The sequence below is a fragment of the Orbicella faveolata genome, unplaced genomic scaffold, assembly GCF_042242905.1.
Source record: "Orbicella faveolata isolate gen_17 unplaced genomic scaffold, um_ofav_v1 contig_34, whole genome shotgun sequence".
Taxonomy (NCBI): domain Eukaryota; kingdom Metazoa; phylum Cnidaria; class Anthozoa; order Scleractinia; family Merulinidae; genus Orbicella; species Orbicella faveolata.
Window position 1 is genome coordinate 33280014 of NW_028301563.1, and position 70962 is coordinate 33350975.

At 41.6% G+C, this 70962-nt stretch overlaps 6 protein-coding genes, 1 long non-coding RNA gene and 3 pseudogenes across 8 annotated transcripts in view; 6 read left to right on the top strand and 4 right to left on the bottom strand.

The window, feature by feature from the left end:
• The window catches only part of LOC149105874 (uncharacterized), a 2382-nt gene extending 2056 nt beyond the window's left edge, over positions 1-326 (top strand). The window contains exon 1 of the mRNA XM_089272392.1: positions 1-326. This exon is cut by the window's left edge and continues 2056 nt beyond it. Within this exon, the coding sequence (XP_089128518.1) occupies positions 1-326 (326 nt within the window).
• Positions 327-5374: 5048 nt separating this feature from the next.
• On the top strand, positions 5375-8016 carry LOC149105875 (uncharacterized; annotated as a pseudogene).
• Positions 8017-13035: 5019 nt separating this feature from the next.
• LOC149105876 (uncharacterized) lies at positions 13036-14391 on the bottom strand. The gene has a single exon (XM_089271529.1). The coding sequence runs from the start codon at positions 14304-14306 to the stop codon at positions 13044-13046; it is 1263 nt and encodes a 420-aa protein (XP_089127655.1). The 5' UTR covers positions 14307-14391; the 3' UTR covers positions 13036-13043.
• A 378-nt stretch (positions 14392-14769) lies between these two features.
• LOC149105877 (uncharacterized) lies at positions 14770-15876 on the top strand. Its single transcript, XM_089271525.1, has one exon. The coding sequence runs from the start codon at positions 14841-14843 to the stop codon at positions 15801-15803; it is 963 nt and encodes a 320-aa protein (XP_089127651.1). The 5' UTR covers positions 14770-14840; the 3' UTR covers positions 15804-15876.
• LOC149105878 (uncharacterized) lies at positions 15788-17563 on the bottom strand (annotated as a pseudogene).
• A 7881-nt stretch (positions 17564-25444) lies between these two features.
• Positions 25445-27632, top strand: LOC149105879 (uncharacterized). Its single transcript, XM_089272393.1, has 5 exons — positions 25445-25498; positions 26082-26207; positions 26578-26674; positions 26895-27113; positions 27241-27632. Exons 1-5 carry the CDS (start codon positions 25445-25447, stop codon positions 27630-27632), a joined length of 888 nt encoding a protein of 295 aa, XP_089128519.1.
• Positions 27633-29605: 1973 nt separating this feature from the next.
• LOC149105880 (uncharacterized) lies at positions 29606-30415 on the top strand. The gene is made up of 3 exons (XR_016201485.1): positions 29606-29766; positions 30000-30110; positions 30305-30415. It is a non-coding gene; the product is annotated as an uncharacterized LOC149105880 (long non-coding RNA).
• Positions 30416-31576: 1161 nt separating this feature from the next.
• Positions 31577-39055, top strand: LOC149105881 (uncharacterized). Its single transcript, XM_089272394.1, has 6 exons — positions 31577-31673; positions 31845-31967; positions 32414-32536; positions 35640-35774; positions 36683-36920; positions 37673-39055. Exons 1-6 carry the CDS (start codon positions 31577-31579, stop codon positions 38049-38051), a joined length of 1095 nt encoding a protein of 364 aa, XP_089128520.1. The 3' UTR covers positions 38052-39055.
• Positions 39056-45326: 6271 nt separating this feature from the next.
• LOC110043233 (uncharacterized) lies at positions 45327-59715 on the bottom strand (annotated as a pseudogene). Its single transcript, XR_016201558.1, has 18 exons — positions 59597-59715; positions 58979-59334; positions 56688-56852; positions 56004-56114; positions 55488-55613; positions 55016-55112; positions 54579-54797; positions 54073-54449; positions 53627-53794; positions 53231-53345; positions 52938-53065; positions 52403-52493; positions 51712-52086; positions 51379-51501; positions 50833-50955; positions 48623-48757; positions 47796-48032; positions 45327-46968 (listed from the first exon to the last, which is right to left on the bottom strand). The product of XR_016201558.1 is annotated as an uncharacterized LOC110043233 (transcript).
• Positions 59716-69770: 10055 nt separating this feature from the next.
• The window catches only part of LOC149105882 (uncharacterized), an 18553-nt gene continuing 17361 nt past the window's right edge, over positions 69771-70962 (bottom strand). Inside the window, exon 18 of the mRNA XM_089271674.1 lies at positions 69771-70962. This exon is cut by the window's right edge and continues 125 nt beyond it. Within this exon, the coding sequence (XP_089127800.1) occupies positions 70744-70962 (219 nt within the window). The 3' untranslated portion in view covers positions 69771-70743.

Genomic DNA, 70962 nt, shown 5'->3' on the forward strand with positions numbered 1-70962 from the left:
ACGACAAGGAGTTGTCAAGTCGCAAACGTTGGCGACAAGCGCAAGTGGTGGCAAATCATATTTGGAGTCGTTGGTTAAGAGAGTACCTACCTGGTTTGATTACTCGAAAGAAATGGACTCAACCTACTGTAAATGTCAAGGTCGGAGATTTGGTGTTAGTGGTTGATCGGGCAGTTTCAAGAGGTTTCTGGCCCCTTGGCAGGATCGTAAAAGTCTTTCCTGGACTTGACAGTATTGTAAGATCAGCAGACGTGAAAACGAAGTTTGGAGTAATGAGACGCCCTGTGACAAAACTTGCCGTCCTTGAAGAGCGTTCGACCAACTAAATCGGGCGAACACGGGGGGAGGATGTTACCGCCGAAGAACAGTATTTTATTTTTGTTTTATTTTGATCGTGACGTTTCGTGTCAATGACATGAAGTAGCTTGCAAAACTTTGTAACCACCCGGACGGACTCACGTGGAACTGATTTTGTAAAACTTGGACGTGTCTTTGGTTATCAAAAAAGTGTTAAAATCAAATTTGTTGTCGTTATGCGAGTTCATTGGGGACTAAAGAAGTAGCGGCAACACGAGTCTTAACACAGCAAAATAGATGACGACTCTGACGAAAATAACTTCCCACCCTTTTAAGATGATTTTATCATCTATACAAGAAAATGATGGAAGAGAACGCCTACGAAGCTTTCAAATCTCTTTACTTTATGAGTTTTCCTCTTTGAAAAGATAAGCTAAAATACGACATAATCTCCTCTATAACTGGGTTAAAGTTAAATTGTCATGAAAACAATTCAAAATAGAAATGAACTGAAAATTCGCTACAAAGCGTAAATTGGAAAAGCGAAAACCGGACATTAATCGATCAGAATTGAAATATGTAAAGTTCAAACTGGAAAATTTGATTAACTTATTTTGGTTTCTTGTGGCGGATACGAGGACACTGCGGGGGACTGGGGAGAGGGGACATGGGGTGGGGTCGGTACTTTTCATTGACAAAGCAACAGCGATAATGATCAGTTCAGTGTTATTTAAAACAATTCTTGTATTGTAAATTGATGGAAATAAAATACGCTCCTCGGATAGGAGAAGTATCGTCAATTTCTAAGGAATCCGTCATATTTTTTTACATTGGTCATTTTCCTTCTACCTGTCATCCTAAACCTCGTCACCTATATGCGTCACCCCAAAGATAACTCATTTTTGTGAACGTGCTCTTTAAAATTTGTTAATATCCTATAATTCGACATGTTTCAACAGGTACATTCCAGTCACTCATTGCCCTTGTGATGATTATAATGTGCATGAGAGTGAAGTTCCCTTTCAGTCGGAGCAAGATATCGTCTGAGCACCAATACGCGATGCACTTCTTTCTCATTTTTTTGTTGGTTTGCCTGGGCGCTCCAGCCACTGAAGGTATGGTATCTACTCTCAGCTGCATTCTCTGAATATAAACCTTAATTCAACTTCTCACGGCAAGCTCAGGCATTTTTATGTCTTGTTGATCAGAGAAGAAGCGAACTGAAAGATGGGGGAGGGGCGCACAGATCAAGGAAATTGAGAATTAAATCTCTTCCTAAAGCAATCAACATGTCCATTCCTAGGATATCGGCTGCGCATTCAGTTAAAACTTTGTAAGTGCGATCATTTTGAAGAAAAAGTTTTTTTATTCCTTTACAGCACTCGGATTCAAGGCCGGAAAAGAAAACGTAACAACAAGCTCACCAGGGCTGTTCGGTTGTAAGAAGATTTACTTTCAAACGCCATTTTACGGCGGACAGCAAGTAACGGTTCTCGCCTCAATTGGCCATAGCGTGAAGAGCCAAACCCCTCGGAACGGCGCTGCAGTCTGGGTAGAAGATGTTAAAGCGAGTGAATTTACAATCTGTGTTTTAGAATTTGCCAACGGTTCAAATAAGTCCATTGAGGTAAACTATCTCGCGTTTGAAACGAAACCCCATGGATCTCAAACTGGCACCGCATCCTTAAACTCTTGGACAACTGGAACGGAATGCAAGAGGATCGATTTCCAGCAGGTTAGAATTTTTTTGTTAAGTGGTTTAGAAAGTAAAGAGATATATAAAAAGTTTATGAAAAAGGAAGCCCCGATTGTGGATGTGGATGTTAGAAAGAAAAAATACAAAATACAAAATATTACTATCGTCAGTTAACACTAAAAAATGATGATTGCAGTATTCGAATTACCCTTATCAGTATCTCTGACAAAAGATGAAGAAATGGTGTGTAGAAATTCCTCAAAAATGAACAAAAGACAAATAATGAAATGCCAAAAAGTTGCCAAATATTGGCAGAAACTGCGTAAAACGGTTTGCCAGTCTTTTTTCTGTGCAGAATTTGTCAAAAAATTGCTAATGTTTTTTAAAGGAATTAGTGTGGAAAAGAGCTTTCCTTTATGTAACGAGGTTGTTTAAAGCATCAAAAGCGCCGGTCTTGGTTACCAAGGCGAGGTATTTAGCGTAAAATAACGACTCCGAAAACGAGAGTTTGCGTGATCGTTCACTGGTGCGACAAAAAAAGAAAACAAAAGTGACCTTTTAATCATGTTGCAAAATCATTGCCGCGATCTACGGAGCTAAAAACAAGTACAAGTCTTTTTCAAAGCGAAAATGAAGTTTCTCCCTGCTTTGAACTGAAGTACAACTTTTTAGAGAGATATAAGAAGCCGCTTACGATTCCGAATACCAGAAAACGACAAAATCATAACGGCTTGGACAAGAAAATGGCCGAAACAAACAAAGGAAAGCCGCAAGGCAAAGTTCAGCAGCCGAAGAAGCTCCAGTGCCAATTGTGTCATATGTAGAAGACGAAATGGCAGCTTTCAAGGCGAACATTACCTTACCAACTACTAAGAAAAGCAGAGCTACAGTACAACGTTCATTTTGGGTATGTAGGCCATCCAATAAGGGTCACAATGTTCCAGTTAAGAAACCATCATCAAATATCTTGTATAAGACGGTTCCTCTCGGCTGAAATACACTTGAAAAGTAGACGAAAGATATCGCCTCAACCGTGTCCTTGGATGGCAAATTCACAAACTCAAGCGGCCGTAAAACCGTCTTACTCAAAGCCTACGCGACGACTTTCATCCGCTTAGAATCTCGGAGCTGTAAGGTCACGCTAACCCAAATTCAACTGCAAGTTACAGCCTCTGGAGAAACGACGAAGGATGTCAAACAGGCTGGCTGGGTTTGCATCTAGTGCAACTTCTTAACTCGGGCATCGTTTAACAACTCCCCAGTTAATATTTCTATCAACATGCAATATGGTACAATGGCAGTTCTCGGTAAACTTTTCTGCTAGGAGAAATATATCTTGTTTCGTACTCGTTAGTGGAAAATGGCGCTATATAAATGTATATTTATTTATTTATTTTATTTATTGTTCTTTCGAAGAACTTGAACACTGAAAATTTAGCTGGTATTAAAATTTTAATTTCAGTGTAAAAATATTCCTTGCTTAAAACTGTTTGCTCGACGTTGTTGAATACCAGTCAGTGCTTTCTCGCTTCGCTTTCTCGAGCTCGCTTCTCTTCGCGATTTGTGCGATATCAGTTTCTCGCGTGAAATTTAACGTGGAAATCACGAGTCAGGCAATCAATTTTCTTTACTGAAAATTGTCAATCATTTGTCCTTTTAAAACGTGACTTGTGCAAACGCTAACCATCAAAATATAGCGTGATTGCTCAGCAGAAAGTATTCGAAACAAATAGCATCAGGGGATGAATATCTAAATACAGAATATTTCTCAAGAAAAACGCTGAAAAGCGGCCTCTCTTGAAGAGAAGTTGCCTCAAGTAGAACAATTGCCTTGTAATTCGAATAAAGTTGCCCAGCAACATAAATAACGCTAAGCCTGAACAGAAAACTGTTTCAATGGAATCGAAAAACATGAGTAAAATGTCACTATGTTGAAAATTGTTGAAATTAAACAGCGTTTTTAATTTATCAATTGAGACTAACTACAGAGATTATTTTTCCTCGTCAAACGCGAATATTCCTAATGCAAAAGATCAAACCGATTAACGATAAGCTGATTAGTAGTTTTCGGATTTAAGCGAATTGTTCCCTTTTTGAATAATTAAAATATCCTGGGCGGACTCTGATTGTGAAAATTTTTACACTTTCTGCGGCGTGTAACGTGTTGCGTGACTACTGTTAAATATTAATTTATCATTTGGGGCATTTTGTATTTTTAAAATGTCTGTAAGTTGAAGAACATTTGATGGCTCAAACAAGCATTCACGCATTCTCTCATTATCCTCTCATTATTCTCTCATTATTGGTCATTTACATATTCACTGATCTGTTCATGCGGTCATTCACCCAGGCATGCACTCGCTTAATTTACTAATGTCAACTTCTCTCATTATTTCATTTCAGCGGTTTTCTACTCCTCCAACCATATTTGTAACTGCGAGTCACCAATTTCCCAAGAGACCTCAAGATGCCATGGCCGTGTGGGTGGAGGAGTTGCGCGTGGACAATTTCAAATTTGTCTCAGAGAAGCAAAGATTTTCGATGGACCCCATAAAGGGATAAAGATAGTGAGTAAATTTAAATTTCGTTTTCTGTCAGTTGTCGTTCTAATAAACTAGGCTCTGCCAAAGATATGCACTTCATCAAAGTTGAATACAAACCATAATGACCCCTGACTAAAGAACAGTATTCTGAAATATTTACATGCGTTACGGTGTTCAAAATATATCAGAGGTCAACTTCCTCGTGCCTGCTCAAAATTACTCTTATGCGTTGGTTAAAACAATCCTCAGTTAATAAGTTGAAATAAAATGGCATATTTTTATTTCTTTAATAATTGTCAGGTTTTATCTACAATTTCTTTCCTTTTTTTCTGCAGCATTGGATGGCATTTACAAATCTGAGTGTTGACAATTTTACCATAACCGACAGTCTCGTGTTTACCAATACAAACTCACCATCTGATCAGGATAACTACGCTTTGTGTCAAGTAAGAATAATTATTGCCAGCCCGCGGCATCATTGTTTCTTATCTAAATCCTCTTAATAATAGGACACACATATAAAATAGGGGTTCTGGCACAGTGGGTAGCAAAAGGACAACAAACGTCCGAAAAAAGCCCCCCAGTTCCTTCTCCTCAGACTAAAGCTTCGGAGAAGGAACTGGGGGGCTTTCTTCGGACGTTTGTTGTCCTCTTGCTACCCACTGTGTCCAGAACCCCTATTTTATATGTGTGTGTGTGTGTACTGTGCCAGAACTGTGTGTGTAACGCAACAGCAAAGCGAAAAAGCTGGTCCATCGTCCGTAATAAATATGCGCGGATGTGCCCTTCACTTGTATATACAAAACTGTGCCAGAAAAATTTTCCTATTGGAGAAGTGCATGCTCAGTGTATACTGCGCCGACATGGCTGCCGCAAGATACTCGTCCGATGTTCTGCAAATGTTCTACGGCCCAATACCGAGGGAGGAAAGAATAAACCTTCCCGAGCCGTTGACATATGAGGTTCACGCATTATATGACGGGTTTCAAATATCCCAAAACAATTTCCAAGAATGGCTCCGTGTGTGGAGAATGGCAATATCCGAAAGGAACCCAAACAATAGAGATCTTTTGAGGTTCGCAAGAGAAAACAAAGAAAAGATCACCGATTTGGTCAAACAAGAAACTCTAAGGTTAAATAGCGTTAAAGTAAGTTTCGGGTTACAAGTGAAGTTCTCAATAGAAAGAAACGACGAAACGCAATTCATGGAGCATTATTTCAAAGAAGACGAAACGCACGTTTTCAAAAAGAATGGAGAGGACCTGATAAGACAAAAATTTGACGAATTCATTGAAAACGCAAAAGGAGAAATAGAGCACTGGTCCGAGATGGGATCAGGATAGGCGGTTGAAAGGATACAGGTCGCGTACGTGAATGTTGCGCGCTATCAGCCACTTCGCGGACGGACCTATTTGCCTCTTCCTGCCAAACTGGCGAAAAAGAAGGCAATTGTCAACGTGAAAAACATGGATAATAAATGTTTGAAGTGGGCACTCAGAGCCGCTTTATTCCCTCCAAAAGATGGAAAAAACCCGCAAAGACCAAGCAAATATCCGGTCAATGACGGTATCAACTACGCAGGCATCGATTTCCCAACACCGGTAAAACAGATAGAAAAGCTCGAGGCCCAAAACCCGAAACTCGCAATAAACGTATTTGGCTGGGAAAACGATTGTGTGATCGTGCACCAGATAAGCAAAAAACAAGCCAATTTGCCGCGGATAAACTTGATGTTAATCGAGTCAGGGGAAATCCAGCACTACTGTTTCGTAAAAAGAGAAAGCGCTTTGCTATTCGATCAGACCAAGTATAAAGGCGCAAAGCACTATTGCATGCTGTGCTTGACCGGTTTCTCAAGAGCAGACTTGCTCGTGGATCGCAAAAAATATTGCAACGGTGTCAACGGCAGGCCGACAAGGATCGTGATGCTGAAGAGGGGCAAAACATACTTTCTTTCCAAAACTTCAAAAAACAGATGAAGATGCCTTTCATTATTTACGCGGACTTCGAAGCTCTTGTCAGAAAGATTCTGGGCTGTGAGCGTGAAAGAACGCAAACAAGCTACACAGAGAAGACCGAAAAGCACGAGGCATGTGGGTACTCATACATGGCTGTGAGAAGCGACGGTAAAGTGGTAGGTTCAAATACTTACAGGGGCGAAAACGCGGTGGGAACGTTTTTAAGCGACATTCTGCAGGAAGAGGTGAAAATAAGAGAGAGTTTGGCAACACCAAAAACGATTGATATGACGGCCGAAGACTGGGAAAAATTCAAAAACGCAAAAGACTGCCACGTTTGTAACAAAAGTTTGATAAAAGACGAGTTCTTAGACTCAATGTCCATCTGGGACCATGACACAGGGAGCTATTGCGGCCAAAGTCACAAACGTTGTTATTACGCGGCGCTCAAAAAAATAACATTTGTTGGGCCAAAAAGAGAAAGAAAAGAAAAAGATAAAATTGACGAATGGATTGCAAAAAATCAGGAAACATGTTTGTTCTGCGCAGAATCTTTGATGAAGAAAAACTTCAGAGACGCTGTAAAGGACCATTGTCACATAACGGGCAGGTACCGCGGAGCCGCGCACGCCGAATGCAACAAGAAACTGCGAATTAACCCGAAGACTGACCCAATACCAGTCGTATTCCACAACCTGAGGGGCTACGACGCGCACCACTTGATGCAAGCGATGTCGAAGCTGGAGAAAGAGGTCAAATGTGTCGCCAACAACATGGAGAAATATATCACATTCTCGGTCGGTAATCTTCGTTTCATCGACAGCTTGAACTTTTTGCAAGGGAGCCTTGATTTACTTGTAAGAGCGACACCGAAGGAGGCTTTGAAAAAAACATCAACGATTTCGAAAGGCAGCGACCTGCTTTACAAAAAAGGGATCTATCCTTACGAGTACATGGACTCAAGGGAAAGATTCAGCGAGACAAGGCTTCCGGACAAAGAGAAGTTTTACAGCAAGCTGAACGACGAGCACATAACAGACGAAGAGTACGCGCACGCGCAGGCTGTCTGGGAGTATTTCGAATGCAAAACGCTGGGCGATTACCACGATCTTTACGTGAAAACGGACGTCGCGCTGCTGGCGGATGTTTTTGAGAACTTCCGAAACCTGTGCCTTGAGCAGTACGGGCTGGATCCGGCTCATTATTTCACGTCGCCAGGCCTTTCCTGGGACGCGCTCCTGAAAAAGACTGGGGTCGAGCTTGAGCTCTTCACAGACTACGAAATGCATCTCTTCGTGGAAAGGGGAATGCGGGGCGGAATCTCCATGGTGAGCAACAGGTACGCCAAGGCAAACAACCCGCAGGTACCGGGCTACGACCCCAGCAAGCCAAAAAAATACCTCCTCTGTCTCGACGCAAACAACCTTTACGGATGGGCGATGAGCTTGCCTCTGCCGATAAGAGGTTTCAAGTGGAAACGCGAGTTGCCCACAGAGGAGGAGATTCTTGGGATGAAAGAAAACGCGAAGAAGGGGTGCATTCTCGAAGTCGATCTTGAATACCCTGCAGAACTGCACGAGGAGCACAACAGCTATCCCCTGGCGCCGGAGAAAAAGGCCGTAAAAAAGGAGTGGATGTCGGACTACCAAAAGGGGCTGATGAAAGACCTGGACCTGAAACCCCCGGACAGCAAGAAGCTGCTGCTAACGCTTCATGACAAAAAGAACTACGTCGTGCATTACAGAAACTTGCAGTTTTATCTGAAGCAGGGCATGAGACTGAAGCGTGTGCACAGGGTGCTGGAGTTCGAACAAGAACGCTGGATGGAGCCTTACATCCGGATGAACACAGAGTTCAGGAAGAAAGCGAAGAGCGTCTTCGAACAGAACTTTTACAAGCTCATGAACAACTCCGTTTTCGGCAAAACCATGAAAAACCTGCCCAATCGCGTTGACATAAGAATAGTGCGCAGCAACGAGACGGACAAAATAAGGAAATTGATCGCCAGCCCTTTGTACTCAAGGCATGTTTTATTTTCTAACGACATGGCAGGAATCGACATGCGAAAAAGCAAGCTGCTTCTCAACAAGTCGGTCTACATGGGGATGACGATCCTTGACAACAGCAAGATCCTGATGTACGACTTCTTTTACAACGAGCTTAAAAAGCAGTACGGCTCGAAGTGCGAGCTCTTGTACACGGACACCGACAGCCTTCTTGTCGAGATCGAAGCTGATGACGTCGACGAAGACATGAAAAACAACATGGGCCTTTACGACACGAGTGACTACCCGAAGGACCATCCACTCCATTCGAACACCAACAAAAAGGTCTTGGGCAAGATGAAAGACGAATGCGCAGGAACCCCCATCGCAGAGTATGTTGGTCTGAGACCGAAAATGTACTCCATCTTGAAGGCGGACGAAAAAAATATTAAAAAAGCGAACGGCGTGAAAAAGAACGTTGTCAAGAAACAAATAACGCATGAACAGTACAAGGAAACGCTTTTCGGTGCGAAGCAGCAATGGCATGGAATGAACATTCTTCGAAGCGAGGGACACGAGATCTACGGTATGCATCTTAACAAAATTTCGCTTTCGCCATTTGATTCAAAGCGATGGATAGGTGACGATGGTATCCATACAAAAACTTACGGGTACACCTGCATGGATATATTGTCAACATTAACAGATGACGAACTTAGAGGGTTGGAAGCCGAAGTTTCAAAGTTGCTCTGGGGGTAACTGTGTGTTCGGAGGAACAACCAGCAGCTCTTCGCGCACGAAGCCGCGCTTGGGCCCGTCTCGCAGATAGTAGAGAACGGGCTGATCCGGTTTGGAAAAAGATCTTTCAATGCCGAAAACTTTCAAAGACCAGATTGGGTCCGTTGTTCTTTTCACGCCCCCTTCAAGCTCGCCGGGCTGGTAGAGATAACGAACTTGGACAAGAGGGGGGAGGATTTTTTCGCGTTTCCCAACAGGCCTCGTATAAGGTGTCGACGGCCTCGTATAAACAGATTTTTTTTCTTTGATGGCGACGGCGGGCTTCTCGCCGATAAGGTTTGTGACCTCGTTGTTCAGAGCCGAAACAACATCAGGAAGTCTTTTCACCCAGGCCGTGGACCGCTTGCCCTCAGGGAGAAGCATTTCCACGGCGTACTGGTGGCCGAACAAGCGCTCCGCCAGGGTGCGGTTGAAACGTTCGAAAATGGCCTGGTCGCGGTGAATGTCAACGCGCCCGCGCCGGATGAAGGTTTTGTGCTTGTCCATTTCTTTTGTGACAGCGCCCATGAATTCGCGCCCGGGATCAACCTGCAGCATTTCAGGCCATTCGAGAGGCGAGCGCTTGTAAATCTTCTGAAGGGCCTGGGCGACCTCATCAGAATTCTTCGAAGTCAGGGGTTCGGCCTCTTTGTAGCGGCTGGCCACGTCGACAACGGTGAGAGCATATTTATAAACTTTGCGGCCGCGAGGGAGCTTGTCGTGCGGCAGAAAAAGAAGGTCCGCCTGATGGACCTTGTTGGGCGTGGGAACGTCGAATTTCGGCCGAGGAATCCGCTTCGGCGCGGGGAGGTATATCTGCCAGAGCGCTTGCCTGATCAGCCACTTTGTTGCGGCATCTTCAAGTACCTTGGCGGCCTCGGCTAATTTTTTGATCTCGGCGATTCCTTTCCAGTAGCCCCCGGGGCCGTAGTAAATCTTCGCGAGTTTGGCGTCCATATAAGTAAGGCGTAAAAAAGTTTAAAGGAACCGGAAAGCCGCGTAGCCCAGAGCGAGAGCGCCGGCGCCCACGAACGCGAGTTCACCGTTTTTCTGCTGCTCGCTTGGCTGATAGAAATCTGAGAACTTGGGCTCCTTGGGGGGCACCATCTGTTCGTCAGGATGCGCCTGGTTTTAGAGTTTGAAGACGTAGTCCGTGTTGGTGAAGTTCTGCTTGGCCTGCTCCTTCGTTTGCGCGTTGGTCGAGATCCAGTCGAGAAGCTGGGTGCGGTCGCGCGTGTATTTGGCATAAGCCGCTTGATAATCTTCGAGAGCTTTGTCGTGGCGCTTTTTTTCTTCAAGCGCGGCTTTGTCGCCCACGCCGAGCGCCCTCGCCAGATAATTGCCGCCGATAAAAGCCGTGGCGTTCAACATAGCTCCGCCAATCATGATCGCGATGCTCGCCATGGTTGTATATTATCGGAAGATTTTTTTTTTAAATCGTTGATTTCAAACGCTGTCGGGGAGGATTTTCTGGTCCTCGAGGTACTTTTTGAGCGCAATGCTGCCCGTGATGACGGCGGTGAACTTCATGTAATTCATAAAGCTGCTGCTGGCATCGGAAGTGAAATTCTCTTTCACAACCTTTTTCGCGGCCCAGCCGATGTCCGCGGCTAATCCCGTGAGAGTTGCGTCGTCAATGACGGTCTTGACAAGCTTGTTGTCGGACATGGCGCGTTCGATATAAAGAAAGAGCGAAAGTTCAAAACAAAATTAATTGGGGGTTTCTGTCTTTTCAACCTCTTCCGTGAATTCTTTGATTTTATCTTCAATTTCAATTTCTCGCCTGACCTCTTGTTTTATTTTTCGCCGCCTTTCTCCCTCTTCAACAAGCATTTCGTCGGTAAGACGTCTCACTATCGTCCAAGTCTTGACGGTGAAATCGGCCCAAAAAAGCGTAATCCCTCCGATTGCTGCCGTATAGATGAGAACCTGCGCAAGGCTAGGCATCGTGATATAAATCACACGCAAATGTTCAAAGCATTTTTTTTAATCCTCTTGGCAGTGTCGCGCGAGAAGGTTCTGGCTCGGCGCTCGCGGGCTCAGGCGCGGGCTCAGGCGCGGGCTCCGGCGTTTTGAATTTGTCGAACGCGTGCTTGGCCATTGGCTTGAGCTCTTCACGTTTGTAATAGATTCTGAGCAGGGAAACGCCTATGCCGCCAATACCAATCCATTGGTTGGCGCTGAGGCCAAAAAGGCCGCCGCTCTTTGGGCTTTCGCCTTCTGTAGTTGGAGTTGGCTCAGGGGCCTCTGGGGCGGCTTTTGCTTCCTTTTTTTCAACGCGATAAGCCTCGGCCGCTTTCTTCTGTTCTTCCCGGGCCAGCCGCGTTCTTTCAGCAACCATTTTTCCAGCAGCCACACGCTTGGGGTTTTTCACGCGCTGCGTGGTTGCAGTCGGAGTCGTCGCTTGCTGTGTGACATCGGCGGCAGGCGCTGCCTTGATCTCGACCTGAGGCGCAGTGACGGCAGGTGAGCTCTCGGATTGTTCGGTTGACATTCTGAAGCGAACCGTATTCTACGCAAATAAAAAAGTTTAATTGTTAACAATTTGTCAGCAAGACCTCAGCATTTGTTGATGAATGGTGACCATTTATTCTGCAGTTGCTGATCCGGGTACTTCATCAACGCCCTCAAGCAGATAGCCGTGTTCATCGCGAGAAGGGTGGATCTTCTCCGGCAACTGTGGACTAAAATCAATATGTTTTGTGGTGATCAGCGCCGCGTTGGCCGCGGCAAGAAACCGACCGCACTTCAAAGCAAGGTTGCCGGCCAGATTGAAGAGCTCTTTGTTCAAGATGTAGTCGTTTCTGAGCTCTTTTTGGTAAGCCTTGATGTCTTTGATTTTGACGGTCATTCCGACCACTTTGGTTGCAAGAAAATGAAGCTGTCGGCTTTGTCTTTGAGCCCACGTATGTCTCGTAGCGTTTGGTGAATTTCTCGACATCTTTGTCGCTCAGGCGCTTCACCTGCTCATGGGTTAGCTGCACTCCGATGGCCTCTTTGGCTTTGCCTGTGGGCACGAGCACGGCCAGCTTCTCGCGAAGAGCAGGAATGTCGGGGGCGGTTGGAACAAGGCCACCTGCGGGACCACTCGACGGCTCGGGCTCGGTTTGAAGAAGTTTCATAACTTCTTCTAACGCGGCGTCTTCTCCAGCCATTGTGCAAGGCTATATACAGCTTACATTTTTTTTATTCAAATAACTTTACCCCGTAGGGGTGGCGAAGCGCGAACACAAGATAAGAGAACTTTCGCTCTTTCAGCTTTGAAAGCAGGCCTTTGTACTCATCAGGGGAAAGCTCGCCGGCGTAATCGTCGAAGATGGCTTTCGTTGTCTTGGCCGAGGGGGTGTAAAAGAGGACGATCGCCGCCACGTTCTCCCGGAAGGAAGATGTTATGCCGGTCAACTTCTGGGTCAGCACCCACACGCCGACGCGCATATGCCTGGCAGAAAAGGCGAGATTCACCAGCTCGCCTGTGCGCCCTTTCACGTCTTTGGAGGCCGCGCAGTCGTCGAGGATTATGAGCGTGTTGGTGCCCGCGAAAAGCCATATCACGAGCTTCAACCACCTTTCCACGGCATGCTGCTCGCAGACTATCACATCAATTCTTGGATCGTTTTCGCCAAGCCGGTGGAAGGTCTTGTTGTGCGTGAACGTCGGGCAGATAAGCACGATGTAGTCGAACTTTCCGCGGAACGGGCCGTAGAGCTGGTCCACCACGAACCTCGATTTGCCAAAATTGGTCGGCCCCACGATCAGAGCGTTGAAGGGTATCTTGCTAGGGTCCATGTTATACTAACCCCTGTAAATCTAACATCTGTCTTTCCATAATGTTGAGCTGGGTGTCGGCGATGACGAATACGTGGCATTTCACGTCGTCTGATCCTTCGGTTTTACGCTCAATTTCCAGCTGGACCCCGTCCGTACTGTTCACAATCCGCGTGCCGCTGCCGTGCATTTCTCGGTTAACCATGGAGCGCATATCAATCACAAGCCCGAACTTATCACCGGTGTAAAACTTAGTCATATCCATGTGCTCCGTTTTATTTTTTTCTTTCACAAACACGTTGCGGGCCTCTTCCCACATGTCCTTGCCTTCGATGCCGTCGTTGTAAAGCATGTTGGGCGAGCCGTTGATCGTGACGTTGACTTTCGTCAGATCGGGGAAGATGAATTTTTCTGAATCTCTTTGGCCAGCAGTATACGGCTCTACAAACAGGAGGAGGAGGGCTTTTAGCGAAGTTCTTTGGGCGTTGACTTTGATGGTGATCCTCGTGTCAATGTCTTTTTTGAAGGTCACCTCTTTGTCATGCAACACGTGGTCGTAAAGGAACTCTTTGTCGTTGTAGTAAATACTCCGCGCCTCGTCTGCCAGAGTCTTGCTGCGGATCATTTTGTACTCGAGCTGTATATTTTTTAGCTTGTATTCCAGCTTGGTTGTGTCGGAACCTTTGACCACGTGCTTTGCTTCGGCAAGGGTTATTTCGAACATGAGGTCGTTGTAAAGGGCCTGGGGGTAGAAAACGCCGTGGTCGGTTAAGATCTGATGGTCCAGCCTGATCCGGTACTTTTTTCCGTATACTCCGTTCAGCTTGTATTCAACAGCGGCATCCACTTCTTTTTTCTTGTCTCCCTCGTCTGGGCAGATCTTGCACAGATCCTCGCTCTGAATCACTTCGAGAATCCTGTTGTCGCGCTCTTCCTGCGAAAGGAAAAGGTCTTCGAAAGTTTTGTAGATGTCGTACCCGACCGTGTCTTGCAGTTTTGTTCCCGCAAACTTCACGACCAGCCTGTCAACGAGCGCCCGCGTGACGTTCTTTACGAGGAAGTTGTTGGCTTCCCCTCCAGAAAGGTCGATGTCAAAGACAAGCGCTAGCGAGCCCGGCACCAGAACCTCGTTCTCGTTCAGCTTGGGCACGTAAACGTACAGATTATTGCCGGGGCTGGCTTCAGAGGGGTTAAAGGTGATTCGTTTGACCGCGTGCTCGGCCTTCATGGCGTGTACGGTCTTTTCGCTGTACGTCGGGCGAAGGTTCTCTGGAACAACTGACATTGTATAAATATCCCGGCGATTATTTCTAATTTGAAAAATAATAGGCTTGAAATATATCGCTATGGCGGAAGGCGGTGGCGAATTTGGCTACGAAGACCCGTACCTTGACAATCGGCTTGGCCACGATGATTCTGATAAAGGAAAAAAGGCCAACAAAACCCAACCTTTTCAGCCAGGCGCTGCGTCCACTCCCTACCAACCTGGCGCCCCCTACCATGGGGGCGAACAAACGGAAATGTCTTCTATGCGGCAAGAGAAGTCCGGCCTGCCTGACACTTCTTATACCAAGACATCCTTTGGGGGAGAAGAAATCCCCTTGATTGAAAGAACACCTTCAATCAGCGATCTTCAAAAAGAATGTTATTTGCGGCAAAAACTCAAAAAAGCTGTAGATATGATAAAAGACAAATTCCCAAAAGCAAACTTTGAAAAAGTCACAATTAGAAGAGGCACCGGAAAAATGAGGGAAAAATTGTTACTTTGGGGTCTAAAAAGGGTGAGTACAAGATTCTAAAAGATGATGAGTCAGGCTTCATGCAAAATTTTTTAGACAGCTTCAAAGATAAACTTGGGCCGAGGGCTGAACAAATTATAGCCGAAGACCGAGATACAATCATAGAACAACGTCAAAGACTGATAGAAGCTGAAAACCAACTAAAACAGGCGGAAACATTCTCTTCGCAAAGAGAAGAAAAAAAGAAAGAAGTGGAAGCCCTTAGACAAAAAATCGCGCAAACTGATGCTCAGATTGATGGCATTCAGGATAAATATGGTTCGAATCTTGATAGTGAAGCAGAGCTGCGTAGACTCAAACAGCAGAAAAAGAACTATCAAACCGATCTTGAAAACAAGAAAAAAGCTTTGGACTCGCTCACAAAAAAAGCAAGAAACGTGGAAAAAGAACAAGCCAAGGCTGACAGACTCATGGCCAGCCTCGCTGCAAAAGAAAGTGAAACAAACGCCATGGAAGAAAGGCTGAACAACACAGAAACGTTGGACGAACTGAAAGAGCAGGAAAGCGAGCTGCAGCGCCAAAACGCGGAAGACCAGGCAATCATCCAAGATGAGAATGCCTCGCCCTCTGAAACAGAAGCCGCAGAAGGCAGAGTGGCAGAAAGAAACGAAGAGCTTGCGCGTTTGCAAACTCAGATCGAGGAAAGGGAAAGGGGGCGGCCTCTCTTGGAAAGGGTCAAGGAGATCTTCAAAAAATATGGCGTGACATTGACCGCTATTCTTGTCGCCGCCGGGACCACAATCGGAGCTGTCATCGGGGTCCTCACCAGAGGTTTGAAAGCCACCGGCAAAGCTTTGGGAAATGGCCTCAAAAATATTGCCGCGAAACTTGGTTCTCTGCTGCCCGGGCTGATTGGCTCGATTGTGAGCTTCCTTTTCAAAGCCGCCGGCCAAGTTGTCGGGTTTCTGGCCGAGCACACATGGCTGCTCATTCTTGCCGCGGTGGCCTTTTTGTTCGAAAAATATTTTAAGAAGCAGCGTTAACCAGCGGGGCTCTACCCCGCGCCCCGGGGCTGTGGGGTGGAACCCCCCACTTACCGCCAAGCCATGAACAGCAACGCCGATAATCCAACTACACCGACAATGACAGCCGTTTTGTTAATTTCGTGCTGCGGTGTTTTATCCGGAGCCTCGAGTTCTATTTTTTGCGCCTGTGCTTTTTGAGTTTCGGACGAAGCTGGTTTCCTGTGGGGTGGAACCCCACGCACCGATTCGGCTGTTGCGGCTTTGTGTATCGGGTTGGACGGATGGCTGTTGGAAGGGTTGATTTTTGACGGGCCGCCTGCCATGATTTCGAGCCCAGCTTTTTTTGTGTCTGGATTTACCTCGTTGTTCACCCCCAGTTTCATCCCGGAGACCGCCTGTTTCAGCTTGTTGTTGTAACCGATCGTGCTTGCGGTGTTTATTATCATTTGCGCGGGCATGAGCCAGGCTATGGGGGCAACGGCGAGATTGAGCCTGACCTTCGCTTGATCCACCGCGAGCTGGTACCTTTGCACGCTCTTGGCCAAGTCGGGCTGTCTGATCGCGTCTTCCATCAGCACCGGGAACTCGCTCTGGGCTTCTCTTGCTCGGCCACCAGAACCGTGAATGCTGCTGCGGACGTTGACTTGTGCGCCCAAGATGCAGTAAACGAAAGCCTCTATTGACTGGTTGATTCTTGACAAGCCCGCCTGCGTCAAACCGTTCGCGGTGTTTGGCGCGAACCAGTCCGCTTGAGCATCAGAAGCGGCCCCCGGCTCGATGTAATAGATCAGGTTTCCTTGAATACCTTTCCCGCCTTCATCGCTGAATTTGTTCCATCCCGGATATTGGTAGTCAGTTTTCGTCGCGCCGCTCGCATAGACGTAAACGCTTCCCAGACCGTGGTTTTCTCCGTGCGTGCAGCGGAAATCGCTCGAGGGGTCTATACCGAACTCGTTGCATATCCTCTTGTACGAAGCAACGTCATAATGATTATTGTATTGGTTGAAAGGCGGATCTCCGGGCAAAGCGCTCATGCTCTGAATTCCTCCTAGCTGGTACAAAATTCGCCTGACCGTGAAATACACGTGGAATTTGTAGAAAGCTCTTATTTGCGGGGGGAGATTCATCCCGATGTCAAAGATTTCGCGAGAAACTCGGCACGCCTGTGTCGCGCAGAAAACCGCGAAGTTGAGCTGCTGCGGCCAATATTTCATGTCAGGTCCTCCTAACGAGTGTTTTGATTCGGTTCCAGACGTGTGTTTGAGTTTGGTGTCTTGAAATATTTCTATGAATTTCGTTGTGAAATGCTGGTCAGGCGTGACGTAAATTTGGATTGGGGCGTCGAATTTTTTTTTTCAAACTTTGCGCTTTGCCGTCGAAAGGTACCGCAGGGATGGGCAAGGAAACTTTTGAACCAAGCGGCGCCAGCTGGTAAGGAAACCCTCCAATGTCCCCCGAGCGCTTGTCTTCCAAACCGAGCGCCTTTTTCATTTCCTCGCTCCAATATTTTTTGTCTGAGCCGAAGACGCTTTGAAGCGAGCCTGGACCCTCTTTGAAAAAGATTTCTTCCGTTACGTTTTTTCGGTCGGTATTCCCCTGAGCAATGAAACGGGATCTATCGGCCTTGGGGAAATGTGCCACAAATTCTATCCATGCGTTTGACTTGGCTATTGCGTCTTTTATCACAACGTTAGGATCTTTCCACACATTCGCCATATTATTTGAACACAATTTTATTTGTTAAATATAAAATGGTTGTTCTCACTATTGTCACGCAACAGAACGGCGAGACTATCTATTTCGAAGACCCGATACCGAGAGTCGATTTCATGAAACTCATTTCGTGCAGTTTATACAACAGCTGGGACACTTTGAAAAGAGAAGGCTCGGCCACCTTGGGAGATAATAATGATGCCAAAAATGTCACTTTGCCAGTTGGTCAAGTACTCCCAGAGCATTACAATTTAGAAAGAATTGCACTAGAAATAGGCAATCTGTTCGCCAAATATGACTATAAGTTGGAAACAGAAATAAACCAACCTCGTGGCCAGCTTGTAATCAAAAATTCTGGGTTAAGACCGATAGAACTTGATCGTGACTTAGCCGGTTTGCTTGGTATTGCGCGAAAGCTGAAGTTTATAACCTTCGCAAAAAGGCTTTCATCTCCAACGTCATATTTCATTCATTGCGACTTGATCGATAAACAAAAGAATCTGTTCAATGGCAAAAGGTCAGATATCTTGGCCTCTTTTGATGTGAAAGGAAAGCCTTATGAAAAAGTAAGCTACCAGGCTTCTCCGCAACAGGTTTTGCGAAACTGCTCTACAGACCAGTCCATAAATAGCATCACCATTAACGTGAAAGATGAAAATGGCGAACTCTTTGATTTCAAGGGCTTGCCACTTCTTTTTGAATTAGAGTTTATTTGAACACAATTTTATTTGTTGAAATAAAATGGTTGTTCTCACTATTGTCACGCAACAGAATGGCGAGACAATGTATTTTGAAAAACCGATACCGAAAGTGCATTTCATGAAACTCATTTCTTGCAGTTTGTACAACAGCTGGGACACTTTGAAAAAAAGAGGAACAGCAACCTTGACTGGCTCTGCCACCGCAATTTTCTTACCAGGGCATTACACTTTAGAAAGTTTGGCAGAAAAAATAGACAGCATGTTCACCAAAATCGGTTATGATATGGAAACTAAAATGAATGAACCTCGTGGCATGCTTCAAATCGTAAATAAAGGGTTCAAGAGAGTTGTTCTTGACACAAATTTATCGAATTTTCTTGGTGTTAAGCCAAAGTTGCCCACTAAAACACTCGTAAAAAGGCTTTCATCTCCAACGACATATTTTATTCGTTGTGATTTGATCGACACAGAACGTTCAATGGCAAAAGGTCAGATGTATTAGCCACGTTTTATGTGAAAGGGAAGCCTTATGAAAAGGTGATCTACCTGGGTTCTCCGCAACAGGTTTTGCGAGACTGCTCTACAGACCAGTCCATAAATAGCATCACCATTTGCGTGGAAGATGAAAATGGCGAACTATTTGATTTCAAGGGCTTCCCTCTTCTTTTTGAATTAGAGTTAAATTAAATTTCTTTATATACGCAATGTCTTCGGCGAATCTGTTGCCACCAAGCGCGCCGCCTGCCGAGAATGAAAGAAGAATCTATCCAAGCCTTCCCGAAACGACAAATGCCGAGAATTTCCGGCTAACCGAGATAAGCAGAATTGAAAAAGAAATATCTGCTGAGGTCGAGCATTACACGCTTGTGTTGAAAAAATACAAAAAAGCCCGGAAAGCGCTTCACTATTCCGTGGTTGGCCTTGGCGCCTTCACAGCAGTTCTGTCTTCTGGAGCTGTCGCAACATCACTTACCGGTGTTGGAATTGTTGTCGGCGCGCCTGTTGCCGGGATAGCCGCTTTATCTGGCGCAGTTTCCACTGGCCTGTCCGTTGTCAACAAGAAGCTTGAACGCAAGGTTAATAAACACTCGAGAATCCACTCTCTGGCAATTGCAAAACGTGACTCGATAAACTGCTCTGTCTCACAGGCTCTTAATGATAATCGAGTTTCTGACACGGAGTTTCAACTGATCACACGTGAAATGCAAAAATATTGTGGTGCTCCCAACATTCCTTGCGTGACAGTTCTAGAACATTCTTGCGTTACCATAAGACATTTAGGTCTTAGAGGGGGATTTAGCAATACCCTCAATTGTAAACACGTGCCCTTGTTGAGAAAGCCGTTGTTGTTCGAGTGCTGAGTTGTTAGCAGAAAAAACGGAGTTTAGTTGTTATTAGTGTTCGTCTGTCTTGAACGCTAAATTAGTGACCCCGACGCGATCATGCCCGACGAAGCTGACATTCCGACACAACCAACTGCAATTGCTAATGCTGTTTCGCTGAAACTACCGGATTTCTGGCCGTCTCACCCTGAACTTTGGTTCGCACAAGCTGAGGCGTTGTTCACTGCTCAAAATATCACCCACGAAAAGACGAAGTTCGGTCATGTGGTTCGTGTTCTCCCGGCCCAATATGCCTCAGAAGTACGCGACATTATTTTACGACCGCCGGAAGCTCCTTATACGGCACTGAAAACCGAATTACAAAACCGTGTCTGCCCTTCCAAACGACAACGATTACAGCAACTCCTACACGTGGAAGACCTTGGAGATCGAAAGCCATCACAACTTTTACGGCATATGTTGAAGCTTCGTGGTGGTACAGTCGCCGATGCTGGCGAAGACGAGATTTTCCGTGAGCTTTTTCTGCAGAAACTTCCACTCACCGTTCGCACGGCTCTTGCGGTACACAAAGGTGCCAGTCTCAGTGAGCTCGCCGACATGGCGGACAATATGGCGGAGGTCCAAGGTCCTCAAGCACCGGTTTACCAAATACAGCACCAGGGTGATTCTGAGATTAGCGCCATTAAAACCGAGCTACAGAAGATCTGGCAAACATTGCAGTCGACCCCACCAGCCCGTGCACAACCACAGTCTCGCTCCCGCCCCGACATTTGTTGGTACCACGAGCGATTTGGCACGAAAGCTTTAAAATGCCGTGAGCCTTGCAAGTTTCAACAGCAACCGGGAAACTCGACTGCCAGTCGGTGAACGCAGCCCATGCGACTGGCACATCTCCTCTCCTTCGACTTTATGACAAGAATACTAAACTGAACTTTTTAATTGACACGGGAGCGGCAATTAGCGTGTTTCCGGCTGGACGATCAGATCGTTTCAAGAAAGGCGACGTCACATTACGAGCTGCGAATAACTTTATCATTAACACTTACGGTTCTCGACAGTTAATCCTCGATTTCGGGCTCCCACGCCCCCTAACCTGGCGATTTCTAGTAGCTGATGTGACTCAACCTATTATTGGCGCTGATTTTCTGTTACAACACAAATTGTTAGTGGACCTGGACAGACGACGCCTTATTGACACGAGAAATGGGACACGAGTCGAAGCAGAACCTTCACCGTGCTCCACTCCTCACCTTAATTTTCTTTCTACTCAGCCATCCACTGGTGATCCTTTCACACGACTCCTGAATGACTTCCCGTCATTGACAAGCCCTTGCACCAGCGATACTTCTATTAAACATGGTGTTGCCCATCACATTGTCACCGAAGGCCGACCTGTCTTCGCACGACCACGGCGTCTTTCTCCTGAGAAATTGGTTGCTGCTAAAACTGAGTTCAACAAGCTCCTTGAGATGGGAATCGTGCGCCCATCCTCCAGCACATGGGCCTCTCCACTCCACATGGTCCCAAAAGGAAATGGTGAATGGCGCCCATGCGGGGACTACCGCAGGTTGAATGACATCACAACTCCTGATCGCTACCCCATTCCACATATCCAAGATTTTGCGTCCAATTTGGCTGGTAAAACCATCTTTTCCAAGATCGACTTGGTTCGTGCCTACCATCAGATTCCTGTTACCATGGACGACATCGCTAAGGCGGCCATTATCACTCCATTTGGTCTGTTCGAGTTCTGCCGTATGCCTTTTGGCTTAAGAAATGCTGCCCAGACCTTCCAGCGGTTCATTGACGATGTATGTCGTGACCTGGACTTTGTTTTTGCCTACCTGGATGACATCTTGGTTGCTAGCTCCTCCCTCGCTGAGCACCTCCAACATCTTCAGACCCTCTTTCAGCGCTTATCTGACCACGGCCTTGTCATCAACCCAGCTAAATGCGAATTTGGCAAGTCAGAAGTGAACTTCTTGAGCCATACCATTAGCGCAGCTGGTATTCGTCCCCACATTACCCGTGTTGAAGCAGTTCGCACGTTTCCAGTTCCCCAAGACAAGAAGGCACTGCACCAGTTCGTGGGCCTCATCAATTATTATCACCGCTTTGTCCCCAGGTGTGCTGAGATCTTACAGCCCCTACACCTGGCGCTTGCAGCGGACAGTTTCACATGGACTGCCTCCTGTCAACTAGCATTCGACGCAGCCAAAGTGGCCTTGTCCGAGGCAGTTATGTTGGTCCATCCTCACCCACATGCCGCCACCTGCATCACGACCGACGCATCAAACCTCGCTGTCGGAGCAGTCCTTGAACAGTTCATTCATGGACAATGGAGACCTATCTCCTTCTTTTCGAAGAAGTTGAGCCCTGCGGAACTCAAATACAGTGCCTTTGATCGTGAACTGTTGGCTGCTTACCTAGCTGTCCGACATTTCCAGTATTTTGTAGAGGGCCGTGTGTTCCATATCAACACGGACCACAAGCCTCTTACCTTTGCACTTCATTCCAGTGCTGAACGACATTCACCACGACAAGCGCGGCACCTGGCCTTTATTTCCGAGTTCACGTCAGACATCCGCCATATCGAAGGCCAAGCTAATCGTGTCGCTGATGCACTGTCACGCAACGTCCTTGCCCTGGAACAATCCCCAATCGACCTTGAAGCCCTTGCTTCTGCTCAAGAACTAGATGGGGAGCTCCTCAAGCTTTCAACCTCCTCCACTTTATTGCAGCTTGCACAGGTTCCTCTTTCGCACACCGGACGAACTCTCCTTTGTGATATCTCCCAAGGTCGTCCCCGTCCTCTGGTGCCCTTAACGATGCGTCGAGCCATCTTTGACAACCTGCACTCTTTGTCTCATCCGGGCATCAAAGCCTCTCGTCGCCTCATATCTGAACGGTACATCTGGCCAAATATGAAGCGGGACATCGCCTGCTGGACCCGTACCTGCCATGATTGTCAGCAATCCAAGGTACAACGGCATGTCAAAGCCCCGCTGAAGGCCTTCACCCCATTCGACTGCCGTTTTGATAGTATTCATGTGGACATTGTCGGTCCCTTACCTCTATCCAAGGGCTACACTTACCTGTTCACTTGCATTGATCGCTACACTCGCTGGCCTGAGGCAGTTCCGATGGCTGATGCCACTGCTGAGTCCTGCGCTTCTGCTCTTCTGACGGGCTGGATCTCGCGCTTTGGTGTACCGACGACGATAACCTCTGACCGGGGACAGCAGTTTGAATCGGATCTTTGGCATTCCCTAATGAACCTTCTTGGTGCCACACGTCTCCGCATCACAGCGTACCACCCACAAGCAAATGGTCTTGTCGAGAAGTTCCACAGGCACCTTAAAACCGGCCTGAAAGCACGATTGGCAGGTAGTAATTGGGTTGACGACCTCCCTATGGTCCTTCTTGGAATTCGTGCCACCCTCAAAGAGGACCTGTCATGTACGTCCGCAGAATTGGTTTATGGCACAACACTCCGTCTGCCAGGCGACTTCTTCTCTGCCCCTACTATCGAGGACCCATCCTCATTCGTGTCAAGACTGCGTTCTTCCATGCAGCACCTCCAGTTTGTTCCTACGAGATGGCATGGTCGTCGTGATGTTTATCTCCCTCCTGACCTCCATACAGCTACCCACATGTATGTGCGGCGTGACAGCCACAAACCTCCACTAACGCGCCCTTATGATGGTCCCTTTCGGGTTCTCCGCCGTTTTGACAAACACTTTACCCTGGACATTAATGGCAAGACCAAGGAAATCACAGTTGACCGTTTAAAGCCTGCTAGGCTGATGGATGATGCTGGTCCTATTGAGCATCCAGTTGAAGTTTCTGCTCCACATTCTCCAACACTTCCAGCTCCTCGATAGAACACTAGCACTCCAACTCAAGTTCATTCTCACCCACCCACCTTGACCCGAGCAGGCCGCCCAAGTCGTCGACCAGCACATTTCTCAGATTATCTCTCAGACTGGTAGGGGGGTACTGTGGTGCTCCCAACATTCCTTGCGTGACAGTTCTAGAACATTCTTGCGTTACCATAATACATTTAGGTCTTAGAGGGGGATTTAGCAATACCCTCAATTGTAAACACGTGCCCTTGTTGAGAAAGCCGTTGTTGTTCGAGTGCTGAGTTGTTAGCAGAATAAATGGAGTTTAGTTGTTATTAGTGTTCGTCTGTCTTGAACGCTAAAATATCGCCAGTTTAAAGAAGATTTACGAACAAACTTCTCGCGAATACAGACAAGTCCAATACAGCCAGATATCGAAAAAATAAGAAACCAGGTTCGCGACCAGGTTCGGGAAGAATATAGAAAAAAACTTGCGGATTAAACAGCAGGTTTGAACTAAATTTTGAGCGAAAAAACACAAAACTTTCTCTTTGTCTTATCAAAAACAGGTGATTGTGTTACATCGCGTTACCTTCACGCGTGACGTTGTGTGACTGGTTACGTTACTGTCACGCGTGACGTTTCGTGACACGCCACACACAAAAGCAAAACCCTGTCGGGAGGTGCTCGTTGGCTGTTCTTTTGCCTAGCCTCGGCTAGGTCTTTTCGCGCCGCTGACAAGGCGGCTGTCCCGTGTTACCTCCGGACGAGGTTGGGACCTCTGAGCACCTCCCAGTCTCCACTGGGCCGGAGCGGGTTCACTCGGGGTTGTCACCGTGGACGGTCTCACCCCATACCCCTGACAAGCGCCTGTACGTGCCGTATTAGGAATCAGAGGTGGCCACCCTCACATCCAAAAGCACCATCATTTGCTCGCTGATAAATAGTGTTATTACTCAAGCTATATACATTGATCCAGTCGCCGCTACTTTCACTTGCGGTGTGCTTCTCTGTCCTTTGCCTAAATCCGCAGGTTTTACACATACGCATGCGCTTTTGGGTGGCGAGATGATGTCATGCGCTTTTTGTGGCGAGATGATGTCATGCTTGAGCTATATTTAGAGCTTGGCTGAAAAAATTATATCCCAACAACAGTTCTGAAGGCCAAAATGCTTGTGCTGTTCCACGCTATTTGCTTTATTTTCACGGAACTTTCTACGCCCGTTTGGCAGAAAGAGGTCAGACAGATAACATATCAAGTCGTTGAAGCCATGCGAGAAGCAGAGGAAACTTAAACAGGCTCGATCGAGGCCCTTGTTCAACAATATTTCATGTTACGAGCGATCGAAAGCTGCGATCGAATCTTGCTATTTTCTCGTTTCCCACTGCTCGCTTCACTTCGGCAGCTTCTGTGGTGAAAAAATAACTTACAGCGCGTTGGCTGGGCGTATTTTTTCGGTGAATTCTGTTCTGGTTCGCTATTTTCGGCCCAAACAAAAAAATCTTGAGTTGTCCTCCATGTTTTTCTGTACTGCTGGGCCAAGGGCCTGGGGGAATATTTGGTTCCAGTCTTTCTGAGAAAAAATGTCACGCAACTCGCCGATTTCAAAACAAAACTTTTGCTTCGAACTAAGGTTAATATCGTCGCCTCTCAGTAAAATTTCTGAAAGATTTCGGCGTAGTCGTTCCCGTCATACACGGGGTAGCCAAGATAATGTTTTTGTCCGTTTTTATAACACTCGTAACAGAGTCCTTTTAGGCCGCAAGAGTTGCATTTACTGCAAAACATGACCTTAACAATTCTTGATCGTTTTTCGCAAAAGGGCGCCTCATCAATCTCGTAATGCACCTCATCCCAGCATATTGACTTTCTTTCCTTGATTTTTATCGCGATGTACTCCTTGAGAATCTTCTCAATAAGCTCTGGAGGGAGGTTTTGAATGGCCTCGGAAATTTGCACATAGGACGAATGTCTTTCGGCAGCCATGTCGGCTTCCTCCCTCCGTATTGGGCCGTAGAACATTTGCAGAACATCGGACGAGTATCTTGCGGCAGCCATGTCGGCGCAGTATACACTGAGCATGCACTTCTCCAATAGGAAAATTTTTCTGGCACAGTTTTGTATATACAAGTGAAGGGCACATCCGCGCATATTTATTACGGACGATGGACCAGCTTTTTCGCTTTGCTGTTGCGTTACACACACAGTTCTGGCACAGTACACACACACACATATAAAATAGGGGTTCTGGACACAGTGGGCAGCAAGAGGACAACAAACGTCCGAAAAAAGCCCCCCAGTTCCTTCTCCGAAGCTTTAGTCTGAGGAGAAGGAACTGGGGGGCTTTTTTCGGACGTTTGTTGTCCTCTTGCTACCCACTGTGCCAGAACCCCTATTTTATATGTGTGTATAGGGCATCAAAAGGGCAACAACAGGAATGCTTTCATTACAATGGAGGAAGTTAAAATTGACTGTTCATTAATATTTTCTGACATCCAATTTCATCTTCGGTGATCAATTGATCGATCAAACATACTTTTCCTCTTGTTCAAAACAAATTTGCGCTGTTTGGAATCTTAACATTGGAATCATGCGTTATAAATACCAATACGAATTATTTATCAACCTTACCTTTAAAAGAGATTCGCGGGAATAACGTCGATGTTAAATTATTTTTTTATTTTACATTGCAGACCGTGAACTTCACAAAACCATTTTATGCTCGTCCTGTTGTGTTAGTGACGCCAAAACGCACTGACAACAACAACAATGCTAACCTTTCTGGGTCGCGTTGTAACGCTGTCATCGCTTGGGTTGAGGTAAGGAATACCTGTTGTGACCTTTGAGTGATTTTCGCAAACACTCAGGTAACGGCCCAAATATCCCAAGTTCCTCGGGACCCGTGGCCATTATATGACATTGCGTAACAACGTAAATATAATAGTTTGTATAGGAATGTAACAATCTCATATAACAGCTCTGGATATGGAGACAAAATTCAATAAAAACAATAACTTTAACTCTCCTGTTTGTTACTTGTGTTTCTATGCTATTTTGTGGCCGTTTCAAAGCGATTTCAGCAACTTTTGGTTTCACTGTAAGTTTCGTTTATATGAATTCTTTATTACTAATCGGGCCGTATAGCAACTTGAATCAGGCCGGGTTTAATTAATCTTTGTTTTTATTTAGCATACATCTACGACTGATGCACAAGTGTGCGTGAAGAATTACAACAGCGACGCCAACAATAAAGATGTTATCACTGTCGACTACATGGTCACTGGAGGTAAGCAAAGAGATTCCATCTGGAGATTGAAAAAACACTCGGTATATTTAGCATTCTCTTTCCTGTATCCATTCTCCCCCTCTGCGATGTTGCTAATTGCAGTAATCTTTGTAAAAGCTTGCAAACCCATACTGGGAGGGCAGAAGTGTGGATAATTATCAAGCAAGTGTGTACTAGAACATCAGATCGTTTCGTGACAATTGTTTATATGTCTTGCCAGACTTGGATCCTTGCATCGACGTGACATGTCGTTATCAATGCTTGTGTAAAGCGTTTGGACCAAATGATGCTCGCTGCGTTGCTGTTGACAATTGTCCATCCTACCAAGAACCCGTCTACTCATCCAATGGCACAACATACGACAATGAATGCTTGTTTCGACAGGAAATGTGCATTCAGAGACTGAATTTCTCTGTGCAACACCCTGGTAGTTGTGAAGGTTAGAAATTGTTTTACTCTGAAATTTCTGACGATGTCGAAGAGGATGATGATGATTACGATGAAAAAACCTGGGAAATTTAAATCGTTTGTACTGATTTGTGTTTTGCACTGTTATATTCTTAAAGGTTTTCCTTTCCAGCGAGGTCGCCGTCACATGCCACACATTCCTTCACTAGGATATTCTCATTGTGAAGTAATTCGCCTCAAGCCTTGTGTGTTTTATCCTGACAAACCACTTGAAGTTCAGATCACTGTCAATCATGTTGACACCAGTGACAAGTCATATGTACATGATGCCGCTGTGTCGTGGGCCGAAAATGTCAGTTATGATCGATTCACTGCATGTGTGATGGCGGCAGGCTACAATGAGCGGAAATCAAAAGCTAACGTGACAGTTGATTGGATGGCGTACCAAGGGGTTCCAGTGGGTGGTGTTGCCGGGGAAGTACGGATATCACAATGGTGGACTGGAACGACTTGTAAATCTGTCAATTTTCCATCGGTAGGTACTTTTTGATTTCATTTTACGACTCAAGTTCAGGAAGATAATTTCGAATAGCTCACAGTTATCAGTTTAGTTCAATATAATATGATTTCCTTTGGACTAATGGACCTAAAATGTCACCTAATACTCAGCCGTTAGAGTATTAGCCATCCTTAGATTTTCAAATCTTCGCAGGAGCCATAATCGGGGACGGAGACCGTAAGCGCGCGCCATTTCTAGTATTGGGGCTGTCCCTATGATATGGGACAATTTTTCTATTTTTAGAACAAATTGCGCCATCATCTGCGGCGTACGCGCGTACATTCTGCGAGGATTTGCGGATGTAGCGCGGGGAAATTGCTTCCGAAATTCCCGAAATGTTTGACGCTTTTGGCCCACAACTCAATACGTTCATGTCTGTTGGAATTTTACTTCAGTATTTTCGTCGTAAGCTGCTCCACTTTGCATGAAGTAAGACTGTGTCGAATTTAGTTATGTCCCGCTTTATATCACTGGCCAAGTTGTGTTCCGCTGCTTCTTTGACTTCTTTTTCAAGAGCTCCACATTACTCCCCTCTAAGTTTCACATATGTTGAAGATTAACAGCTTTTCCTTAACACAGCAAAAACCTAGCTGGATGTATTTGGATGTAGCAGAGCTTCAGGACTTCAAAGTTTCCCTCGTCTTGTCACACACTTGCCAGGATTACGCCAGAGCCTATCGCGACCGAAAAGTAAAAAAAAAATAATTGCAAGTTTGAGTTTCGCCTTAATTGTAAGCAACGCTTGATGTTTTATCAAGGCCCAATAAGTGACGATAAAGTTTATGTCTGTAGATGCTGCTCGGTTTTGTTTGTGTAAAAATCCAATAAATTGTCTGTTGTCGATGAATAAGAGCGCCCACCGATGCGTGTTTTGTACAGTCAGTAAAACATGACAAATTGGACTTCCCCACTTTCGTGTGAAAACGTACATCGAACTCATATAATATCTCTAGTTTTTAAATATGTTTAAGGTTGATAAATGTTTGAGAACATATTAAAAGCTTAGCTGAAAATATGGGAATACAGCAGAAATAATCGGCAAAGTTACGATGACACTTTCTCTAATCAACTCGAAAAACGATTTCGATTTTGTTGGTTGAGCTATCAAAACTCTTTGTCTATTTTATTTTCGCAGTGTAAAATTTCACTCTGTTAAAGAAACACACATGATATTAGTAGCCTTTTGGCGTTGGTGAAAATTATTGCAGCACCTCAGCTCAAAACACATCGAAAGAAATCTTTGTCAAGATTGGCAATTGAAAACATCGACTCGGACTTGAAAGTGCACGCGCTGCACTATGCAAATGAGCTACTCAAAAACTTTTGCAAACTCGCCAAACAAACAGAAACGATAAGAAACTATCAAAAACAAGTTTTGGTTATAATTAAGCATTGTTTGGGAAACTCTCAAATTAACTCGATACTAGAGTAAAGAGTTTTCTTTCATAAGTTTTCTTCACAGAGCAAACGCAAAAACTTACGCGTTCAACTAGCGCCAGCAGACATAATTCATTCACAGCGCGAAATTGGAGTCTTGTTTTCGGCCCTGAAAAACTCACCTTTTCCATCATCTCAGAGCATAAAACGACATATAAGAGCTCTTGATCTTATTCCTTGCTTTATTCCCTGCCATCGCTGTGAAAAATCTGCAAGAGAATCTCGCAACTCTCACCATTTGATCAAGAACGTGATAACATCCACGCAAGAGCCCCCGACATGTGCGTGGATCCGCGCAGTTATATGACGTCAGGATGGCGCAGTTTTTTCTAAAAATAGAAAAATTGTCCCATATCATAGGTGCGCGCGGATCCCAAGACTTACAGTCTCCGTCCCCGATTATGGCTCCTGATCTTCGCTAATGTTAAAAAGCAGTAAGATAACAACAACAGCAGTAGTAGCATGAGTAAGTGGAATATCAACAGTAACAGCTTGTGTTTTGTTTGTTTTCTATATGCACGGAAAGTTTTCAGTGATACCTTCAGTGTTTGTTACTGCTGCGCACTATCGTGCAGGACTCAAGCGTGACGCCGCCAGTGTGTGGATTGAAGACGTCACGCAATCCTCGTTTAAAGTTTGTTTGAGAGAGCTTCAGAACTACGCAGGATCTCACGACGATGTTTATACTGTAAGTGTCTACACCTTTTTTATGCACCAGCCATAAGGAAGTGAGATATCCTTATCTCTTACTTTAGCCTCTTACTGCTCTGGTCTTAAGCATACTTAATCATCGAGACATATTAAGAAGAAATAGAACTTTGATTTAGACGTTTGATCATGGTTATCTCACTTAATTTTCAAAAAAATACTATTTCTATCTTAATTTTCTAGTTAGCATTTATTTATTTTTCTCGCTTTTAGAAATGGTTGGCGTTTTCTTCGCTCCACAAGCCTCTTTTTACAGAACATAGTTCAGTCTATTTTGCTAACGCCCAAAATCCACCTGCAGATTACAACAATGCCTATTGCAAGGTTGGTATCTTTTTCGTCTTACTAAAGAGCTTCCCTAGAATGACTTTTTTCAAAAATTTCAAGAGTTAGTGTACAGATCCTGCATAACAGCGTCAGATTAAACAATACTCACTCAGTAGGTTATCATAAAATTCAGTTTGCTAGTGGTCAAAGTTGAATAACACCCCGCTTACTTAATGAGAGTTTTTCTTCAGGATATCCGCTTTACTGAAAAGTACAACAGCACCCCGAATGTGTTCGTTTCCGCGAACCATTCGTCTAGCGGTGGAAATCGACAACCAGTACACAATGGAATAACTGCTTGGGCGGAGGTAATTCTGTTTCTTCACTTCTTTAGGCATTTCCATAGCAATTGCATTTTTGACACGCCAGTCGAACCAAATCTCTTCTATTTGAAAGAGTTCTTGGCTTCTTCCAATTTTCTCAGGGGGAACATCAATGCAGAATTAGTTTCGTACCCTTTTACATCCGTTATTTTCCATCAAATTAAATGCGGGGAAAATCGCACAATACAAGATGGCGTCTCCAAGACAGCCAAGAAAGTTGAGAGATACCTACTAGATGCAAATGATATGATATTGATATGTCTTACTAAAACGAAAACCCAAGGGAGCTATGAGTTTGCTTTTTCTTCCGAAGATTAATAATATTTCAGAATACTGGCACCCTGAACGTTGTGAAAATTATCTTTTCGACTTCAGTTTAGAAGACCACTGATTATTTTTGTTCTTTTTTTTTTCTGCAGTACATCAATACGACCGGTGTGCGAGTTTGTTTAAAAGGGTTGTACGACACAAAGTATGATCCACTGTCTATCTCATACACTGTCCTTTCAGGTACGGACGAAATAATTCATCGTTAATTTTACTAATGTCTTGATCAGTAGTTTAGCTCATTTAATATTCATATTTTAGTAACTTTTGTCACTTACGCTGTTAAAAAAGAGATTTTATCAGGCCATTTCTTGAATTTGATTGTCAGAAGTTAATTTCATAACAAGTGACGTCCAATGTTTCAGTCAGTAGTTAAAATACCAAAACATGTGAAAGCTTTGCATAAACATGCAAACAACTATTTCCTTTAAAAACAATCAAGATATTCTTAATGATTTCTCTTACTTTTAATGGATTTATTGTTGTTTATATCTACAGACATTTGCCAGCCAGGATGGACTTACTTTGGTGGTTATTGCTACTTTTCAAGCCCCGCATGCGCCACATGGTTGACTGCTGAGTCAAACTGTTCTGAGATGAACTCTGATCTGGTTACAGTGCACAACCAGGAGGAAAACGTATTTATTCAACACCGTCATGCTGGCGATAGATCATGGATAGGGCTGAATGACCGCAGTGTTGAAGGCTCTTTTGTGTGGACAAACAAAGAAATTAGTAGTTTTAGGTTCTGGGCTCCAAAGTAACCAAACAACTGGAACAACGAAGACTGTGTGCACACTCTTGGCGTGAGGCATGGATACACTTGGAATGACGTGCCGTGCGATAACTGCTTCAACTTCACTTGCTTTACAGGTGATAAATCTCATGTTTAATGCGGTTAATTTACATTGTAATCTACTAATAAAAAATAGTAAACTCCCCAGAATTTAGTCAGGATAATCTTTCGCGCTCAAAAAGGTTCCATGGTTAATTTTTAAAATAATTTGGTACAAACCCGTACTGTAACATTATTCATGCATTTGAAGGCTATTTCATTTTTTTCCCAATTTAATTTTTGTAGATCTAGAGGAATGCTTCACCAACACTCATAACTGTGACGTGAATGCAGATTGTGTGAATACCGTGGGCTCATATTCCTGTAAGTGTAGAGCTGGATATACCGGAGACGGACAACCTTGCAACGGTAAGAGACAAACAAACAAACAAAGAAACAACAAAATCCGACATGAATACATTTGATATTGATTCTGAATGAAATAACAATCTCACTTCATTTTCACAATCTAGCAATTTTTTCCTGCATTGATGGACTTAGAAAAAACTCTAAGCAACCGCTCTTGTGCAATGAGAAGGCGAATAAAAAAAAGTTTAACCTTTTAAGAAATTTATTTTTTTTAAGAATTTAGAAGTCTGCATTAGTGGTTTATAACATGGGTAATATAAATCATCTAAAAGTAGAGAATGAGTCAGAGAGTGGACAGTAAAATTAATCGTTGTTTCATTAAGACATTCTGTGCTTACCGTAAATTTTCAACAGATTGTCCTCAGGCTGTATGCCTCTTAGGTAAAATGGTCAGACTAACGATAACTCAACGTTTATCCATATTTACTCCTTTAATCTTGTTTTAGACATAGACGAGTGCTCTTCAAACTCTCATAGCTGTGATGTGAATGCTGTTTGTAACAATACTCGTGGATCTTACACTTGCGCGTGTAAACCTGGATATTCAGGCGATGGCAAAAATTGCACTGGTAAGTTATATCTGCTTAACAAGCACTACAGAATTTATTGATTAAAAAAAAATCATTGCAAAATGAAATGACGCTACATGAAAATCAGGCTATTCACCTACAGTGTGGGACGAGTTATTTCTGGTCCTAATTTTTTGCGATTTTCATTTTGCACATTTTCCACGATTCGAAATCATAATTTTCCCCGCAAAATTTTACTCCATTGTCGAAATTATACAAACAAAGCCCATACGCAGAATCTTGGTGATGCCATTTATTTCGAATGTCCCTTTAAATGAAATGATGAAATTGCTTATGGCACACGACAGGTGTAGTTGCTAAAACTTGACAGAAAAGGATCATCTGAAGGCACTATCAGCCACACTGAGGCAGGACGTAATTATTTCAGAGTGACTGGCCACTTGATTACCGTGAAGGTGAAGTCTGCATACGAGCCAAGTGGCCCATGCCACCAGGCCGGAACTTATCCCGCTTTTTACGTAGCAGGAAGCGACTACAAATACTTCTATTCACCCCTCTATGGGACGCTAGTCCATCACAGGGTTAACCCCAACATTTAGTCCGCCGGTACCCATTTAAACACCTTGGTGGAGAAGTTAACTGTTTTGCCAAAGAACACAACGCAGTGTCTCCGGCCAGGTCTCGAATCCGAGCCGCTTGATCCTGAGACGAGGTCATTAACCATGCATGAGTCTACCGTGCCTTTCGGCGCCTTACCGCGCCTTACCGCGCCTTACAGCTTACTGTAAAGTGCAACAAAGAGCGAAGCAAATGCCACTTTCTGAAAATTACAAAATTTGATACCCAGCACGAAAAACCAGTCTTTCACAATCCCAAAAATTAGTTTCCGCAAATAACAAAAATATCGCCGATCCGAAAAATTGAACTCACGCAAAAATGTCGTGCCACACGGTAACCAATTTATAGTATGTAAAATCAGGAGCCATAATCGGGGACGGAGACCGTAAGTCTTGGGATCCGCGCGCACCTATGATATGGGACAATTTTTCTATTTTTAGAACAAATTGCGCCATCCTGACCTCATATATCCGCGCGGATCCGCGCACGTGTCGGGGGCTCTCGCGCGGATGTTGTCACGTTGAGTGATCAAATGGTGAGAGCTGCGAGATTCTCTTGCAGATTTTTTCACAGCGATGGCAGGGAATAAGGCAGGGAATAAGAACCAGGACTCTTAAATGTAGTTTTATGGTCGGAGCTAATGGAAAAGGTGAGTTTTTTTTTTTTTTTCGCGCTGTGAATGAATAATATCTGCTCGCGCTAGTTGTACGCGTCAGGTTTTCGTTTGTTCTGTGAAGAATAGTTATGTAAGAAAACTCTTTACTCTGGTATCGAGTTTATTTGTGAGTTTCCCAAAAAATGCTTAATCATAACCAAACCCTGTTTTTGATAGTTTCTTATGGTTTCTGTTTGTTTGGCGAGTTTGCAAAAGTTTTTGAAAGGAAAGTCTGACGCGTACATTCAGTAGCTCATTTGCATAGTGCAGCGCGCGCTCTTTCAAGTCCGAGTCGTTGTTTTCAATTGTCAACAAACCTTGACAAAGATTTATTTCGTGGTCTTTTGTGCCGAGACGCTGCAACAGTTTTCACGAACGCCAAAAGGCCACTAATATCATGTGTGTTTCTTTGACATAGTGAAATTTTACGCGGCGAAAATAAAAGAAACAAGGAAAATTGATAACTCAACCAAAAAAAATCAAAATCGTTATTCGAGTTGATTAAAGAAAGCGTCATCGTAATTTTGCTGATTATTTCTGCTGTGTTCACATATTTTCAGCTAAGCTTTTAATATGTTCTCAAACATTTATCAACCTTAAACATATTTAAAAACTAGAGATATTTTATGAGTTCGATGTACGTTTTCACAAAAGTGGGAAGTCCAATTTGTCATGTTTTACTGACTGTACAAAACACGCATCGGCGGGCGCTCTTATTCATCGACAACAGACAATTATTTTTACACAAACAAAACTGAGCAGCATCTACAGACATAAACTTTATCGTCGCTTATTGGGCCTTGATAAAACATGAAGCGTTGCTTACAATTCAGGCGAAACTCAAACTTGCAATTACTTTTTTTTGTTTTACTTTTCGGTCGAGATAGACTCTGGCGAAATCCTCGCAAGCCTGTGGCAAGAGGAGGGAAACTTTGAAGTCCTGAAACGCTGCTATATCCAAACATACAACTAGTTTTTTGCTGTGGTTTCGAAGAGCTGTTAATCTTCAACATATGTGAAACTTAGAGTGGAGTAATGTACAGCTCATGTAAAAGAAGCATCCGTCGGAACACAACTTGGTCAGCGATACCATATCTAAGCTTAAAGCGGAACATACCTAAATTCGATACTGCCTTACTTCACTCAAACTGGAGCAGCTTACGACGAAAATACTTAAGCAAAATTCCAACAGACCTAAACGCGTTGAGTTGTGGGCCAAAAACATGACAAAATTTCGGGAATTTCGGACGCCATTTCCCCCTCGCGACATCCGCAAAAATCCTCGCAGCATGTACGCGCGTGTGCCTCAGGCGATGGCGCAATTTGTTCTAAAAATAGAATTATTGTCCCATATCATGGGGACAACCCCAATACTAGAAATGGCGCGCGCTTACGGTCTCCGTCCCCGATTATGGCTCCTGGTAAAATATATTTATGATTTTGAATGAGCTCACTCTCGTTTTGGATGTACATATGTAACATAAAAAAAGAGTGGATGTTTATTTTGGCTCTATTCACGGAAAAAACCTCAAGGGTATAAACCAATATTAGATCCCCCAAAAAATGACATTTCTCATACGTTCTTTGGAAAACGAATTCTTTTGATACGCAAACATGTTCCGTTGACCGGGAGCGGCAACATGGCTGCCATGACAACGCTCCACAACAAGGATTATTTCTCTTGAGAGATTTATTAATAGACATGATGAGCCTCTATTCACGACACGTACTATCAAATTTATGATTAAGTACTACTAAAGAACTACCAACGAAAACTCCTTACTTTAAAACATAAAACACTTTTTGTGACAAAGTACAACATAATTTAGTTTTGTTTTCTTTCTCTGCCCTGTTCATTATTACCCACAGATATCGATGAGTGCGTCAGCGGTGTACACGACTGCCACCGTTCAGCTTCATGTACAAACACTGTAGGATCCTACACATGTACATGTAACCATCCTTTATCAGGAGATGGAAAAACCTGCAGGTACACCGCGGCAGGTGAGTATTTCACGTTTAATTTACCTCAATTCAGGTTGCAGCGGTCAGAATTAAGCTCAAGTTGTCCACCAAATATGATGTCAAAAAAAACAAACAAAAAACCTTGAGATTTTGTCTTAATTACAAACTGCTTTCTTCTGTGAAATACTTTCAAGAAAAGCAGTTGGCAAACTAATTCGTGAATGGTACATCTTAGCGGTCAGTAGTGCAAACCTCGGACCGCTTAGGGACCAATCAGAATTCTCATTTCCATCTGGGATCAGTTTGCCATATTGCAAGGACAGTTGCTGTTGCAACTAAAAGAAAACGCGAGTCATTAATGTTGTTTGCTATCTCCTCGCTACTACAGACACCCTTTGACATTAACATTAACCACACTTAGAAAAGACAGGGGTGGGGTGTGGAGCGGAAATAGCCTACGTGGACTTTAACGATTAAAAAAATTTTTTTTCAAAATTTCAATATTTACAAAACCTATCAAATTTGGTGACTTTGTCTCCCGCTGGTTTTCCCATTGAGAATTCTGAGGTCGGCGTTTGAGCATAGTTAATGATATTACGTTTTCCTGACAAATACTCTCCAAATATTTTCCTGTTCAGGATTTAAAATGATCTATTAACAGTATTGATCTCTGCGACCCAAATTTACTCCGAGATATTCCAGATGAAAAATATTTTAAGTTGCACGGTGGCATATAACGACCACATATAAAATATGTTTCCGAACAAACAGTGCATCCAGTTTAGTTAGCGTCACATTTAGGGTCCAAGCAATGATGGTCATCTTATAACTGGTGAAGAAGGCAGTGTTATTTATTCTTAGCAAAACCAACTTTCAACATAGTCCACCAAAACAAGTGCTAAGTACAAAGTTGATCCAAAGAACGTTCTTATACGTTATTTTTGCAGCGGGTCTTAAATATTCCAGGATTGTGGGAAACAGCCAGAATTTTTTGACATGGCTGGATAAATGGTTGAAGCCTGTAACTCGCCAATCTTCTTACTGGAATCGCTGTTACCGGGCAACCGTAAATGGCTGGTCTTCCTATACCTTTCATTCAAAGTGTGACGGCAAAGGTCCAACTGTCACAATCATCCGTGTTGGAAAATATATTTTTGGAGGATACACAAGTCTCTCGTGGAGTAAGTGACATGATCAATTTCATCTTATCACAGACAACCCAAGCGCAAGCTGTGAGTCAGCCATGATTATATTTCGCAGTAGCGGTCACGGAGAAATATGGGAAAAGAGTTTTAAAAAGAATTAAAAAAAGAAATATTTACAATATGATGTGGGATAGTTAAGTGCTAGAGAAAATTATTAACAAAATGCCTTATCTTACTTCCATGGTGTATTACTTGCTGTGTTTACGTGCCTCTTTTCTGATTCGTGACGGTTTTAGAGAGATATCGGGATGGAAGAACTTTATAGGAAGCGGTACAACCGCTTCGAATCATTAAGCAAGGAAACAAAAAAGGTTAATACCAAAGAAAGGCAAATAAGTCAATGATATTAAGAATTTTCTGGATAACTCATCGAGATAAACAGGCCGATAGAAACACTTGCATTTTTATATGGCATGGTGTTCCTGGCTAACTGACAGCTTTAAAGCTCGATATTAATTTTATGAAATTTATAAAACAGGGCGTGGAGATCATGTTCAGTCTGAAACTGGGGCAGCTGTTTCCAGTCTCGCACCGGGCTTGCTTACCCCAGAATTGAAATTATTAAAAACTTAGGAGACAATTAACATAAAGGAACCGGAGAACTTACGATTAACACTACAAGAAATAATGCCGAGCTAGGAATAATAGTAAAATTTTGCGGGCCAATCAAATTAACGTTGTCGGTAATACGTCATTACTAAACTGTCCAAAGTGTCAGTAAACATCATTAATGTTGGACTTCTTTTTCATTGTGTATTTCAAATTAGGCTCCGGTTGTTCATGGTACTACGACTCAGCAGCCTTTCTCTTCTCATTGGTTAACAATCCTGGTTGGCAGCCACTAAAGCTAGAGCAAACAGGAAGGTATGGTTCTTCCAAAGCATATTCCATCTACAGCTGCTCTTCCTATGGACCAACATTTGGAGGAGGACACGATATTCACATTGCCAACAACGCTGCATCAAACACCAACTCATATGCCTATAACCTTGGAAACACCTACAGCCCGCCACCTGGCAACAGCTATGGATCCTCCTTTGCTCAATCATTCCTGGCGGGTAGTGGCAACTTCCGACCTGACGAAGTCGAAGTCTTCTATGAAACTACCTGAAGAAATCGCGGAGCTTGCAATCTTAGTTTTACACACACCCTGTACAGAACAGCTAAACCTTTGCAATTATTCAAGTACATATAGAAACTGTTGGTAAATAATAGAAGCGGAATATAATCAGAAAATTTCAATATCGCCGATGATATGTCAATCAATAGGTTAGTACAAAATTGAGTAGTCACGTATCCTTAGTCGAAGATAAACAGTTTACTTTGAGCGGCTTACTTGTTTGGTAATTGCCATTAAAGGATGGTTTCATGGCTCCGTGTTATAACAAGCTATAACGTTAGCCGAGCTACCTACTTCTGCGAGAACTGAATTTCCTTTCAGACTTTCCCCTCAGTCACAGTAACACGGTGATAGCAGTAGTGTTTCTCATTAGAATTTCTTACTCTATGTTTTAATTAATACATATATATATTGTTTATCCACCAATCTAATAAAAGTAGATAACGTGTGTGTGTGTCTAGAGTAAGACCTTAGCCGCCGAATGAAAAAACTTAACGTTTAACTGACTAAACTGAATTCGAAGTTTTGCTTGATAAATCCGCTGACATCTTGATAAAATTTGGGCATCAGTCTTTCTGGTTTCACAAATTATAGTCTGTAGTTGCTGAACTACATGTGGCTCAGTAAGGAAATGAACAAGGTAGTAGTTTATAGTCACGCTATAACTTGTACATGCGCTGAACCGTGAAATTGTCCTTAAAGAAGAAGAATCTTGATGCGGAGTTTCAATTGATTGAATTCCACGAACATCATACCAGGATAAGTTGCAAGTTACAGGATTCCAGCTGGTTTTGATTTCTTATTTTATTCAAGTAAAGGGGATTTAGAAAAAGGATATTGAGAAAGTATGATAGAGTAAGCATTTTTTTTTCTTTGTTTGTTTGTAGTAATTATGAATTGTCTTTTGAGAGTGCTAACGTAGAAAATACTGATACAGGTGTCAGACACACCGTTATAAAAGCTTGTAACAATAAAATAGAGCAGGGTGAAAATAACGCGTTGTTTTATGTTTGTGTTCGTTCTTATCTAGGCGGAAAGAAATATATTTTTAATCACTTTAATTTTGAATTCCCAAAGTCTAATTCCTTCTGTTAGACCTGCGTTTAGGGTAATCATGGTAGTTGTATTTAAAGTTTGCAATGAAGTCTTGAACTTGTTTCGGTACAGCATATGGAAACAACTCTTCAGACGGTGATCATAGTGATCACTGTGCCAACAATCGCCAAAAGAAGCCAAAAGAGAGACCTCAATTCTATCTCAGCGATCGTAGCGCGATGGTTGACTATGTAATTTATCGCCAAGTGTTTTTCACTTTTATAGCAAGTGAAAGTTTAAAACTTTCTTTTATTTTGCATCAAAACTTGCTTACGACTTAACAACGATTTCAAATTAACTTGATACGCTTTCGACGTGTGTCAGAAATTTGAAGCCGTTAACAAAGTGTTGTTAACAACTAGCACAAGAGGCTTTTCTTGGAGTCATGCAAGTCAACTTTGGACACTGCCAAATTTGGCATAATGTGTCTGTTTTTCTTTCGGCCGCAATAATACTAAGTGCATGCAAGATCAATTTTTGCAATGTTTCATGATCTCTCAAGAGTGTCAGTCACTCTCAGAGTGATTTTACTTAACCTGTAAAATAGTTGCTACACAAAAAGATACTGTTACTAGATAATAATTTCCTATTTCCTTGCGTTAATTTTGACTCTTTTTGACTAAATATTACCCGTTTTTTCACAGGTTAAATAAAATCACTCTAGCAGGAAAAATGTCAGAGAATTGAATTAAAATGCGTGACCAAAAACAAACTCAAGTCTTTTTTTAAAGTGGAAGTGAAGATAAATTCTCCCTGCTTTGAACTGAACTCATAATTATTTAGGCCGAGATCATAGATTCAAGATCCAGCATCATTGCTTCTGAGCCCGCATCGCCCTCTGTACCATCGGTCGAGTTTTCTTGACGCTTATTCCTTACCATTTCGAACTCTTTAAAGGCGTGTTTTGGTTCTAGGTACAGAATTTTGCTGTCTATTAGAAAACCACGACAAACGTCGGCATGTTTGTTTTGAATATTGCGATCAAAAACTTACATTCTACACGCATACGCTTCTCTACTCAAGCAAATTGTTAATAAATTACCTTACTCTTTAGGTACGGTAAATTCACCGATTGTTTGTGGTTATGTATTTACATGTGTCGAGGTCAGTGTATACCGGTGCATCTTTCGGTTGGCGACACATTACTTTGAGCATTGTTGAGGAGGTTTTGTAACTGCTCTGAGATCAAGGAACGACTTATCGAAGGTGTACAAACATGCGGAACTCTTTGCTGTCAGTCACTGTTCTTCTCGTGCTAGTTGCTTCGCCTGGTTATTGTTTTACGTGCTTAGTATTATTTCAACGCCATGATGCCGTGGCCATCAAAATATTTATGTTATATATCAACACGTGGATCAAACATACACGCCGTCGAGTAAGTAAGCTTGAGTGAAGACTGCCAAAGCGTTGATGTGGACCTACTATCTATTCTAGGAAATATCTACCTGGCGACCAAGATATACTACTAAATCCGCTTTAATATTATTCGAGATAGATAATTTTTGACAATTCACCTGCACCCAGCCTTTACTAATAATATTGAGCTAAAGACAACACGCAAATGGTAAGCTCGAACAATGAACGCTATTTAAAAGTAACTATAGAAGAGATTCACAGTTGTATTTGAAGATAAATTTATTCGTCATTTGAAGACGTAGCGGAGTAGTTGAAGTCTCAGAGTCCCGATGCCTCATTCTTGTTGAAGTCAAGCGAGAAATTACACTGTAGTCCCCTACAAGAGTGACATGATATTCAGTCTGCATAAACTTTGAACAGTTTCCCTCATTCAACTGCTTACTCAGTGCTAATGATTTCAAGTTTACCAGACATGTATTAGACTTCTGAAGTGAACTGAACTTTATTGTCAAAACTTACAAACAGCTATTACGACAGAGTGTTTTAGAGTAAGTGCTCTTCGTCTTGACCGTGCTTATTATGCTGCATATTTAAATCCCGGAGAGGGAAATCTTCACCGTCTAATGTACGTTGCGTATTTAAATATCCGATCTAGCATTCTGAAATTCTGAAAGCCGAATGAATTCACATCTAGTCACGGACGTGTCATAGCTACGAAGTGAATGGAATATTGTACTAGTGTTTTAGGCTGGTAAATAAAGGAGAATTCTGATATTGTTTTCCTAAGCGGCCCGAGTTTTGCATCACAGACCGCGCTAAGATTGGCCGCTCACGAAATTTTCGACGAACTTGAATTGTTTTTTTTTTAATCCACACAATTGCACAAAATAAGCAATGACATCTTTCATGTTTGAAGGACAATTTCAGTTAAATGTTCACAAAACCGACTTGAGAAACGTAAATAAATGCTTACCTTTCGCGCGCGCTTTCACAGAAGAGTGGATCGCTCGGAGACGAATCAAATTATCAGCAGATCAAAAAGAGCTATTATAGTAAGTAATTTATTGATCTGGCCTGTTCGGTCCATTTTTTTTTTGGTTTTTTTTTTTTTGCAGACCAATATTTCGAACTTACGCTTGTTCAATAACATATATACATGAATAACAGTTCTGACTGATAAAGACAGAATATTCTGAACAAAATATCAATTAGGCGAGATCTAGAGGGCATGGATGCACAGGAGTGCCGGGAAGTGTCGCGCAATAGCTGCATTTAATAATCAAAGGGGACCTATGGCAAAACTCGTGGATTAAGTAATTTAGAGATGACACACGTTGGTGAACTTGCAATTATTGGTGTAGTAATCAGAGATTAGTGAAGTACTCTAACAATTTGTCGGTAGGGTGTGTTGCTAGGAACATGACATTTTTGGGTTATAACAGCGGATATTCAGTAAGTATTTGGACATCTGATTGTAGGTTGAGTACCAGAAATACCTTCTCTGTTAATACTTCACACTAAATGATATTTCATACGATATTTAATAAAAACAATCAGAAACCCAATTCTTTTTATATCAAGATCCCCGACTGTTTTGCCAGAACCTCATTCCTATACCCAAAGCAGACTGCTGGAAAAGCATACCCTTGACAGCAGCGCATACTAAAGCCCATTTATGTCATTCCCTTTCCAGGGTTTTCCAAGTTGTGTTTTCTTCAGGGTATTGTGTCCTTTATTGTTGGCATCACATGTCACCTTACTCCAGCCGGCGCATCGTTTAGTATGGTTAAATATGTTTCTGGTACTGTGTATAACAATAGAAAAGAATAACAGTACATGAAACTTTATTTCCAAACATGAACGCTTTTCACTTAAGTTTACATGCAAGCTTACACCCGGCTTACATCAATTAAGAGCCTATTAAGCTGACCTGCAGTGAAAATCCTTGAGTGGTGTGCATTGCCATTTCCTTTTCGTCGTTTGCTGTGCTACGTTGGAATATTTGCTGTCTTTCCCACGGTCAATGAAGTTGTGTTGATTTATTCGAGCTATTGCGGTCGAGCCCTGCAACTTCATTCTCAAAGAGAAGTTGAATCGCCAAGAAAAGCAGCTGGCTCCTAAAGGACGACACAGATCACAAATCGATATGTTACCCACTCAGTTTCGGAGAAAATACAGCACTACACAACTTTCTGGTGCTTGGATAAGTACCTTTAGGCATTTTAGCTAGTAATAGTTCGAATAAATCAACACAACTTCACTAACATTGGGGAAAACTGCCACGGTTACTACGTAGAACAAAGAACGAAGAAAAGCACATGGAAATGCACGGGTAGCACCTCATGTAAGACCTCACCATTATTCAAAGCGAGACACCACATCAGACCGAGGCTATGTGTGCCACAAAGCCAGTCCAAAATGGCGTCCAAACTATGAAATCATCTGACATCGTGGAAAATCGCGGGACATAAACCCAAGAGAATGACCCGATTAGTATGCGTTCTCCTAACGTCGAACACAATTAAATGCTGTTAGAACTAGCCGGGTTCGTACCACGCAAGGTCACACTTATATATATATCTCACAAAGCGTAGGGCTTTTTTCGTTGGCTTTTGTTGCATACATATCAAAGAATAGCTAGGGTGGCAAAAGTGCAGCTGAACATGGAGTGGTAAGGGGTTCTCGGGTCACAGAGGACACTCCTACCAAAAAACGCATAGTGTACCCGCCCACACGCCCACCCCCCTCCCCTCCCACCACACCCACATCTTGATGTTAAAGTTTGTCTTCCTGCTGGAAAAATTTGCATGTATTCAAGTCGTACAAGCTTACAGACCTTTCTCATTCCATTTCACTCAAGGTTTCTTATGAGACACTTCTTTTCCACTGTGGAACCGCTTGTCTCTATAAATATTGCACGTAAAATACAGGGACCCACACACTGATCGAAAAGAGTAGGGGACGTAGTTCCCTGTGTGGTGGTCTATCTCTCATCTGATGGTTAAATGCTCGGAGATATTGGCTGCGTAAGCTATTCTGAAATCCGAGGGTAAATAAAGTAAATATGTATGATTGTATGTACATCAAAATAAGTAGCCTCTTTTGCAAGCGTTTTCAGTATTGATCCAAAAAATCTCGCGTGTGTTCCAACAAGCTCACAGGGTTTTATTTCCCCTTTGTTATCTTTTCAATCTGGAAGCAAAATTGTCAACAAAAGACAGGGTAAAAAACCAAGTATATGGATATTTCTTTCCAAGTCTGTATGCATTTCGCATCCCACTCAGAGTTCAGATCAGTTCAGATGTACTAAAATAAACAGGACAAGTATACAGAACACAACTTTAACATAAAGTTAGCTCGATGTCAGTTGAACGTGGACGACTGAATTACCGGACAACTCAACATGAAAAACTTACAGTAAGTGCTATAAACTGCAAAGCTGTTATTACGATATTATTAAAGGACTGGTCAAAAAGTATTTGGGGATGGGCCGGAGCAGAGAGGGGGTGCGTCATCAGTTTTTGAGCCCTTAGAAAGGGGTGGGTCATTCGATTTTCAGCGACACGTGGGGGTGGGTCATCATATTTTAAAGCAGGAATAGGCACTTACTTAAAAGTACTGTTTTTAAAAATGGAAAGCTTGCTTCTGCTGCAAAAGTTGGCCACGCATTTACATGGAAAGCGTTGCAGCGTTACCGATGAGTAATTTATTTTTGAACGCATTTAAATTACATCTAACCGAAATTAAAACGATAAAAAAACCTCTCTTTTATGTCTTTTTTTAACATATAAAAAGTATGAATTGCAGACAATATGAAAGGAGTGCCTTTTTTGCATTTCACAGCTATATAGTTCCTTCTACGGGACTACAAATTAAAGCAACTTAAATTTACCATGGTTTATAAGCAAGAACTGTAACTGGCTATTATGTATTTCTCATCGTGAACTTTTCATAATTGTTAAAATTACCGAAAAAAATCATTTCTGTACTGTTCCATAAACTCTGCCTGCTCAACCGTCATCAGTTTCTCTTGCTCTTCAACTTCAGCTATGCTACCTTCTCCGCTGTCTTGATCACAGCCACATGAAATAACGAAAGATTTGAATTTCTTGAAATTCGGCCAGAATTAATGAAGCCCTTCGGGCACTAGTTACAAAAATATTGGGTTAAGTTCCAACAATCGATCATTTTTGTAATGATTTTATTTTATTTTCCACGCCCCAAATCGGCCAAAATCAACCGAACTGAGCGGTATATATTCAGAAGCACGTAAACTCGAAAGTAGAGATTATTATTGAAAATTTATTGTAGGTCGTATTTGTACTTCCGTTCTTGTGTATTTAGAGCTAAATAAATCGTGATTTGATTAAAAATAAATATTTCACGTAATTTTGAAAACTAATTACCCAAGACAGCTAAACGAGAGCTCTTCAATTAGCCTTTTTCAGATTTCTCAAAGTACAGTGTTATACTCTTTTTCTTCGAAACTCCGCGTTCAAATACAATGCTGATAAATCTCCAATTCATTTTTTTTTTGCTCTCTCCTTCACATTGCTAAATCTTTAACTGAAAAGAAAAAGGTTCGTGTGGCGGAATTTCTAGTTTATCCAATAAATCGCGACAGTAGATAATCATGGTAGATATGTATTCAACAAAACAAGTTCAAGACTTGATTGGAAACTTTGAATACAACTACCATGATTCCCTAAAGGCAGTATTAACAGAGGCAATTGGACAATGAGAAGTCATAGCAAAAGTAACAAAGAAGATTTCTTTCCGCCTAGATAGGAACGAGCACAAACAGAAAACAACGCGTTATTTTCACCCTGCTGTATTTTGTTACAAGCTTTTATAACGGAGTGTCTGACACTTGTACTTATTTTCTACGTTAGCACTCTGAAAAGACAATTCATAACAACATAAACCAAAAGACTGTTTACTCTATCATTACATTCTCAATCTACTTTTTCTAAATTCACTTAACTGGAATAAAATGAGAAATCAAAACCAGCTGGAATCCTGTAACTTGGAAACCTATCCTGGTATGATGTTCGCGGAATTTAATCAATTGACACTGAGCAACAAGATTCTCCTTCTTAGGGGATAATTTCACGGTTCAGCGCGTGTACAAGTTATAGCGTGAGTATAAACTACTACCTTGTTCGTTTTTTGCTGAACCACATGTAGTTCAACAACTACGGACTGTGATTCGAGAAAGCAGAATGACTGATACCAAAATTTCACAGAAGATGTCAACGAATTTATCGAGGAAATTTCTAATTTAGTAATGAACATTGAATTTTTTTGTTCGGCGCGAAGGATTTAATCTAGACACAGGAGGAAGCAATCTAGACACATAGGAGGCAGCGTGGCCGAGTGGTCAGCGTGTCGGACTGCAGTCCAGCGGTCCCGAGTTCGAGTCCCGCTCTGACCATTACCTGGATTTGTTTCTCGGTAGCCCCCGAGTTCAAATCCTCGGCCACGCTTGTAAAGAGCCAACTGGTTTGCCTCCGACCAGTTGGGATTCTTAACAATGTTATGTTCAGGTTGAATTATTTGTTTCAGTTGTTTGCTCGGCCCCACGAGCACTTGTGCTATAAAAATTGCCGAGGGTAAATAAAAGTTATTTATTTTTATGTACTCACGCACTTATAATCTACTTTTATCCGATTATTGGATAAACAATATTGTATTAATCAAAACATACGAAAGGAATTCTAATGCGAAACATTACTCCTATCGCAGCGTTTTCATGACTGACGTGAAATTCCTTCCAGCAGTCATTAGCTCGGCTAACATTATAGTTTGTTATAACACGGAGTCATACTATGGCTCCGTGTTATAACAAACTATAACGTTAGTTTTATGATAAAACTATCCTTTAATGGTAATTACCAAAGTAAGCTCAAAGTAAGCTGTTTATCTTAGACTAAGGATACGTGACTACTCGATTTTGTACTAACCTATTGATTGACATATCATCGGTGATATTGAAATTTTCTGATTATATTGCGCCTCTATAATTTACCAACAGTTGGTATAAATCCTTTTATATTTGCAAAGGTTTAATTTTACTGAGCAGGGTGTGTAAAACTAAGAATCCAAGCTCCGGGATTTCCTCAGGTAGTTTCGTAGAAGACTTCGACTTCGTCAGGTCGGAAGTAGAGAGTACCCGCCAGGAATGATCGTGTGAAGGAGGTGTAATAGCTGTTGCCAGGTGGCGGGCTGTAGGTGTGTCCAAGGTCTGAGCGTGAGTTGGTGTTTGATGCAGCGTTGTTGGCAATGTAAATATCGTGTCCTCCAAATGTTGGTCCATAGGAAGAGCAGCTGTAGATGGAATATTTTCTCCGATAACTATACTTTCCTGTTTGAGCTAGCTTTAGTGGCTGCCAACCAGGATTGTTAACCAATGAGAAGAGAAATACTGCTGAATCGTAGCGATATCCACAACTGGAGCCTAATTTGAAATACACAATGAAAAAACAAGTCCAACATCAATGATGTTTACTGACACTTAATGACGTATTACAATGTTAATTTGATTGGTTCAGAAAATTTTGCTATTATTCTAAGCTCGGCATAATTTCTTGTAGCGTTAATTTTAAGTTCTCTTGTTCCTGTATGTAAAATGTGTCCTAAGTTTTCATAATTTCAATTCTCGGATAAACAAGGCCGATTGGAGACTGGAAACCTCTGCCCCGATTTCTGACTACATGTGATTTCCATGCGACATTTTATAACTTACGTAAAAATAGTTTTCTCAGCTTCGCATGCATGAAGCATCATTCTTCAGATCAAAACAACTCAAATCCATTACTTTGTCGTCTGAAATCAGTCATACAGCTTATGATACCCAGTTCTGAAAATGCAAGTGTTTCTATTCGCCTGTTTATCACGATGTGTTAACCAGAAAATTCTTAATATCATTGACTTACTTTCCTTTCTCTGGGTGACCCTTTTTTCTGTACCCTTCTTTTAATGATTCGAAGCCATTACAGCAAGTTACCGCTTCCTATAAAGGTCTTTCATCCCGCAGTTATCTCCCAAAATCGAATGAGTTATGAGATATATAAACCGAGCAAATTATACATCGTGGAAGTAAGGTAGGAAATTTTGCTAAGAATTTTCCAGCTCTGAAATTTCCTAAACCATATTGTAAAATATTCCATTTTAAAACTTCGTTTAAAAATTCTCTGAGACCGCTGTTGTGCAATATGATCATCGCTGACTCACAGCTTGCGCTTGGGTTGCCTGTGATAAGATGAAACTGATCATGTCACTTACTGGTCCATGAGACACTTGTGTATCCTCCAAAAATATATTTTCCAACACGGATGATTGTGACAGATGGACCTTTGCCGTCACAGTTTGAGTGGAAGGTAGAGGATGACCAGCCATTTACAGTTGCCTGGTAACAGCGATTCCAGTAAGAAGATTGGCGAGTCACAGGCTTTAACCATTTATCCAGCCATGTCAAAAAATTCTGGTTGTTTCCCACAATGCTGGAATATTTAAGACCCGCTGCAAAAATAACATATAAGAACGTTCTCTGCATTAATTTTGTACCTAGCATATGTTTTAATGGGTCATGTTGAAAGTTGGTTTTTGTAAGAATTATTAACACTCTCATCTTCACCAGTTATAAGGTGACCATCTTGACTTGCACCGTAAATGTGACGCTGACTAAAGGTGTATTTGTCAGGTGTATTTATTTGTTATTGTACATGCCACGATGCAACTTAAAAGTGTGGTTAATTTTAATGTCAAAGCGTGTCTGTAGTAGCGAGAAGGTAGCAAACAAAAATACTGAGGCGTGTTTTCTTTTAATTAATTGCAACAGTAAAAGTCCTTGCAATATGGCAAACTGATCCAAGATGGAAAGGAGAATTCTAATTGGTCCCTGAGTGGTCCAAATTTTACGATATCGACCGCGGTCCGAACTTTGCAATGATAACCGCTGAGATGCACCATTCATCTCACAAAAGAAAGCAGCTTGCTATGAAATCTCAGTTTCTTTGTTTGTTTTTTGACATCCCATTTGGGGGACAATTTCAGTTTAATTGTAACCACTGCAACCCGAATCAGAAGTACAATCAACGTGAAATACTTACCTGCCGCAGTGTACCTACAAGTTTTTCCGTCTCCTGCTAAAGGATGGTTACACGTACATGTGTAGGATCCTACAGTGTTTGTACATGAAGCTGAACGGTGGCAGTCGTGTACACCGCTGACACACTCATCGATATCTGTGGGTAATAAGGAACACGGCAAAACATAAATTGTTGTGTACTTGTTCAACAAAAAGGGCTTTATGTTCTGAAGTAAGGAGTTTCGTTTGTATCAAATAAGTAGTACTTTATCGTAAATTTGATAGTACGTGTCGTGATTAGAGGTTCACCATGTTTTAATATTAATAAAACCTCTCAAGGGCAATAGTCCTGGTTGTAGAGTGTTGTCATGGCAGCCATATTGCTGTTCCTGGTCAGATGATGAACATGTTTACAAATCAAAAAAAGCCGGAAAGTGAGAAATTTCATTGTTTGGGAACCGTGACTTCCGTGAACCGTGTTGGTTTTCAGTTAGTTATCTTTGTGAAAATTTCTACAAGAGCGTCGTTTCTAAAGATTGGAGATCTCTAACTTTTCAGAACCGCATATTAACATGCAATTAAATATACAAATAGAAAAAACTGATCGCTAATTGTTTGCACCTTGGAGGTTTTCCGTGAATAGAACCAAAATAAATATCCCCCTTTTTATATTTTACATCCAAAGACCAGACAAAAAAAACATAAATATATTTTACATGGTATAAATTTGTAAGGCGAATAGCCTTTTCAACCAATACCTTTCGTAGTTCGTGTTAAGGTTACTTCCCACCTTCAAAAGTGAAAAAAAATCATTTTTTCTTTTATTTGCCTAAATTGAAGTTTATCATTTTATCTAACATTTACAGAAAAAAAACTTAAAAGTCTCAAAAATCGCCGACGTTATTTAACAAAATTTGTTTTCTAATAAAAGTTAATAAATGATGAAGGTGTCATAATCTCATAAGTAGGTGACGTCTCGGAGGAAATTTCGCGGGAAGCGGGTTCTTATTTCATGTGATTTGCATATTTTCTTTGTGCATTGCGCGTTCGAGTTTCATGGAGAAATCTAAATCAAAAAGAAGTCCTTAGGTAAAATCAACGAAAAAACCAGGGCCAAAGAAGAGAAAAAGGAAAGGTTTTGGGGAAGAAAGGAAAAAAAGCCACGCAGAAAGCGACAAAGGCTCTTGGTTCGGCCAAGCGCTTTTGTCGACATCGACCGATGAACACGAGCGGTCTAATTCAGCTGGTTCACTTGGTTCTTCCGTTGGAGCAAGACATAGATTTGTCAGACATAGATTTGGAAATGTGCTTTCCTTTGACTTAAAATAATTTATAAATCAACAAAACACAACCTACCCCAAAGACCTCATTTCGGATATGAGAGTAGCCCGAATGTTCTCGCTCGATTCGATTGATTCTCCTTCGGTTGACGCGTTTCGTTTCTTGACGCGGGATTTCCCCTTGCCTTTGGCAACTTTACCCATTGCCAGGATTGCTTTTCTTTCGTCTTGCCGGTCAAAAGATCGAAAACGTAACTGTAATGCAACACTTTTCCCGGGAAATTCTAACCCATTGTAGTTGACGCCAGGAGGTCCTGTTACGCCATTGGCTTGCGGTTTCAAGAGGCGACATAATCTCATGGGGCGACGCGAGTTGTTACCAAACCTTTTTGAGCGAAAATCTCGCGTTTGATTTCTCGTAGAATGTGTCGACTTTAAGCGAATTAATAGGGTATGTAGATTTCACAGATTTTCGTAAAATTTGGCCAAAGCATTCCACCGATAATAACAAACGAAAAGGTGTCAGGAAATTATCATATTTGAAATATTTTTCCCGTGGCGACCATTTACGCAACGCGTCTCGTATATTTTTAGCTTCTTCAACTTTGGACTAGGATATCTTGGCAACCAATCAGAATATCGAAAAAGCCTGACACCGTTTTCTTGATTGATGCCTGTTGAATAAGACTGTGCAGCCATTTTGCTCGTGCCGCGGCATTCGATACCCGATTAATTCACGGGAACAACTCTCGGTCGTTCCACGGTTTACCGGCTGCTGACACTTCCCAAAAGAAAAAGTCACTTAAATTATATTTTTCTCAAAAACTACATTTATTAAGCTTTCTACTGATATATAGTTTCTTTAGGTTTTATTGAAACTGGCGCACGTACGAATTTTTTCCTGAAGGGCACCCGCGAAGGTGGGAAGTAACCTTAAGTAAAAATAACTTACCAGTGCAATTTTTGCCATCTCCCGAGTATCCAGGTTTACACGCGCAAGTGTAAGATCCACGAGTATTGTTACAAACAGCATTCACATCACAGCTATGAGAGTTTGAAGAGCACTCGTCTACGTCTGAAACAGGATTAAAGGAGTAAATAAATAAACGTTGAGCTGTCGTTAGTCTGACCATTTCATCTTAGAAGCATACAGCTTGAGAACGGTCCGTCAAAATTTTACGGTAAGTAGTCAGTACCTTTCAATGAAAACTAAATTTATTTCGCTTTCCACAATCTCTAACTAATTCTCAGCTTCTTTGGGATGATTTATATTACCCCGGTTCTAAGCCATTGGCGCCGGCTTCGAAATTATTAAAACAAGGTTGAACTTTTCTCTATTATTATTCTCATCGTACAAGAGCGGTTGATTACAGTTTTTTAAGCCCATCAATGCAGTTCTTGAAAATGAAGTGAGATTGCTCACTACATTCAGCATCAGCATCAAATGTATTGCTGCTTAGGTTTTGTCTCTTTGTTTGTTTGTTTTTTTCTCTCTTACCGTTGCAAGGTTTTCCGTCTCCGGTATATCCAGCTCTACACTTACAGGAATATGAGCCCACGGTATTCACACAATCTGCATTCACGTCACAGTTATGAGTGTTGGTGGAGCATTCCTCCAGATCTTCAAAAATTAAATTTGGAAAAAAATGAAATAGCCATCAATTGCATGAATAATGTTTACAGCACTGGTTTGTAACAAACTATTTTGAAAATTAACCATGGAACCTTTTTAGGCCCGAGAGATTATCGAGGCTAAATTCTGGGGTCAAATATTTTTTATTAGTAGATTTACAGAATGTAAATTAAACGCATTAAACAAGAGATTTATGACCTGTAAAGCAAGTAAAGTTGAAGCAGTTATCACATGGTACGTCATTCCAAGTGTATCCATGCCTCACGCCAAGAGTGTGCACACAGTCTTCGTTGTTCCAGTTGTTTGGTTGCTTTGGAGCCCAGAACCTAAAACTGCTAATTTCTTTGTTTGTCCACACAAAAGAGCCTTCAACACTGCGGTCATTCAGCCCTATCCACGATCTATCGCCAGCATGACGGTGCTGAATAAATACGTTTTCCTCCTGGTTGTGCACAGTCACCAGATCAGAGTTCATCTCAGAACAGTTTGACTCAGCAGTCAACCATGTGGCGCATGCGGGGCTTGAAAAGTAGCAATAACCACCAAAGTAAGTCCATCCTGGCTGGCAAATGTCTGTAGATGCAAACAAAAATAAATCCATAAAAAGTGAAAGAAAGCATTAAGAATGTCTTGAGTGTTTTTAAAGGAAATAGTTGCTTGTCAGGTTTCTGCAAAGCCTTCACATGTTTTGGCATTGTACTCCTGCATGACTAAAACATTGGACGTCGTTTGTTGTGAAATTAACTTCTGACCATAAAAATAAAAGACCCTACTAAAATCTTATTTTTAACGATGTAAGACACAGAAGTTACTACAACATGAATACTAAATGAGCTAAACTACTGATTCTGAGAATAGTAAAATTAACGTTGAATTATTTTGTCCGTACCTGACAGGACAGTGTATGAGATAGACAGTGGATCATACTTTGTCCCGTACAACTCTTTTAAACAAATTCGAACACCGGTCTTATTGATGTACTGCAAGAAAAGAACAAAAATAATCAGTGGTCTCCTAAACTGAAGTCGAAAACTGAAATAATTTCCACAACATTAACGGTGATATTCTGAATACTATTTAATTTCGTGGGTTTTCATTCTAGTAAGACATATCAGTATCATCTTATTTGCCCCTAGTAGATATCCCTCAACATTCTGTACAACAGGAAATGTTTTCATCGATTATAACTTCCGCCATCTTGGAGACGCCATTTTGGATTTTAAGATTTTCCCGCGATTTAAGACGATGCAAATTAAAACAATATGATAATGGATGTAAAAAGGTACCATATTAATTTTGCATTGTTGTTTAAGAAAATTGGAAGAAACGAACAACTCTGTCAAATAGACGAGATTTGGTTCGACCGGCGTGTCAAAAACGAAAATGCTATGAATATGCCTAAAGAAGTGAGGAAACAGAATTACCTCCACCCAAGCAGTTATTCCATTGTGTACTGGTTGTTGATTTCCACCGCTAGATGAATGGTTCGCGGAAACAAATACATTCGGGGTGCCGTTGTATTTTTCAGTGAAGCGGATATCCTAAAGAAAAACTCTCATCAGGCGAGCTGTTATCTAACTTTGATTCTACTGGCAAGCGAAAGAATAACCTACAGTATAGTTTAAATTTACATTTTTCTGTAGGATCTGTACACTAACTCTTGAAACTTTTGAAAAAGTAGTTCTAGGCCACCTCTCTAATAAGAAGAAAGAGATACCAATCTTACAATAGGCATTGTTGTAATCTGCAGGTGGATGTTGGGCGTTAGCAAAATAGACTGAACTGTGTTCTGTAAAAAGAGGCTTGTGGAGAGAAGAAAACGCCAACCATTTCTAAAAGAGAGAAAAATAAATAAACATTAACAAGGAAATAAAGATAGAAATAGTATTTTTTTTTTACAAAATTAATCGAGATAACCATTCAGTAAACGTTTGAATCCAGATTCTGTTTTCTCTAAATATGTAAGCATGCATGGTAACTTACATTAGAAACTAAGTTCGCAGTCCATAAGACCAGGTTCTGGAGATAAACTAACTTTTAATAAACTATAGTAAGTGATAAAGATCTCTCAGTTCCTCCTGGCTGGTGTGTAAACGAAGGTGTACACACTTACAGTATAAACATCGTCGTGAGATCCTGCGTAGTTCTGCAGCTCTCTCAAACAAACTTTAAACGAGGATTGCGTGACGTCTTCAATCCACACACTGGCAGCGTCACGCTTGAGTCCTGCACGATAGTGCGCAGCGGTTACAAACACTGAGGGTATCACTGAAAACTTTCCCTGCATAGAAAACAAAAACAAACAAACAAACACAGGTTATTACCGTTGACGTTCATCTTACTGATGTTGTTGTTGCTGTTGCCCTAGTGCTGTTTAACAGTAACGAGAGTTTGGAAATCTAGTGCGGATTGATGCTCTAATGGTTTAGTGCAAAGCGACATTTTAGGTCCATTAGTCTAAATAAAATCATAATATTTTGAGCTGAATCCGACGACTTTAGGCTATTCAACACTACTCTTCGTGAACTTGAGTTGTAAAATGAAACAAAAAGTACCTACCGATGGAAAATTAACAGATTTACAAGTCGTTCCAGTCCACCATTGTGATATCCGCACTTCCCCGGCAACACCACCCACTGGAGCCCCTTGGTACGCCATCCAATCAACTGTTACGTTAGCTTTTGATTTCCGCTCATTGTAGCCTGCCGCCATCACACACGCAGTGAATCGATCATAACTAACATTTTCGACCCACGACACAGCGGCATCATGTACATATGACTTGTCACTGGTGTCAATATGATTGACAGTGATCTGGACTTCAAGTGGTTTGTCAGGATAAAACACATATTGCTTGAGGCCAATTACTTCACAATGAGAATATCCCAGTGAAGGAATGTGTGGCATGTGACGGCGACCTCGCTGGAAAGGAAATCCTTTAAAAAATAACAGTGCAAAACGCTAATCAGCACAAACGATTTAAACTTCTCACGTTTTTTCATCGTAATCATCACCATCTTCTTCCGCGACATCTTCAGAAAATTCTGCCTAAAACTATGTCTAACCTTCACAACTACCAGGGTGTTGCACAGAGAAATTCAGTCGCTGAATGCACATTTCCTGTCGAAACAAACACTCATTGTCGTATGTTGTGCCATTTGATGAGCAGACTGGTTCCTGGTACGATGGACAACTGTCAACAGCAACGCAGCGAGCATCAGTTGGTCCAAACGCTTTACACAGGCAGTGATAATGACATGTCACGTCGATGCAAGGATCCAAGTCTGGCAAGACACAAACAATTGTCAGTAAACGATTTGATATTCTAGTACACACTTGCTTGATAGTTATTCCCACTTCTGCCTTCTCAGTGTGGGCTCGCAAGCTTTTTTAAAGATCATTGCACTGAACAACATCCCGGAGGGGAAAAGGGGGTACCGGAAAGAGAATGTTGAATATACCAAGTGAGTTTTGAATATCCAAATGAAATCTTTTTGCCTACCTCCAGTGACCATGTAGTCGACAGTGATAACATCTTTATTGTTGGCGTCGCTGTTGTAATTCTTCACACACACTTGTGCATCAGTTGTAGATGTATGCTGAATAAAACCAAAGATGAATTAAACCCGGCCTGATTCAAGTTGCTATACAGTCCGAATAGTTTTAAAGAACTCGTGTAAACGGAAATTACGGTGAAACTAAAACTTACTGAAATCGCTTTGAAACGGCCCCAAAACAGCATAGAAACACAAGTAACAAACGGAAGAGTTAAAGTAATTATTTTTTTATTGAATTTTGTTTCCATGTCTCGAGCTGTTATATGCGATTGTTACATTCCCATACAAACTGTTATAATTACGTTGTTGCGCAATGTCATCTAATATTTACGGGTCTCGAGGAACTTGGGATGTTTGTGCCATTACCTGATGAGAGTTTGCTAAACTCACACAAAGGTCACAACAGGTATTCCTTACCTCAACCCAAGCGGTGACAGCGTTACAACGTGACCTAGAGAGATTTGCATTGTTGTTGTTGTCAGTGCGTTTGGGCGTCACTAACACAACGGGACGAGCATAAAATGGTTTTGTGAAGTTCACTGTCTGCAATGTGAAAGAAAAAAATATCTTTATATCGATTGCATTTCCACGAGTCTCTTTTAGAGGTAAGCCGGGTTGATAAATAATCCGTATTGGTATTTATAATGCGCTGATTCCAATGTTTAGATTCCAAATCCGAGCAGCTTTGATTTGAACAAGAGGAAAAGTATGTTTGATCAATTGGTCATCGAAGATGAAATTGGGTCTCAGAAACTATTTATGACAGATTTTGTGGGCCCACAGGTCAAATAGTTCCCCGTTTAACAGTCAATTTTAACTTCCTCCATTGTTATGAAAGCATTGCTGTTGTTCAGTTGCCCTTTTGATGCCCTATTATAAAGAGGATTTAGATAAGAAACAATAATGCCGCGGGCCGGCAATAATTATTCTTACTTGACAGAAAGCGTAGTTATCCTGATCAGATGGTGAGTTTGTATTGGTAAACACGAGACTGTCGGTTATGGTAAAATTGTCAACACTCAGATTTGTGAACGCCATCCAATTCTGCAGAAGAAATAAAAGATATTGTAGTTGAGACCTGTCAATTATTAAAGAAATAAAAACATGCACAATTAGGGACTGTTTTAACCAACGTACAAGAGTACATGAAATTATCGGCAAGATACGCAAACCCAGTAAGATGTTGATAATTAGCCTTTTTTCAGGAAAAAAAATCTGTAAACGAAGCAACTCTCCTTGTGTATGCATTCAGCTGCTTCCAGTCAACGGTTTCTACGACATGGTTTCTTCAAGTAGCTTGAGGTTTATTAAAGAGTTAACAAAAACATATTTTCTTTGTATTGTTTTCTTTTGAAAGCCAACGATTGATGTTTTATACTGGTACACAAAAAAGACTCATCTGGAACAGCTTGAAATGGACGATGATCAGGCACGTCACATGGTAAGTTGACCTCTGATATATTTGGAACATCGTAACGCATGTAAATATTTCAGATTACTGCTCTTTAGTCAGGGGTCATCATGATTTTCATTCAACTTTGATGAAATGCAATTCTTTGGGAGAGCGTAGTTGATTAGAGTGACGACTGACAGAAAACGAAACTGAGATTTACTCACTATCTTTATGCCTTTATGAGGTCCATCGAAAATCTTTGCTTCTCTGAGACAAATTTTGAAATTGTCCACGCGCAACTCCTCCACCCACACGGCCATGGCATCTTGAGGTCTCTTGGGAACTTGGTGACTAGCAGTTACAAATATGGTTGGAGGAGTCGAAAACCGCTGAAATGAAATAATGAGAGAAGTTAAGATTAGTAAATTAAGCGAGTGAGTGGGTGAATGACCGAATGAACAGATCAGGGAAAAGTAAATGAACGATAATGAGAGAATGCGTGAATGCTTGCTTGAGTGTCAAATGTTCTTCCACTTTAGGGACACCATGAGATTCCAACAGATCTTTGAAAAACTGATTGAACATTTGGGATGGTAAAAATACAAAATGACTCAAATAACAAATTAATAATTAATATTCAAAACTGAGTCAAGCAGCACGTTTCAGGTAGCTAAAAGTGTAAATATTTTCTCAACAAGAGCCGCCAAAGATATTTTAATAACAGAAAAAATACACCTCTATCCAATAGCCATTAATCAGCTTATTATTAATTGTTTTTAATCTTTTGCATCAGGAATATTCGCGTTGATGAAGAAAAATGATCTTTTTAGTTAGTCTCAGTTGATAAACGCTTCTAATATTCTACAAAATTTCAACATAGTGACAGTTAACTCATATTTTTCGATTGCATTGAAACAGTTTTCTATACAGGCTTAGCCTCAAGTTGCTTGGCAACGTTTTAATTACAAGGCAATTGTTCCACTTGGGGCAACTCGATGTTCGTGTCTGAACAACGCGCGAGTTAAGAATACTGAAAAAGTCCAATTCTATTTCCCTCAGCAAAAAAGCTTACCGAAAACTGACGATATACCATATTGCAAGTTGATGGAAATATTTACTGGGGAGTTGTCAAACGATGCCCGATCAGTAAACAGTCAACCGAGAGCTGTCGCCGTAAATCACAAGTGATGACTGCTGGTGGCGAAGTAGGCCCGCTGTTAATTTTGCGTGGAGCCGAAGGCGCCTCAAGTGTTAAACAGAAGCACTAAATGCAAACCCAGCCAGCTTGTTTGACATCCTTCGTCGTTTTTCCAGAGGCTGTAACTTGCAGTTGAATCTGGGTTAGCGTGACCTGTCAGCTCCGAGATTTTGAGCGGATGAAAGTCGTCGTGTAGGCTTTGAATACGACTGTTGTACCGCCGCTTGAGTTTGTAAATTTGCCATCCAAGGACGCGGTTGAGGCGATTTGCAAGTGTATTTCGGTCGACTTAAACCATTTTATACAAGATATTTGATGTTGGTTTCTTTACTGGAGTGAGGAAACAATTGGCAAGATAATTGAGACTCTTAGGAGATGGACTACATACTCAAAATGAATGCTGTACTGTAGCTGTGTTTTCTTTGTGTTTGGTGGGGGTAATGCTCTCTTTGAGAACTGCCATTTCGTCTTCTGTGTATGTCACAATTAATTGACACTTGAGCTTCTTCGGCTGCTGAACTCTGCCTTGCGGCTTTCTCCTGGTTCGCTTCGGCCATTTTCTTGTCCAAGTTATGATTTTGTCGTTTTCTGGTAGTCGCTAGCGTAATCAGCTTTTTCTATCTCTCTGAAAAGTCGTACTTTAGTTCAAAGCAGAGCAAAACTTCATTTCCATTTTGAAAAAGCCTTGTGCTTGTTTTTGGCTTTGTGAAACATGATTAAAAGGTCACTGTTAAGGTTTTTTTGTTGTTTCGGTGCAATATCACGCAAGGCCTCGCTTTCAAGACTCGCAATTCCACACTATGCACCTCGCCTGGGTAACCAATCATAGTGCGAGATTTCTCTGAGCTCTGCGATTCTTAAGCAGTTTAAACCGGCACTTTTGATGCTGAAAACAATCTTTAAGGACAACTCTTTTCAGTGCTATTTCCCTTCTAAAATATTGACAACTTTTTTTACCAATTTTTCAAACAAAAAAACTGGTTAACTGTGAGGAAGCTTTTTCCTATTGATTGGCAACTTTTGGCTTTTATTTAATTATTTATCTTTTTGCAGTTTTTAGGAAATTCTGAGTGCGTGGCCAGGCCTAATTCTTCGATCTTCAATTTTTACACACCATTTCTTCATCTTTTGTTATACACATAAGATTACTTTGTATAGTGCAATCATTTTGGGGGGCTAACTGACCGTCTTAATGTGTTTTGTGTAACTGATTTGCTTCTTTCTAGTCCACATCCACAATCACGGTTCCCTTTTTCATAAACGCTTTATATATCTCTTTGCCCTCTATCAGTATCACTTAACAAAACAAATTCTAACCTGCTGGAAATCGATCCTCTTGCATTCCGTTCCAGTTGTCCAAGAGTTTAAGGATGTGGTGCCAATTTGAGATCCATGTGGTTTCGTTTCAAACGCAAGATAGTCTACCTCAATGGACTTATTTGAACCGTTAGCAAATTCTAGAACACAGACAGTAAATTCACTCGCTTTAACATCTTCCACCCAGACTGCAGCGCCGTTCCGAGGGATTTGGCTCTTCACGGTATGGCCAACTGAGGCGAGAACCGTTACTTGCTGTCGGCCGTAAAATGGCGTTTGGAAATAAATCTTCTTACAACCGAACAGCCCTGGTGAGCTTGTTGTTACGTTTTCTTTTCCGGCCTTGAATCCGAGTGCTATAAAGGAATAAATAAGACTTTTTTCTTCAAAATTATCGCACTTACAAAGTTTTAACTGAATGCACGGCCGATATCCTAGGAATGGACATGTTGGTTGCTTTAGGAAGAGATTTAATTCTCAATTTCCTTGATCTGTGCGCCCCTCCCCCAACTTTCAGCTCACTTCTTGTCTGATCAACAAGACCTAAAAACGCCTGCGCTTGCCTCGAGAAGTTGAATTAAGGTTTACAGTTACAGAATGTAAAGAGTCGACCCATACCTTCAGTGGCTGGAGCGCCCAGGCAAATCAACAAGAAAATGAGAAAGAAGTGCATCGCGTATTGGTGCTCAGACGACATCTTGCTCCGACTGAAAGGGAACTCCACTCTGGCGCATATTATGATAATCACAAGGGCAATGCGTGACTGGAATGTACCTGTTAGGACATGTCGAATTATAGGATATTAACAAATTGTAAACAGCACATTCACAAAAATGAGTTATCTTGGGGGTGACGCATATAAGTGACGAGGTGGAGGATGTCAGGCAGAAGGAAAATGACCAGTGTAAAAAAAATATGGCGAACTTCTAAGAAATTGACGTGACTTCTCCTATCCGACAATTGTATCTTATTTCCATCAAAATAAAATACAAGAATTGTTAGAAATAACAGTGAACTGACCATTATCTGAGTTGTTTTGTGAATGAAAAGTACCGACCCCACCCCATATCCCCTCTCCCCAGTTCCTCGCGGTGCCCCCGTATTTCCCACGAGAAACCAAAATTAAGTTAATCAAATTGTCAGTTTGAACTTTACACATTTCAATTCTGATCGATTTTTGTTCTGTTTTCGCTTTTTGAATTTATACTGCTTTACAGTAAATTTTCAGTTCATTTCAATTTTGAATTGATTTCATGCTAGTAAATTTCAACGCAGTTATAAAGGAGATTATGTCGTATTTTAGCTTATCGTTTCAAAGAGGAAAAGTCGTAAAGTAACTAGAAATTTGAAAGTTAGGAAAGCGCTCTCTTCGATGATTTTCTTTTACAGATGATAGAATCATCTGAAAAGTTTCGCAAGTTATTTTCGTGAGAGTGGTCATTTATTTTGCTTATCGTTTCTTAAGTTCTTCGGTTGTTCTTAAGTATTGTTTCAAGACCCCAGGTCATTACATTAGGAGATTGATTTCAATTGATTGATGTATTTCTTTGCTAATTTGATCATTTGCCAGTTTGTTCATTTGATGTGTGTTTTACTTCGTTTTGAATAGTGTCGTTTCTTTTAATCAGGCTCGCAGCTGATGGCGGAATTTGCCATTGCCTTCCTCAACGCATTTTGTTCTTGTAGTTCTTGAAAGCTTTCTGTGTAAAATCTAGTTTCAACTCTGCTAGAAACTGCGTGGATTTAACTTGGTATACATGCATTCCAACTTTCCGTAAGTGATGCCTTCCGTGGGGCCACCAAACAATTGAGTTGTGACGAGAGTTGTTAGCTTATTGCACTTTAGTTATGCACTATGTACTCACGTGGACTACTTAAATGATCACGTGCTTTTTGCGGATGGAGAGGTTAGGGGGAAGTGTTCGAGGGGAGTATAACACAACAGTTTTCTATTTCCTAGTTTCTCGGCAGTTTTATAGTTTGTCAGCTCATTAATAATTCAATTCATGCTCTGAGTTAGGCTGCTTTTCTTTTTTTGTAGAAGCTCTTTAAATTTTGTAACCGTAAGGAAGCGTGCCATGAGGGCTCGCCTCTTTAATCAGCTTATTTTCCTGTTGTTTTTATACTAACGCATTTTAATACAATTCACTGATATAATTCCTGCTAGAACGATTTTATTTAACCCGTGAAACAACATCCAACAATTAGTCAAAAAAGAGCCAAAACCAATTAATTTAGTAAACGAAAATGAGTAAATTAGCATCTAATAGTATCCAATTGTGTAGCAACTATATCAGGGGTTAAGTAAAATCACTCTGAGATTGACACCCTTGAAAGATCATGAAACGTTCCAAAATTGATCCTGAATGCACTTAGTATTATTGCGGGGGAAAGAATAACAGACACGCTGTGACAGAACAGTCTTTGAACTAAGAATGCCCATTTATGGACAGTTTTCTGAGAAATATAAAAATAGTAGTCGCAGTTGCAGACAACAGTCTCCTGTGAAGTGGTAGAGATACATTTTGGAAGATATTACTGATTTTAAAAGCCCGAAATAGAACATACATTTCCTACGCACAGTGGAAAAAAAGAAAGCACTGTATAGTTTAAGGAGTGGTTGAGCTTACATACATATGCAATTTTTTAAATTGATTAAGACCCCGATAACAAAGTGATAAGGGATCGACTTACTAGGGAAATCATTTGCTCGCTGTAACGCGTGTTCAGCGTTATGATAAAGCATAGAACTGTACCAGAAGGCCGTTAGAAAGCCGTCACTCAGTTGGCTTTTTAAAAAACCGATGAAGGCCATAGTTGTTTGCTCGAAACGTCTTTGAAGTTTTATTAACGTTGTTTTTAATGTTAACAAGAGTCAGTGTCAAGCATAAATTTTAATTCTGATGTCCATCCCTGACTGCAGTTTTAGTATTTTCAGTACCAGAAGGCCTTTGATTTTTATATTTCAGCTGAATTTTCAACTGTTATTGAATGGAGAGATCTAGTCTTCGAGCATTTCCGGTTACGGCAGTACTACTCGAGACATCATGCTGGGCGAATTTCGAGCAGCTACAGTCAATAAGCGTTCGCGTAAATGTTTCTGCGCATCCCTACTGTGCACGCAAATTCACACGCAACGTCATGCAGCGATGCACGGGCTAAGTAATAAAATGAACAATGATAGGGAAGATGGCCATTTCATCAGTTTTGCTTGGATTTAACGATCTTGAACGTTCGGCGACCCCTATATTTCTTTTAATGGATCGATATTTCTACCGGTTTTCTACGTTTAGCGAAAAAATAAAGAAACTCTCTCGATTAGAAGTTTGAACTTTTTTGCAAAATGCACTATCGAATTCCGTTACTTAGTTTAGCCCTTCGTCTATCTGTGCGGCGGTTTCAAATGCCTCTTGAAGGGTTAACTTTTGTGAAAACGTTGGCAACATTCCAAATTATTTACCCAACAGACCCACTTCTACAAATATGACTAAGATCGTTTTCCTTCGTTGACTCACCTTCGTTATTTTTAACTATAAACCCCTGTAGACCATACTCAATTACGTAAGCCAATTTTTCTAAATCAGGGTAGTTTTTCGCACGCTGAAACGAAGTCGGTAACGCCAAAATGTTTTTGCATTTCTGACACAAGTAACTCATCTGACTGCAGTAAAAATTTTAAAAAAAGATCTATCGCCTGGAAAATTTTCGCACGAACGTCCTCAAGGGGTCAGCCTCGGGAAGTAGCCAGGTGACCGCTTAACAGAGGTTGACCGTTTAAAAGAGGTGACAAAAATTAAGCGCATCATGGGGCAAAAACTGAACGAGAAAAGAAAAGTAAGCGCACAATTAAAACTGCATTTATTGTTCGTAACATCTGTGGCGCGGAATATATTTAAGCCACGCACTTATTGCTAACCAACAGATTTTATAGTAATGTTGTTCGTAAGGTAAACGTGGTGCGCCTAAACTAAGCGAATCATTGACAGTTTTGGCATCTCATTTAACCAGTGAAGTGAAAAAATCAGTGATGGTCGTCCGCGATTTAGGGTTGCATTTCGCGTAGCTTAATCTAGTGAAGCAAGTCACTGACTTTGTTCAGCGCCAACGAGAGTTCTTCGTAAAAATTGTGTTCCGGTTGAGCACCTAATGTAGCAAGGTGACCGTTTACGGAGGTAAATTACAATAAAATTAGCCAATTGGAAAGTCCAAATGGGGACCACGTCCGCTTAATTTACAGTAAATATGTGAAGCGAATTTCGGGAATTTGAACAGTGACCTCTTAATTGAGGGTGACTACTTAACAGAGGGCCGTTTAATAGAAGTTTGACTGTGTTTATATCTCTCTCAGATTTTTTATAATCGGACCTGTTGCTTTTCTTTCCTGAATTTTTGTTGGCTTCTGCTATAACCCGTTTGCTGTCGTTTTATTTATTTCTTTTTAAGTCAACTGATAAGTAAGCTCGAACGAGTGGTTTCCTCTCGTTGACAGTGGCGCTGTCTAAAGTCGAATGCCATGACTTCAAGAAAAGCTTGTTGTGGTAGTTTGTAACATCGCGCTCGAGGATCTGGGCGTCTCGTGGGTGGATGATGTGATCCGTGGACTCAACATACTGTTTAAGGTGGCTCGTACCAGTTTTCAGGTTTTGGACGCTACGGCTCATAACTTCGTAAGAATAGAACAAAAAGGCAGACCAAGGCCACTGTAAAACTTTTGTAGGTTTGGATTATATAATTTATACTTGACCTGAAACAGCTGTTATTTTGTCGTCAGCAGTTACCATGGAAACATTCCAAAAGGATTTGCCAGACCTAAGTTTTCGCTTGCGTCACTAATAACTAAAATATTAACCCGGTGACCCCGAGTTTTTTTTTTCATCAATAGCTTTTGGCATCTGAAAATGAAAATGCACAACAATTTTAAAATAATTTTACGGAGCCGATTTCTTGTAAACTTGGAAAAACGACAATTTGAACAAAGTGCAAATTTCCTTCCGCAGAATTTTTTTATTTTTTTTTTCTGACGTTTCCTCTCAGTAATAATAGTATATTAAAACAATAAAAAGAAGGGCTCACCGGGCTTGTTTTCATGTAAAAGCCTTCGCGAGTTCCGTTATTCCCACGCACGTAGACACGCATTTAAAAATCCAGACTTTATAAGATCATCAGTTGCTCATGAGCTGTTTTGACTACCGTTACTGCTTCGCGTGCCCACGCGGGCGCGTGGGCGAGCGGGCTCCGAACAGGCGTTTTGTTTTGTTTGCTGCTAAAACATCATTTACAGTTGTAGTTGTCTTTAAAGACAGCCTCCTGGGCTTACTGTGTAGCATTTTTTCACAAATTCAGATTTGCTATGTTTTGCGAGTCCTTTATACGCCCCCGGTGACTGTCACGATCGATCGAGTTGCCTTTGAAATTTGGGAAACATTGAATTCCCAAAACAAATTTTCTTAAATACACAGAATTGATTAAAGTTGTTCTAGCAGTTAAACATATACAGGCAAAAACTAACGATAGACAAATCCGTCTCCAACACTAAAAAAAGTGACGTTGCGCGAAAAAAGCCGCGCCCCGCCATATTTGTTTGGTCTTTCGGGTTTTAAATCTCGCAACTCTATCGTGCGTGTTACTCATGCGTGACGCACGATGGTGATCTACTCCCCGCGCGAGAAAACTGGTACCAGCCACCTTAATTGCTGATTCGCTGTTATTCGCACGGCCTGGATCATGCTCGGCCCCGCGCGAGCTCGATGAGTGCTTGTTTTCCCCCGACGTAGGTGAATGCACTGTCATGGCAGCCCACTTTCTAAATGATCCCTTGGACTTGTTCGATCTTTGGTCGGTCCTTGGGCTTCTTAAATATCTGGCCTGATGTTCTTACTACGCCAAAAGCTGGCACTCCACTTAAGACAGCGCTTACTTATCTTTAATTTACAGAAAGCGGGGTTATAGCGCTAGCAATTACGAACTTTAATATTACAACTCTGATGAAGCCGGGACAGAAGCGACCGAAAATGTTTTAAAAAAGCAACAGATCAGATTGCAGAATATCCATTACCGATTGCAACACTGGAAGCAGTAGTTTCAGTAACATCCATTTATATTTATTAATAAGTATTTTATTTTTAAAATTACCAACAGGGTTTTTTCTTGATAAACAATCAGGAGCCATAATCGATTATGGCTACTGTTAACAACTGAATGACAAAATTTGTCTCATTATACAGCGCGGGGAATCTGGGCACAAGATCAAACGACGCGTATTTTGTGCGCGCGACACGCGTGTTCGTGTCGCGGAAAAATTTAATGAATATCTCATTACAATTACGTTTCCTCCGTGGGTAGAAAAATCGATCAGCACGATTATTTCCTTTTGAAAGTCACGCACGCCTTTCTATATCTTTTTTTAATATCAATATTCTCAAAGAAAAAGACACTAGCGAGGTCAATTTTATCTGATCTTCTTTTTTTTTTTCTTTTTTTGCTGCCAAGGCGTATTTACATCCGCTTAATAATAATAATAGTAACAATAACTTTATTTGAGTGTCTAGTCTTCTACCTAGCCTTAAACTTACTAATCGGGGACACCGTTAAAATTAAAATATAATATAAGTATAAAAACGATTCTGGTCTATTTACATTAAATTATACTACATTTTCGCACACTCTTTGTATTTACATCTAATTCCTACAGTTAAGATACTACTTTAGAATACGGAATATCGAACCTATATTTATAATACTTATAACTAGTGTTTACGGCTCAAGAGTTGCAAAGGTGACACCCTTTGCATGTGTCGCCTCCGACAAGTCCACTGAGGTCCCTTCCACTGATGTTCGCCTTGAATCGCTGCAAAGACGTTTCTTTCTTGTCCCTATTGTCTAACTTCGACCACATCAATGGCCCAAGGAAGCGAAGGGAATGTTTCCCGTACTTAACAGTTCTTACTCTTGGTACGTAAAAATCTGAGTTCCTTAAGTTGTAGCTCGAGGGTGATCTAGGAAAAAGCTCTAGTACGTTGCTAGGCAGTAATCTATGTTTCACTTTAAACATGAAAATTGCGATCTCTTGCAATCGTTTGTTGTACAAGCTTGTCATCCCCGCGCGTATTAGGAGGTCACTATAGGAGGAGACCCGATCGCAGAATACTGTACGGAGTCCTCTCTCATTGATCCTCTCCAGTTTCCTTGTGTCGCTTGCGCGGCAGAAATGCCACACCAAGCTACAGTATGTTAGATGAGGTAAGATTGCAGTCTTATAGATCCGTAATTTTGCATGTATAGGGATGAGATTTTCAGCCTTCGTAGGACGCCAATCATTTTGCTAGTCTTCAAGCAAACCTGCGATATATGTTCCGTAAAGTTAAGGTCCTTGTCAATTATCACGCCCAACAGCTTAAATGCATCGGTGATATCAATTTTACTGTTGTTAATTACTAGCTCCGTCTGTTGAGTATCTCTCGCTATTATCATCGCTTGGTATTTGCTGTAGTTACCCTCCTGGAAGTTTGACTTGTACCAGCTTGATGTCTTTTCCCCATCTTTCTCAACTTCATCTATGGCTGTTCGTAATTCCTTGTTGGAAGAATATAGCTGGTGGTCATCCGCATAAGCAGACAGTTGAGATTTTACACCAGCGTAGAACAGATCATTTTGGTATATGTTCCACAGCAGTGGTCCCAGAGATGATCTCTGTGGGCAGCCCCGTTTAAGTGCCCCCCATGCACTTGTAGAGTTACCTACTCTTGTTCTATTTTCTCGATTACTGAAGTACGATTGCATCAGCTTCAGTGCAGGATCTGATAGCCCGTATGCTTTCATCTTAGTAAGTAATAATTTCGGGTGTAATGAGTCAAATGCTTTACTCATGTCCGTTGATAACATAACGACCGCGTGACCTTTGTCTGCCTCCTGTTTACAGTCTTCGGTGAGGCGTATCAGAGTCGTCTCGCAGCTAAAGTGTTTGCGATATGCTGATAGAAAAGGATTGAAGATAGGTTCAAACATCTCACTGAGTTGTCTGCATATTAGTCGTTCGAAGATTTTGTCGACCGCGGTTAGGACCGTTATTGGTCTATAGTTGACTTTGTCCAGACGATCCTCTTTCTTGTAGACCGGGATCCACTCTCCCTTTTTCCAAGCGTTTGGCCAATGGTTATCCTCTATTGCCTGATTGAAAATGGTGGTCAGAGGTGTTGCCAGTTGTTCAGCTGCTATTTTCAGTACTCTTGCTGGTAACATATCGTACCCTGCTGCTTTATTAGGATTAATTCCTTTAAGTGCTGCGAGGACTTCTTATCGTTTTAATTTTCTGAACTTGAATGTGTTGGGTGTGTGCTTTGCGTTAATGGCTAATACGCTTCTGTGAAGTTCACAATCGTTCTCAGTTATGTTACACGCATATGGTCCTCCAATGTGATCAGCTATAGAACAAAAGCAGTTTGTGAATTCTTGTGCTACAATCCCCTGATCTTGCTGTATCACTCCTCGGATATTAAGGGAAATTGCACTGTTATCCTTTGTCTTTGAATTCAGAAATGGGGTAAAGGTGTTGTAGAACTTCCTGGGATTGTTGTTCATATCTATGGAAATTGCGTCCGCTTTATCGATAAAGACTTCGTTATAAAGATATGAAAATTAACCTACTGGGTGACTCTGTCTTCACGCCTCGAAATATAATATATTTACAATAGAGCAATTAGAATCTCTTGGTGCGATCGCACAGATGCAAATTTTATTGTTTAATTTTCATCGTGCGATAACTTGTTTGAATTATGCTGCGATTGAAATTAATATTAGCCATGACGGAGAGAGTTTGGTGAATCCAGCTTTGTTTGGCCAAAGCAGGCGGAGTGTTCTGTTTGGATGGTAATTTGAATATTTCGTAACTTCTGCTTTTGTGTTGTACCCCGGGCTGAGAGATAAGACATCGCGGGGTTTTTGCGGTTAATTGCTCACTTTTGTAAAGAAGGCACTGTTTGAGTTTAGCGGTACATCTCTCCACTGAAATCTCCCAAAAGTAGCCAGAGTTTAATGTAGAACATTGACAATCAGAACAGACTTGAACAAGTGTTGTGAAAATGTGAGGCTCGATTTTTTTTATTATTATTTTTTGTTACTGGTAATTAATTAGATAGGGAGAGTAGACAAATTAAAAAACCCGCCATCTTGACTTTAGTTTAAATTCCAACATTGATCAACAATCTCATTCTCCTTTACAAGGTGATTGAAATCTAGTTTCTCCATACAAAATTAGTAATTATTCTAGTAAATACGTAACGAGAATCAACAGAATCATCAGCGATTAGATATCGTCTTCATGTATTACCTAATTCTCACAACCTTTTTATGAGAGTTGTATGGACAGCAGTTGGGAGAATTGGTATTGAGGTGAAAGTTAAATAACGTGCCAAACACTTCAAGTATTCTTTAATTGCTGTCGAGCGTTAGCGAGACAGCACACTATTCTTCTCTGTAGGGCGAAAAATCCAAAATTTTCTCGGATGTAAGACTCGAAGCCTGCGCAGTAGAGTATTATCCGGGACAATTGAAACGACAATCACGCGCACATCACATGGCTGTCATATCATCCGGGATCCACGCGTGAGATCACTTTGCACGTGAGAAATCCTCGCACGCTGTCAGACGCTTTCGACTTTCGAATCTTTCGTACGCTGTCAGTTGTTTGACGTTGCCATCATACAACAAATAAATCATTGTTCAAGGTAGACATATTTTTCTAGTTACCGTTATTGTTACCCACTGAATATTGGTTGATTATATTTCATACAGATATAGGAAGAAATTTTACTCCTGCTCACTACTGATTTACTAAGTATCTTTGCCAAAACCCTTCTGCAAAGAATTCATTGTTCAAGTTACACATATTTTTATAGTTACTGTTATTGTTCACATTGAAAAGGAATTACTCCAGTCAAGAATATTTTGTATCAAGTTTATGGCATATAACATTATTTTCTAACTCGTTCAATTTACAGTTCCAAATGAAAACAGTTTAAATGTGTAAATGAGAAACAAATTTTAATACATACTTGAAGTTAGAAACTTTGGTATCTTGTCAAGATACACATTGTATAAGGATAAATTTTCCAATAAATGAGTATCGTTGTCATTTATAATTCCCAACATCTATCAGATTAATGACTTATCAAATCAACAGTAAAAAATAATTTCCTCTCACCTTTTAGAACAGCACCTCTATTTTGCTACTACCTACATTTTCAACCACTTTCCCCACCCCACAAACAACAAAGCATTTTCAGCAATTTCCCAATATGGGTCAAACAACTCCGTAAGCCTAACGATTGGGCCATTTTTCTAAAACACCACTTGCTGTAGTAATGATTACAAATCATCCAGCGAGGGCCTACTCTGGACACCCGTACCCTCCAAAGATGAAAAAATTTCCAGACCTGTTGACTGTTCAATTCAGTTCCCACCGTTTTATCGACGTTCGACAGCACTCATTTTCATAATGAAATTCCTAGTATATTTTTGTTTTTTCTTTCAAATAGCCAAATCTTTAACTGAAAAAGAAAACGTTCTTGTTGATGCAATTTCTAATTTCTTCAATAAACCGCGTCAGCAGACAATCACGGTATATGTATTCAACAAAACAAGTTCAAGACTTGATTGGATGCTTTAATACAACTAACGTGATTCCCTAAAGGCGGGTCTCAAAGAGGGAATTAGACATTGGGAATTAACAGTAAAAGTAATGGAAAAAGATTTCTTCCCGCCTAGATAACAACGAACACAAACGGAAAACAACGCGTTATTTTCACCCTGCTCTATTTTATTGTAACAAGCTTTTATAACGGTGTGTCTGACACTAGTATTTATTTTCTACGTTAGCACTCTCAAAAGACAATTCATAATTACTACAAACAAAAAAATTCTTACTCTATCATACATTCTCAATCTACTTTTTCTAAACTCACTCAACCCAGACTAATGAGAAATCAAAACCAGCTGGAATCCTGTAACTTGGAAACCTATCCTGGTATGATGTTCGCGGAATTCAATCAATTGAAACTCAGCATCAAGATTCTCCTTCCTAAGGGATAATTTCACGCTTCAGCGCGTGTACAAGTCATAGCGTGACTATAAACTACTACCTTGTTCATTTTTTTACAGACCCACATGTAGTTCAACAACTACAGACTGTGATTTGTAAAAGCAGAATGACTGATACCAAACTTTAACAGAAGATGTCAACGAATTTATCGAGAAAATCTCGTATTTAGTAATGAACATTGAATTTCTTATTCGGCGCGAAGGATTTAATCTAGACACACACACGTCTTATCTACTTTTATCCGATTGTTGGATAAACAATGTATGTATTAATCAAAACATACGAAAGGAATTCTAATGACAAACATTACTCCTATCGCAGCGTTTTCATGACTGACATGAAAGACTTAAAGGAAAATTCCTTCCAGTAGTCATTAGCTCGGCAAACGTTATAGCTTGTTACAACGCGGAGCCGTAAAACTATCCTTTAATGGCAATTATCAAACAAGTAAGCCGCTCAAAGTAAACTGTTTATCTTAGACTAAGGATACGTGCCTACTCGATTTTGTACTAACCTATTGATTGACATATCATCGGTGATATTGAAATTTTCAGACTATATCTCGCTTCTATAATTTACCAACAGTTTGTTTATACCCTTATATAATTGCAAAGGTTTAGTTGTTCTGTACAGGGTGTGTAAAACTAAGACTCCAAGCTCTGCGATTTCTTCAGGTAGTTTCATAAAAGACTTCGACTTCGTCAGGTCGGAAGTTGTAATAACTACCCGCCAGGAATGATCGTGTGAAGGAGGATGCATAGCTGTTGCCAGCTGGCGGGCTGTAGGTGTATCCAGGGTCTGAGTAGGAGTTGGTGTTTGATGCAGCGTTGTTTGCGATGTAAATATCATGTGCTTGTCCAAATGATGGTCCACGATCAGAGCAGCTGTA

Coding starts and splice junctions, on each gene's coding strand:
- LOC149105881 (XM_089272394.1), top strand. CDS start 31,577: ATGGATACACTTGGAATGACGTGCCGTGCGATAACTGCTTCAACTTCA. Junction 31,968..32,413: donor AGACGGACAACCTTGCAACG/GTAAGAGACAAA, acceptor ATCTTGTTTTAG/ACATAGACGAGTGCTCTTCA. Junction 35,775..36,682: donor CTGCAGGTACACCGCGGCAG/GTGAGTATTTCA, acceptor TTATTTTTGCAG/CGGGTCTTAAATATTCCAGG.
- LOC149105879 (XM_089272393.1), top strand. CDS start 25,445: ATGTCGGCGCAGTATACACTGAGCATGCACTTCTCCAATAGGAAAATT. Junction 26,675..26,894: donor CGACTACATGGTCACTGGAG/GTAAGCAAAGAG, acceptor ATGTCTTGCCAG/ACTTGGATCCTTGCATCGAC. Junction 27,114..27,240: donor ACACCCTGGTAGTTGTGAAG/GTTAGAAATTGT, acceptor ATATTCTTAAAG/GTTTTCCTTTCCAGCGAGGT.
- LOC149105877 (XM_089271525.1), top strand. CDS start 14,841: ATGCAAAATTTTTTAGACAGCTTCAAAGATAAACTTGGGCCGAGGGCT.
- LOC149105876 (XM_089271529.1), bottom strand. CDS start 14,306: ATGTCAGTTGTTCCAGAGAACCTTCGCCCGACGTACAGCGAAAAGACC.